We start from the raw sequence: 72089 nt of genomic DNA on the forward strand, positions 1-72089 counted from the left end.
AAATAAAATTAGTTAAAGGGAACCTGTCACCAGCATTTCACCTATTGAACTTTACTTATCCCTCACTAGCTGCTGCTATAAAAAGTTCATTGCCGTTATCCCCTTTCCTAAACTCCTCCTCCGACTGTAAATAACGGTCTGCAAACGTTTCGCGCCTTTTATCGTAATAATCCGGTATCCCTTTGTGTGCACACACCAAAGGAGGACATCAATGCACAAGCGCGGGATGTTGTGTGCTGGGGGAAGGTGAGGAGCTGTCAATCAAAAGTAAGAAGGTGGGGTAAACTCGGAAAGACTTGAGGAATGAAGATTTGACTCTTTTCAAAACGAAGATTTGACTCTTTTCAAATGAAGATCTGACTCTTTTCTGCTCATTAGCATACGGTGTGGGAACACTAAAAAGCTAAATACTAAAGCTACAGAGCCGACTAAGAAGACAATTATAGGTTATATAGAAATGATTTTTCACCCACTACCACCAGGTATAGTCGGTTTAATAGGTGAAATGCTGGTGACAGGTTCCCTTTAAGGCTCCAATAAGTCAGGAAATAAAAATATGCAGTTGTGCAGATCAGAGGGGAACATTTCGTCTGTTTCAATAGGCGATTTATCGGGGCCCTAAAATTAGGGAACCAGGAAGGGGGGGCCCAAACATATCTGCTAGAAGCGAGGGCGCCCGTATTATACCAGGACAACACTTCCTAGCAAAATTCCCCAAACTGCAAAGGTGCCGAGTGTAGACCAAAAGGGGGATAAGTAAAGACACCGTTTATCAGTGCGACACCGGCCTGTGCAGGAAGGATTGCCCCACAGCGTAACACACATCTATGGATTATTTTATTGTTTACCCCATTATTATACCCCCTGACTATGCCCCTGATGTACTCTGCCCGGCTTACATGTGCCCCCACATTATAAACGGAAACACCAGTAATACTCAAACAAAACTACTACCAAGCAAAATCTATGCTTCAAAAGCCAAATGGCGCTCCCATCCATCTGAGCCCTACAGTGTGGCCAAACAGCAGTTTACTTCCACATATATGGCACCGCCATACCCGGGAGAACCCTTTTAACAATTTTTAGGGTGTCTCCAGTGGCATAAGCTGGGCACGTGTACTTGCCACTGAATTGGCAATTCTGGGGAAAAATGAAAATTTTTACTTTGCACCACACGCATCGCATTTATTTATGGAAAAGACCTGTGGGGTGAAAATGCTCACTACACCCCTTAATAAATGCCTTGAGGGGTGCAGTTTCTAAAATGGGGTCACTTCTGGGGGTTTCTTATGTTTTGGTCCCACAGGGGTTTTGCAAATGCGACATAGCGACCAGAAACCAATCCAGCACAGCGTAATAATTAGAGAGCTGTCTTGTTATGGTGACACAAGCTGGGCACCACATATTGGCATATCTATTGAAAAATCCCATTTTTACTCTGCAATATCGAGTGCACACTAATTTATGCAAAACACCTGCAGGGTTAACATGCTCATTACACCCCTAGGTGAATACCTTGAGGGGTGTATTTTCCAAAATGGGGGTCACATTTGGGGGGTTTCCACTGTTTTGGTCCCACAGGAGTTTTGCAAATGTGACATAGCGACCAGAAACCAATCCAGCAAAATCTGTACTCCGAAAGCTAAATTGCGCTCCTTCCCTTTTGCGCCCTGTCGTGTGCCCAAAAATGAGTTTATAACCACATATGGGGTATTGCCGTACTCGGGAGAAATTGCTTAACAAATGTTGGGGTTCTTTTTCTTGCTTTATTTTTTGAAAAAATGAAAAATTTGGTGCTAAAGCTACGTCTTATTGGAATTAAAATGTAATTTTTATTTTCACTGCCCAATTCAAATAAAATCTATGAAACATCTGTGGGGTCAAAATGCTCACTACAAAAAGACAGATTTTGACCCTGGGTAGTCAGCAGGTACATTACATAAAGTCAATAGAAGGAATGCCTGCAGGCAGACAGAACCATTTTCCTGACCACCCAAAAGTTAATAGAGAGTCAATTTTATTATCAAATTTTATTAAGCTACGTATAGCACAAAACAGACCACATATAACAGTTTAAAATTATCACTGCCAAGGACCGAAGTTATAGTGAAGGCAACCAGCTGGAGGAGCCAGCAAGGTATTAGACAGCCAAGAATGAATGCCGGCTGACAGTCAGTCAGGAGGCAGCGAGCCACACTTAAAGTAGGGCAATAGATTCGGTTAGGCAGGAATTAAAAACACTTAGAGCCCCCCCCGACATGTTTCGCTAACTTGTAGCGTCCTCAGGGGTACACGGGGCTAATGGCGGCGCGGCAAGAAACTACTCCTCTTAAGGGAGTGTGAAGTGACGTGGATGGGAGGTGGGTGTGAGAGCAGACAACCAATGGGGGAAAGCAGGACACAACAGGCGCCGGAGAGGAGGCCACAGCCAATGATCGGCTATGTATCAAGGAGCCAATAGTAGATGTCAAGGCGGCGCAGGCGCACATCCGAAACTGCAGAGACTGTCAGAATGTGGGCGCCTGTGCACTTTTGGGTAGTTACCACTGTACTGGTACCTTAGGGGCTTTGCAAAAGCGACATGGTGTCAAGAAACCAATCCAGCAAAATCTGTGCTCTAAAAGCCAAATGCCGCTCCGTCTTTTCTGTTCCTTGCCATGTGCCCAAACAGCAGTTTATGACCACATATGGGGTATTGCCGTACTCGGGAGAAGTTGCTTTACAAATGTTGGGGTTCTTTTTTTCCTTTATTTGTTGAGAAAATGAAAAATGTTGAGCTAAATCTACATCTTATTGAAGAAAAAGGATTTTTATTTTCACTTCCCAATTCTAATAAATTCTATGAAACACCTGTGGGGTCAAAATGATCACTACACCCGTAGATGAATTCTTCAAGGGGTGTAGTTTCCAAAATGGGGTCAATTTTTTGACGTTTTCATTGTTTTGTCCCCTCAGGGGCTCTGCAAATGCGACATGGCCTCCGCAAACCATTCCCGCTAAATTTGAGCTCCAAAAGCCAAATGGCGCTCTTTCCCTTCTAAGCCCTGCCGTGTGTCCAAACAGCCGCTTATTACCACATTGGGGTACTGTTTTACTCGGGAGAAATTGCTTTACAAATTTTGCAGTGCTTTTTCTCCTTTAGTCCTTGTGGAAATGAGAAAAACTTAGCTAAACCTACATTTTCTTTGAAAGAATGTAGGTTTTCATTTTCACTGCCTACTTCCAATAATTTCTGCAAAACACCTGCGGCGTCAAAATGCTCACTATACCCCTAGATAATTTCCTCAAGGGGTGCAGTTTCCAAAATGGGGCAACTTGTGGGGGGTTTCCACTGTTTTGGTCCCTCAGGGGCTTTGCAAATACGACATGGCCTCCGCAAACTATTCCTGCTAAATATGAGCTCCAAAAGCCAAATAGCGCTCTTTCCCTTCCAAGCCCTGCCGTGTGTCCAAACAGCAGTTTATGACCACATGTGGGGTATTGTTTTACTCAGGAGAAATTGCTCTACAAATGTTGTGGTGCTTTTTCTCCTTTAGTCCTTTTGGAAATGAAAAAAAATTAGCTAAACCTACATTTTATTTGAAAGAATGTCGATTTTCATTTTCATGGCCTACTTCCAAAAAATTTCTGCAAAAAAACTGTCCGGTCAAAATGCTTACTATACCCCTAAATAAATTCCTCGAGGAGTGTAGTTTCCCAAATGGGGTCACTTTTGGGGGGTTTCCACTGTTTTGGTACCACAAGAGCTCTTCAAAGCTGACATGGAGCCTAAAATATATTCTAATAAAAAGGAGACCCCAAAATCCTCTAGGTGCTCCTTTACTTCTGAGGCCTGTGTTTCAGTCCATAAGCAAACTAGAGCCACATGTGGGATATTTCCTAAAACTGCAGAACCTGGGCACTAAATATTGAGTTGCGTTTCTCTGGTAAAACTTTGTGTTACAAAAAAAATTGATTAAAAATGAATTTCTGCAACAACAAAAAATGAAATTTGTAAATTTCACCTCTACTTTGAAACGTCTAAAGGGTTAAGAAATGTTTGAGGGGTGGAGTTTTTAAAATGGGGTGACTTTTTGGAGGTTTCTAATATATAAGGCCCTAAAAGCCACTTCACATCACAACTTAACTGGCCCCTGTAAAAATACCCTTTTGAAATTTTCTTGAAAATGTGAGAAATTGCTGCTAAAGTTCTAAGCCTTGTAACATCCTAGAAAAATAAAAAATGTTTGCAATTTTTCGATAAATTTTGGTGTTTTTCACATTTAAATAATGTATGTATCGAGCAAATTTTGCCAGTAACATAAAGTCCAAAGTGTCACGAGAAAACAACCTCAAAATCGCTTGGATAGGTAAAAGCATTCCGATGTTATTACCACATAAAGTGACACATGTCAGATTTGAAAAATGAGGCTCTGTCAGGAAGGTCAAAAGTGGCTAAAGGGGGAAGGGGTAAAATACAGTGTTCAATAATAATTGTTTATAAGTGGTGCTCATTATTAAAATCAAGTAAAGCTGGCACTCACCGGTCTAAATAAATTCAATTTAAGAGGACTGATATGTATTCAGTATTCTGTGTTATCGGCATCCATAATGTCGAATTGCGCATACCCGCAAATGGCCCGCGAATCTAAGCACGTGTCAACGCCATCTAGAACAGGGAATGCCAGTACTGCAATCCGGATTAACCATATCAGTGCTGTATAGCTAACACTGTATACAGGATCGCTCAATTCAGGGGCTAAATAGCCCAATCATAGGTCACCAATATTAAATTAGAAAAAGAAGCAAATACGGTCCGTCCACTTTTATAATGAACAACATCACAATGTTTGTAGTTCCAGCTTCTATGCCTTACATCCCTAGGTACGAGGCGTATCCCACACTATCAATGCAAGAGCACCCCGATCCTGGTGTCCACTCCGTCTCCCAGTGAATATATAATCTACAAGGGGACATATACACCATGTTCCAAATTATTATGCACATTGGATTTAAGTGTTATAAACATTTCATTCTTAGTTTTTCAATGAAACTCATGGATGGTATTGTGTCTTAGGGCTCTTTGGATCATTGTAATCAATCTCAGACACCTGTGATAATTAGTTTGCCAGGTGTGCCAAATCAAAGGAAAACGACTTAAGGACGTTCCACATTATTAAGCAGGCCACAGGTTTCAAGCAATATGGGAAAGAAAAAGGATCTCTCTGCTGCCGAAAAGCGTGAAATAGTGCAATACCTTACACAAGGTATGAAAACATTGGATATTTCAAGAAAACTTAGGCGTGATCATCGTACTGTGAAAAGATTTGTGGCTGATTCAGAGCACAGACGGATTTGTTCAGATAAAGGCATAATGAGGAAGGTTTCTGCCAGACAAATTAATAGGATTAGGAGAGCAGCTGCTAAAATGCCATTGCAAAGCAGCAAACAGGTATTTGAAGCTGCTGGTGCCTCTGGAGTCCCGCGAACCTCAAGGTGTAGGATCCTCCAGAGGTTTGCAAGTGTGCATAAAGCTATTATTCGGCCACCCCTAAACAATGCTCACAAGCAGAAACGGTTGCAGTGGGCTCAGAAATACATGAAGACTCATTTTCAAACCGTGTTGTTTACTGATGAGTGCAGTGAAACCCTGGATGGTCCAGATGGATGGACTGACCACTTTCTTCCATGGTACAGAAAGAAAAACCGTGCCTTCCGTAGCAAAATTATCTTCATGCATGACAATGCACCATCTCATGCTGCAAAGAATACCCCTGTGCCATTGGCTGCTATGGGCATAAAAGAAGAGAAACTCATGGTGTGACTCCCATGTTCCCCTGACCTCAACCCTATTGAGAAACTTTGGAGCATCCTCAAGCAAAATATCTATGAGGGTGGGAGGCAGTTCACATCAAAACAGAAGCTCTGGGAGGCTATTCTGACATCCTGTAAAGATATTCAAGCAGAAACTGTGCAAATACTCACAAATTCAATGGATGCAAGAATTGTGAAGGTGATATCAAAGAAGGGGTCCTATGTTAACATGTAACTTGGCCTGTTAAGTTTTTTTTGATTGAAAGAGCTTTTGATTTCTGTAAATATGACCTCCTGATGCTGCAAATTCAACAAATTACCATTTTAGTTCTCTTTACAACCTTTAAAATGTTTTGATCTCTGTTGTGCATAATAATTTGAAACAGTGCATTTTGAGTTTTTTACGTCTAAAAAAAAAATCTGTTATCATTAGAAGATTTGTTCAATAAAATTTGCATTATACTCCAACGGTTGATGGCTTGAAGATTATACTGACTGTCATTTGCATCGACTATTTAGGAAAATCAGCGAAAAATAACATTTGCATAATAATTTGGAACGCGGTGTAAATGTGAAATCATCACCGTGGCTCCTATAGAAATAAATAGGTCCTTAAGTTTTTAATCTGACAACAAACCTAAAAATAATATATATATATAAACTTTATTAACAGCACAATAGAGGAAAGCAAAGAAAATCATTCAGCTCATTGTATCCTACATTGTTTTAAATTATCAGTCTAAGGCCTAATTTACACGAGCGTGTGCGTTTTGCGCGCGCAAAAAACGCAGCGTTTTGCGTGCGCAAAAGGCACTTGACAGCTCCGTGTGTCATCCGTGTATGATGCGCGGCTGCGTGATTTTCGCGCAGCCGCCATCATAGAGATGAGGCTAGTCGACGCCCGTCACTGTCCAAGGTGCTGAAAGAGCTAACCGATCGGCAGTAACTCTTTCAGCACCCTCGACAGTGAGTTCCGATCACAATATACGCCAACCTGTGAATCAAAAAAAAACTTTCATACTTACCATGAACTTCCTGCTTCCTCCAGTCCGGTCTCCCGGCCGTTGCCTTGGTGACGCGTCCCTCTCTTGTCATCCGGCCCCACCTCCCAGGATGACGCGGCAGTCCATGAGACCGCTGCAGCCTGTGATTGGCTGCAGCCTGTGCTTGGCTGCAGCTGTCACTTGGACTGAATTGTCATCCCGGGAGGTCGGACTGGAGAAAGAAGCCGGGAGTTATCGGTAAGTCAGAATCTCTTGTTTTTTTACACGTATATGTATATTGTGATCGGAAGTCACTGTCCATGGTGCTGAACCAGTTTAACTCTTTCAGCACCGTGGACAGTGACTGTCTCCTGACGTCGCGTACCCGAACATTTTTTGCCGGGTTCGGTCAAAACGAGTTCGGCCGAACCCGGTGAAGTTCGGTGCGCTCATCTCTAATTTGACACTCCGTTTGGATGTTTGTAAACAGAAAAGCACGTGGTGCTTTTCTGTTTACATTCATCCTTTTGACAGCTCTTGCGTGATTTTCGCGCATGCAACGCAGTAGCGTCCGTGTGGCATGCGTTGTTTTCACGCACCCATTGACTTCAATGGGTGCGTGATGCGCGAAAAACGCACGATTTTAGAACATCATGTGAGTTTTACGCAACGCACTCACGCTGCGCAAAATTCACGCATCGTGTAAACTGCCCCATAGAGTAATATGGGTGCGTACGACACGCGTGAAAAGCATGCGCGTATATTACGCTCGTGTAAATGAGGCCTAATACTGCTACACTGTGATTCAAAGCACCCACTAGATCACAAAGTATGGCAAAAGGAAATTTTTATTTGAGAAAAAATATTTTAACAAAAATTCTACAAATAACAAAACAGTATAACATATGAGTCCAAAGTTTCTTAGGCTGTGTTCACATAACTGTCTGTGTTCCGTCGGGTTAACCCCTGAGCGGAAAGCAAACGGAAACCTCATCTTCCGTTACCATTGAACTCAATGGTGACTAAAACCTAGGTAAGGGTTTCCGTTTGTCACTGTTGTGACGGAATCAATAGCGCAGTCGATTCCAGCGCTCAGTATCTATCTCAGTCATAGACACAACGCTGTACAGAGGTCCTCACTGTCCCCTTTGGGGCTCACAATCTAAATTTTCTATCGGTATGTTTTTGGGGTGTGGGAGGAAACCCACACACAGGCAGGGAGAACATATAAACTCCATGCAGATGTTGCCCTTGGTTGGATCCAGGACCCCAGCTCTGCAAGGTAACAGTGGTAACCACTGAGCCACCATGAGGAGCAAAGGGGGTGTGGGACCCCTGTTGTCAGGGTCGGTGGGAGTCCCATCGGTGGGGCCCTCAGCAAACTTATCACCTATTTGCAGATCATTTATGATTCTGGGAAAACCACTTTAATGTCAGCTGACCTTCTAATAATGTATTTGGGGACCTCCCACCGCTCCCCCAATGCCAGATTTCGGGGGAAAGAAGAATCAGGCAACTGGATTTCAGAATGCCCGATCCTATTGTTCTCAGGTGAGATGAGCTGCCACCAAAGGTGTCTGGCAGCAGCTTGTTTCATTCAAAATACATGTTCGGCTAAGCCAAGCGTGCATGCCCATGTGGGGATCGGGATGAATAGTAGTTGGTTGAATGACAGCTAAGGCTGTGTTCACATCTGCATTCCAGGACCCGTAGTTCATGGGAGCAGAATGAGGAAAACGCAAACCAACGGCACCCGATGGAATCCATTGACTTCAATGGGTTCTGTTGATTTTCCATAATTTTGCCAGACAAAAAAAAGCAAGAATACTGTGCTATTTTATCCAGCAAACATGATGGAATCTGTGAGAGGATCCCGAAGGAGATGTGAACAGAAGTTAGAGCTGTTAGGCCTCATGCACACGACCGTATTTTTTCACACCCGTAAATACTGGCGTAAATACGGGTCCGGTGTCACACGTATTCCACCCGTTTTGCACCAGTATTTACGAACCCGTGCTCGTAAATATGGGTCCGGTGTCACACGTATTCCACCCGTATTTACGAGCACGTTTTTGGCAGCAAAATAGCACTGCACTAATCGGCAGCCCCTTCTCTCTATCAGTGCAGGATAGAGAGAAGGGACAGCCTTTTCTGTAATAAAAGTTAAAGAAATTCATACTTACCCGGCCGTTGTCTTGGTGACGCGTCCCTCTCTTCACATCCAGCCCGACATCCCTGGATGACGCGGCAGTCCATGTGACCGCTGCAGCCTGTGATTGACCTGTGATTGGCTGCAGCGGTCACATGGCCTGAAACGTCATCCAGGACGTCGGCCCGGATGTCGAGAGGGACGCGTCACCAAGGCAACGGGCGGGAGACCGGACTGGAGAAGCAGGAAGTTGTCGGTAAGTATGAACGTCTTTTATTTTTATTTTTTACAGGATAGGGGATACATGTCTTTTGTTTATGGCAGAGCGGGGAGATACCTCCCCGCTCTGCCATAGTTTTCATTGTAGTCCCGGCGGTAGTTACGCCACTGGGCTGTGGCCTGCAGACCGGGTAGTCCCCTGACCTCGCCTCACCTCGCAACGCTCCCGTAATCACGGGTGAACACACGGAGCCACCCATGATTACGGGAGCCCCATAGACTTCTATGGGATGCCCGTGCCGTTATTACGGCATGAAATAGGGCATGTTCTATCTTTTTTAACGGCACGGGTACCTTCCCGTGAGCAAACGGGAAGGTACCCGTGGCTAACAGAAGCCTATGAGCCCGTTATTGCGGGTCGTAATAACGACCCGCAATAACGGGTGTTTTTACGGTCGTGTGCATGAGGCCTTAGTATGTGATGTAAAAACTGAGTCACACGTGGACAAATATTTATGAAGTGACTGCAATCTTTTCTTTTTTTTAAGCAAGTGATACAAAAGCCATTCTGTGTCCTCCCCTCTATGTGACGATGGTATGGCCCAATAACTATCACCGTGTTGGTGTACAGACAGCTCCCCTGTCATCATTACATTAGCGACTTTTCTACATTTCCATTTTTATGGCGGTATTAACGCTTTATTACAGACTTGAAGTCGCCTACAACCTGTGACTCTTCAACTGCTACCAAACTACAACTCCCATCACGCCCTCGTCTGGGATTTGTAGTGTAGGAAAGCAGAAGCGCCACCATTTATACACAATTCCGTGACCACACCTCTTCCAGCTGCAGTGACTGCTTCCGGCCTGAGTGCCCGCCCCCATCCAACTGCAGAGACTGCTTCGGGCCTGAGTGCCCGCCCATCCAGCTGCAACGACTGCTTCCGGCCTGAGTGCCCGCCCCATTCAGCTGCAGTGACTGCTTCCAGCCTGAGTGCCCGCCCCCATCTAGCTGCAGTGACCGCTTCCGGCCTAAGTGCCCGCCCCTCTCCGGCTGCTCCGCCACGTCAGGCCTGTGTAGGTCCAGTCCCGTCACTGTTGTACTCCTTTTCCCTTGGAGGCTGCTGGCGGTAAGCGATGCTGATTGGCGCATTATGTCCAGTGCTTATACGTGTCCTCCATTTCTCATAGACTGTCTGTATATCACAGGGAGCTGTAAGGCTGCAGGATGGAGAGTTTGTACCGAATACCATTTACTGTGCTGGAATGTCCGAACCTAAAGCTGAAGAAGCCTTCGTGGCTGCATATGCCCTCTGCTATGACGGTGTACGCCATGGTGGTTGTCTCCTACTTCCTCATCACCGGAGGTGAGCTGTCTGGACTATTTGCCGCTACTCCATACCTGCAGGGGTTAGAACAGTGCTGCAGTCAGGAGGTCTGCCATGTCATGAATGCATTGCGTTTTCCAACACACAGACTCCTTAGTACCTTTTAGAGATTTTCTCTAGCGTTTTGCTCCTGGCTCAGCCCCCTGCCATAGATCCACCTGTTTACTGCTGTTTATCTCTTCCTTCAGTGTCAGGATCCGATAAATAAAGACCCCCCTCCCCGCCCTCTTCTTACTATACAGAGCATGAAGGGGGTGGTCCTCGACGTGCTCATTAAACCGCTGCTGCAGAAAATGTGCCAGGGGAGTGGTTTAGGCAGGGCTGCCCTTCTGCCCACCGTGTCAGACAGTATCAGAAACGGGAGTCGGATCTTTTATATGGTGGGTTTTCATTTGGCGGCTGCTGTCCCGAGGTACATATATTTCAACAACCTATACACTTCCTGCCAGGATACAGTGGGGGAGGGCATTTTATGAAATTGCTAAAAGGTGGCGACAAGTAGAAGACGCTTAGACTGGCGTATCTTACACCGACTTAAGTGAAGGGAGTAGGTGAAGCTATTTGTGCCAACTGTATTAAACAGCCCTCCCCTCTTAATTTGGCACATTTCTAACTCCTTGGCATGGATGTACCCCAACATTTGTCTCGTTTTCACCTATTTTTCTTAGTATATACGGACACCGTGCCTACTTTTCTACTTTTTTTTTTGTCTTAAAGAGGCTCTGTCACCAGATTTTCAAACCCCTATCTCGTATTGCAGCAGATCGGCGCTGCAATGTAGAGAACAGTAACGTTTTTTTTTTAAAAAACGAGCATTTTTGGCCAAGTTGAGCATTTTTATATTTATGCAAATGAGCCTTTCTTAAGTACAACTGGGCGTGTTTAAAGTTATGTACAACTGGGCGTGTCTTGTGTGTGTACATCGGGGCGTTTTTACTTGTTTTACTAGCTGGGCGTTAGGAATGGGAGTGTATGATGCTGACGAATCAGCATCATCCACTTCTCTTCGTTACCACCCAGCTTCTGGCAGTGCAGACACACAGCGTGTTCTCGAGAGATCATGCTGTGACGTCACTTCCTGCCCCAGGTCCTGCATCGTGTCGGACACATCGGCACCAGAGGCTACAGTTGATTCTGCAGCAGCATCGGCGTTTGCAGGTAAGTCGATGTAGCCTCTGGTGACGATGTGTCCTCGCTCGTCCGACACGATGCAGGACCTGGGGCAGGAAGTGACGTCACAGCGTGATCTCTCGAACACGCTTTGTGTCTGTGCACTGCCAGAAGCTGGGTGTTAACGAAGAGAAGTGGATGATGCTGATTCGTCAGCATCATACACTTCTATTCACAACGCCCAGCTAGTAAAACAAGTAAAAACGCCCCGATGTACACACACAATACACGCCCAGTTGTACATAACTTTAAACACGCCCAGTTGTACTTAAGAAAGGCTCATTTGCATAAATATAAAAATGCTCATAACTTGGCCAAAAATGCTTGTTTTTAAAAAAAAAACGTTACTGTAATCTACATTGCAGCGCCGATCTGCTGCAATACGAGATAGGGGTTGGAAAATCTGGTGACAGAGCCTCTTTAAATTTGGCGAGCAGTGAGGAAAATCGCAAATTTGACAGCATATTTGTCACAGCCCCATTTGCATAAACGACATAATAAATGTGGGCTGGTGGGTTTACTAATGCAATTATGCCAGTCTTCCAAACGCCATATGTAAGGAGACCTGTTGTATGACTGATGGCGCCAACGCCTGACGAACTCCATCAACTAACGGTGGTTTCTGTTGTTTAGATGGGAAATATATAGTACAGCAAGCAGCGATATTCTTTGCTGTGACTGCTGACGTAGACTCCGAACATCAGCTCTGATGGCAGCGTAAAAAAAATACATTAATGTGCAGCGTACGCAAACCCTACTGCTCACCGGGGAAAACAAATGACTCAGCCTTTAGGAGCCAGTGAAGTCACTTCTTCTACCAGTTAATTTTTTTTTTGTAGCCGGGTTAGGTTGAGTTAGAGCTGGGCGATTATGATCAGAATCACGATTAATTGAACATGTAACCGCGACTACGATTATTGAATGATTTAGACCACACCCCTTTTTTTCATGACATTCCCCCTACTTGCATGCTACGCCATTGAATTAATATTTATCCCCTGAGCCTGCTGTATACTACTAGTATATAATATACCCCCTGAGCCTGCTGTATACTACTAGTATATAATATACCCCCTGAGCCTGCTGTATACTACAGTATATAATATACCCCCTGAGCCTGCTGTATACTACTAGTACATAATATACCCCCTGAGCCTGCTGTATACTACTAGTATATAATATACCCCCTGAGCCTGCTGTATACTACTAGTATATAATATACCCCCTGAGCCTGCTGTATACTACAGTATATAATATACCCCCTGAGCCTGCTGTATACTACTAGTATATAATATACCCCCTGAGCCTGCTGTATACTACTAGTATATAATATACCTCCTGAGCCTGCTGTATACTACTAGTACATAATATACCTCCTGAGCCTGCTGTATACTACTAGTACATAATATACCTCCTGAGCCTGCTGTATACTACTAGTATATAATATACCCCCTGAGCCTGCTGTATACTACAGTATATAATATACCCCCTGAGCCTGCTGTATACTACTAGTATATAATATACCCCCTGAGCCTGCTGTATACTACTAGTATATAATATACCCCCTGAGCCTGCTGTATACTATTAGTATATAATATACCCCCTGAGCCTGCTGTATACTACTAGTATATAATATACCCCCTGAGCCTGCTGTATACTACTAGTATATAATATACCCCCTGAGCCTGCTGCATACTACTAGTATATAATATACCCCCTGAGCCTGCTGTATACTACTAGTATATAATATACCTCCTGAGCCTGCTGTATACTACTAGTACATAATATACCTCCTGAGCCTGCTGTATACTACTAGTATATAATATACCTCCTGAGCCTGCTGTATACTACTAGTACATAATATACCTCCTGAGCCTGCTGTATACTACTAGTACATAATATACCTCCTGAGCCTGCTGTATACTACTAGTATATAATATACCCCTTGAGCCTGCTGTATACTACTAGTATATAATATACCCCCTGAGCCTGCTGTATACTACTAGTATACAGGTTTAGAGCCAGGGGGTATACATACAGCATATATATTATACAGCGGGCATTCTCAGGGGGTATATATTATATACAGTAGTATACCATTCCACTAACACTTGGCTGAGGCATCTCAAAGTCAGGTTGTTCCTGACTAATGTGTTCTTAATCTTCGAGGTCCTTCTACCCAGCTTCTTTTCAGCATCAAGAAAAGTATAGCAACATTGAAGAGTAGCAATTTATAAGAGAGGATTCGCAGGCCTGTTTCACAAACTCGCCAGAGGTGGTCAGGCCGTGCTCGGTGCCCAATGTCCGCTTCCTCTCTGCTGCGGTCACTGCTCACCCCCTGGAAGGTCCCCATGCTTTGTTTTGTAAACAAAGAAAGCAAGGTGAGCGGCGACGGCAGCAGAGAGGAAGCGGACGGAAAAAAACAAAGCATGAGGACCATCCGGGGAGATGAGCGGCAACGGCTGACCAAAACACAGTGGACTAGCTGTAAATAGTGCGGCGGCGGCACTGTGCCGTGCGCTTCTCGTGTGGAGGGTGGGGGACCACTCTTGGCTCAGGCAGGGCCCACCGGCTGATTTGCTGGGTCTGCTTGTGCCTCAGCAGCCATCCTGAACGTGCTGTAACTGATAATCCCTGCACTCCAGGCAGCCATACTTTAGGCGTCCTGGAGGAGTAGCGTCGATGCCGTCACGTTGAGCCTGCTCTGCCATTGGCTATCCCAAACATCCGTAACTATGCTATTAAATCAGAATCGCTGATATGGTAATCACATATTAGCGATTCTAATTAGATCGCATACAGTTACGGACGGCAGAGGCTGGGCTGCATGTAATAACCGAACCGGAAAAAAAACAAAATATGAAGATGACGTCTGTTATCTGCGCTGATTTTCGGTTTCTATTATTTTTAGATTAATTGCCGAGCCCTAGGTTGAGTTACACGTAAATTTCACCGTATGCGTTGCCAAGGGTAAAATCTGCAACCGGATTAGAACCTTTGCAGTGTGCTCTGATTTCTGTTTTTTTTTTTTTTTTTTTGCTATATGTTGATGGATTCCCGCAGACGTGTGAATTTCCATAGATATGAATGGAAAATAAGCAGCGACCATATTCAAGGCTCATTGTCTGCCTGGCTCCTGACTGGAATTACCATACATATTCATCATTATACACCAATTATTCTATCTATAATTTATATGTATAAGTGTTTATAATAATCGTCATAGGACACTCCCAATCACATATGTCACATTACCTGGAAAACTCCAAAAAGGTAAGATACACTTCTAGCTATTCCTCGCCGTGGACCAGGCGTTACATAGCAGTGAACGGGATTTGTCAGAACATTCCTCGGCTTTTAGAAACCGCAGCATGCCCTGTCTGTCGTGGTTTTCTCCCAGGTTTGCCATGCTTTTTCCTCATTGACTTTAATGGAAATTTTATTGTGATTAGCCTAGGGCTACATGGCGACTTTAATAACTACGATAATCACTGTGTGTCCCTGAGGTCATCGCACGTTATTAAAGTCAATGTGGCCAAATGGCAAGCGGCTGGATTTCCTGCGACTTTCCGGTCGTGGCAATCTGCGGGTCGCAACGCACCACATTGACTTTAATTACGTGCAATCCACACTAGGGCACCTTTGGTCACGTGGCCTGTGTTGCGGCCAAAGTCACCGTGTAGCCGTAGCCTAAAGGTGCAGCTTTCTTCTGCGCTGCCACCACTTCATGTAAATGTGTCCTGAAACATTGCAGGGAGCACATTTGCAGTCATTTTATTTGATGCCGTTTAGAAAGTCATATTGGCTAGTCAGACCTACAGTAACTGAAGCCAAAGTTTTTTTTACATATAAAGTGTAATGATGGAGGATTACATGCTCGTTTCACAGAACCCTCTCCAGCTCCTACTATCCCTGTTGGTTAAATCTTTTTCCTTTTGTCTAGGGATAATTTATGACGTAATTGTGGAACCGCCCAGCGTCGGCTCGATGACAGATGAGCATGGTCACCAGCGACCAGTGGCCTTTCTGGCTTACAGGTGAGATGGCTAAATGTCTAAGATCTGTGCATTAATGTGATTTGTAGGTTGGCGAGAGTTCCTGGTAAGGCATCGTGTACACGACTATATTCGTTTTGCGCACCTCAAAATTCGGATCCTACTGGCTTCCGCGTGCTGTCCATTTTTATTTATTTATTTTGCTGTCCCATACACTAAAATGGGTTAAAAGGACTGCAAGCACACACAAGAATAGGACATGTCCTGTAATTTTGCAAAACGGGCACATGGATCCGGAAATGAATGGTTCCGTGTACTAATCACAAAAAAACAGGACACTGCAGAAAACTGCGGTTGTGTGCATGAGCCCTTAACAAAACATCAGTACACCTTTAAGTCACTCGCTGCATGTTCAAGATACTGCTCCACCAATGTGACTGGTAAGAGTTAGCGAGCTGGATCTAAAATGTATTTATCTGTGTCTATTGTTAAAGGCTCTGTCAAAGGTTCAATCATATTTACCGGAAAAAAAAGCGCTGCATACAGCGTTTTTTTTCTTTCCAAATGATGGACACCTTTACGGAGCTACTTTTTGAGCCAATGGTGTCCTTCGGGCGTGGTTGGTTTCTTTCGTGCAACGGTTCCGGCAATTCTATGACTGAACAGAACAATGGAATTGCGCAACGCACATATAAATAGAGCCTAAGCTACAAAGCTCAGAAGAGACAATTCAAATGTTCGAAGTTGCAACCTGGTGAACTTTGCGTTCACAGTCCTTCCAACTTTGTGGCCCCCAACAGTAAATTGGCCCCCAACTTTGTGGCCCCCAACTTGTCCTAGGCTTTGGAGCTGTGCCAAATGTTGTCTTCACACCAAATTTTCAAGACTCATCGTTTTACATATATGTTCTGACGTATTACATATGTACTTGGGAGTGAAAGGGTTAATAATGTAGATGTGTGATAACTAGGAATAAAGCTTTTGTGTGCAGAATTCCCCCCCCCCCCCCCAAAAAAAAAAACGGCAACAAGCATACATTTTGAATAATAATTTTTTTTTCCCCTCAGGGTAAATGGCCAGTATATAATGGAAGGCCTGGCTTCGAGCTTCCTGTTCACAATGGGAGGTTTAGGCTTTATAATCCTTGATCGGTCTAATGCACCAAATATTCCCAAACTGAACAGATTCCTTCTGCTTTTTATTGGATTTGTCTGTGTTCTTTTGAGCTTCTTCATGGCCAGAGTTTTCATGAGGATGAAATTGCCGTAAGTAATGTTCACTTTTCAACGACAAGGCCTATTTCGGGCTTCATGACTATGCATTCTTAGTTTTTTCATCGCCACATACATAACTTTTGTATTTTTTCATTGATATAGCCGTATGAGGGCTTGTTTTTTTTGTGGGACGAGTTGTATTTTTTAATGGCACCATTCTTTATTTAACCGAAGAAAAAAAAAAAACCTATTCCGGGGTTGTTTTTTGTGGTTTAATTTTATGCTGTTTACACAAATAATGTGTTACTTTTTATTCTATGGGTCGGTGTGATTACGGCAATACTAAATATATATAGTTTTGTTTTTGTTTTGTTTTTTCACCTACTTTTGTACAATGAAAGCACTTTAACACATTTTTTTTTCTTTTGTTGCCGAATTCTAAGAGCTATAACTTTTTGTATTTTTCTGGCGAAGCCATTTGTGGGCTTGTTTTTGGTGTACATTGGACCTATTTATTAACATAAATATTTTTTTTTGTGGTTTTCTTTGTATGGCATTTGTCATGGGGTTTAAAAGTGTTCATTCTATTGATTGGGTGCTTGCAATCGCGGAGATACCATGTATGTGTATTTTGAATTAATTTTTTATGTTTACACCTCTACCAAATAAAACATTTTTTACTGTGCATTTTTATTTTTTTTCCAAAGAAACTCAATTTAACTGCATTTTTTTTTTAATTATTTCATTTTGTAATCCCACTAGGGAACTTCACAAAGCGATATACTGATACTCAGGATACCAAAGCATTACTGCCTGTCACCAGATTAAGACTGTCACCAGATTATAAATGCCTTATCTCCTACATAATCTGATCGGCGCTGTAATGTAGATAACTGTTATTATTTTGAAAAACGATCATTTTTGAGCAAGTTATGAGCAATTTTAGATTTATGCTAATTCGTTTCTTAATGACCAACTGTGCGTGTTTTTACTTTTTACCAATTGTGCATTGTACAGAGGAGTGTCTGACGCTGACCAATCAGCCACATACACTTCTCATTGTTCCAGCCCAGCATGATCCACAGCACAGTGTGATTGTGAGGGCGGATTTACACAAACATGTAATACGTCTGTGCAACGTGCGGGATTTTCACGCGCGTCGCACGGACCTATGTTAGTCTATGGGGCCGTGCAGACAGTCCGTGATTTTCACGCAGCGTGTGTCCGCTGCGTGAAACGCACGACATGTCCTATATTTGTGCGTTGTTTGCGTATCACGCACCCATTGAAGTCAATGGGTGCGTGAAAATCATGCGCACCACACGGAAGCACTTCCGTGGGACGCGTGTGATTCGCGCAACGGCAGTAAAAAGTATGATTGAAAACAGAAAAGCACCACGTGCTTTTCTGTTTACAAACATACAGAGTGTCATAATGATGGCGGCTGCGCGAAAATCACGCAGCCGCGCATCATATGGTGATGACACACGGAGCTGTTAAGTGCCTTTTGCGCGCGCAAAATGCACACGCTCGTGTAAATCCGCCCTTAGTGTGATTGTGCAGTGAAAGAAGCTGGGCTGGAACAATGAGAAGTGTATGATGCTGATTGGTCACTGATTGGTCAGCGTCATACACTCCTCTGTACAACGCCCAGTTGGTAAAAAGTAAAAACACGCCCAGTTGTCTATTAACCCCTTAATGACCGGGCATGTTTGTACCTTAATGACCAAGCCAGATTTGTCAAATCTGGTATGTCTGACTGAGTTTTGAATATCCAAGTAATTCTGACATTGTTTTTTCGTCACATGTTGTACTTTATTTTAGTGGTAAAAGTAGACTGATACAATTTGCGGAAATTAATTAAAAAATAGAAAAATGGAAGAAATTTTGTAAAAATTACCATTTTCCCCTATTTTTAACTGCAATATGTCACATATGCACTTAATGGAAGAATAAAAAAATTATGGCTCTTGGAAAGCGAGGAGTGAAAATCTAAAATATGAAAGCAAAAAATGGATCAGTCCTGAAAGGGTTAATTCACTTCTAATGAAAAAAACTTTTGACCACATGTGGGGTATTTCCGTACTCGGGAGAAATTGCTTTATAAAAAATGGCTGTTTTTTTCCTTCTTTATCCCTTGTGAAAATGAGACTTTTGAAAAAATAAAATACATTTTCAGCAATTTAGAGGACTTACAAATTGAATAATAATTTTATAAATTTTGAAGTACATTTTGTTTTCCTGCACCAAGCCAGGTTTTCAGAGGCTCATAGGTCTCAGAGTGATGGAAACCCCCACAAATTACCCCATTTAGAAAACTAGACCCCTTAAGGTATTTACCTAGGGGTATAGTAAGTATTTTGACACCACAGTTTTTTGCTAAATTTAATACATAGCGAGTGAAAAAAAAATAATTCACTTTTTTTCATAAAAGTATCAGTTTGAAGACCAATTTCTTTGTAAAGCGATCATGAAAATGAAGAAACACACCACAAAATCTATCACCCTGTTTCTCCTGTTTTTGAAAATACACACATTGTGGCCCTAATGCGCTGCCTGGACACACAGCAGGACCCAAAAGGAAGGGAGCACCCGGAGGCTTTCAGGACTCCTATTTTGCTTGAAAATGTTTTAGGCCCCACTGTACATTTGGAGAGGCTTTGAGCTGCCAGAACGATAGAAACTCCCCATAAACGACCCCATTTCGAAAACTAGACCCCTTAAGGTATTTATCTAGGGGTATAGTTAGCATTTTGACCACACAGGTTTTTCGCTAAATATATTGGAATTAGTCTGTAAAAATTAAAATGTACTTTTTTTCTGAAACAACATAGAAATTTTTATTATTTACAAGGAATAACGAAGAAAATGCACCCCAACATTTGTAAAGCAATGTCTCCCGATTACGACAATACCCCATATGTGGTAATAAACTGCTGTTTGGACCCACAGCAGGGCTCAGAAGGGAAGGAGCGCCATTTGGATTTATGATTTTTCTGGAATGGTTTTCGGTGCCATGTCGCATTTGCAATGCACTGGAGGGACCAAAACAGTGGAAACCCACCAAAAGTGACCCCATTTTGGAAAAACCTTCAAGGAATTTTTCTAGGGGTATAGTGAGCATTTACACCCCACGGGTCTTTTGCAGAGTTTATTAGAATTAGGGCGCAAAAATTAATATCAATTTTTTCCACTAAAATGTTGCATTTTCTCATTTTCACAAGGGATAAAGAAGGAAAAAAACAACCATTTTTTATAAAGCAATTTCTCCCGAGTACGGAAATACCCCACATGTGGTCAAAAGTTTTTTCATTAGAAGTGAATTAACCCTTTCAGGACTGATCCATTTTTTGCTTTCATATTTTAGATTTTCACTCCTCGCTTTCCAAGAGCCATAATTTTTTTATTCTTCCATCAATAGAGTGGTGTGAGGGCTTATTTCTTGCGGGAGGAGCTGCAGTTTTTATTGGTACCATTTTTTGGTACATAAAAAGTGATTCAAAAGTTGTATTACATTTTTTTTTTTTTAGAGCGAAGGTGACAAAAAAAAAAAACAGCGATTTTGGCGGTTTCAATTATTACATTTTTTTAAGGTGTGCACTGTGCAAATTAAATAATGGTATATTGTAATAGTTCTGACTTTTACGGACGTAGCGATACCAATTTTGTTCATTTTTTTTACATTACTTCAGAAGAAAAATGCGAAAAGGTGTTTTTGTTTTTTTTTACTTTAAAAAAAAAAAAAAAACTCACTACTAATAACTATAATTCTTCTGCACATTTTATTAATCAATCCCCTTAGGGGACTTGATCCAGCGATCATTGGATCACTGGTACAATATACTGCAATACTGATGTATTGCAGTATATTGTTATTCTTACAGGCTTCTGTAACAGAGCGATCGCTGTACCTGTCCGTTAGTACCGAGGGGGCCTGCTGTAATACACAGCCGACACCCGCAGCTCATGGAGCGGGCTCAGCACGTGAGCCGGCTCCATACATCAACCGCCGCATCATGACGGGCAATTTGTCATAGTGCGCAAAGGGATTAATGCGCAGCGGTTGGTTCAAAGTGAAAATTTCAATTTTCTACTGATACGCCATTTTAGTGCATAATATGTTGTGCCCAGTTTGTGCCACAGAAGACAAATACCTCATAAAACGTTAAGCGGGTTCTCCTGGGTATGGTGACGCCATATGTGTTGGCGCAAACTGCTGCTTGGGCACGCTGCAGACCTCAGAAGGGTGGGAGCGCCATTTTGCTTTTGGAGCTCAGATTTTGCTTGGTAGGTTTCTGTTTTGGGTTTCGCTGGTATTTCAGTTTATAATGTGGGGGCATGTGTAATCTGTGCGGAGAACATCAGGGCATAATAAGAGGGTATGATAATGGGGTAAATAAATAATAATTCATAGATGTGTGGCCGGTGTCGCACTGATAAATGGCGCCCGATCTTATCTACTTTTGGAACACTCTGCACATTTTGCATTGCCATATTCTGAGCCAGAACTATTTTTTCACCACCGGACCCGTGTGAGGGCTTATTTGTTGCGGGACAATCTGTAGTTTTCATTGGTACCATTTTGGGGTACTTGCGATTTTTTTTTTGATAACTTTTTATTCAATTTTTTTGCATTCCTGAGCAAAAAACAAGAATTCTGACACCGTTTTTTAGGTTTTCTTTTTGCGGCGCTCACCGTACGCTATAAATAAAATTTTTACTTTATACTGCGGGTTGGTACGGTTACGGCGATACCATATGTATATAGGTTTGGTCCTTTTTTTTAGCGTTTGCACAATAAAATGACTTATTTATAAAAAAATAAAATTCTGTGTCACCATATTCTGAGAGAGATAATTTTTTTATTTTTTAGTCAAAAAAGCTGTGTAAGGGCTTGTTTTTTGCGGGACGGGTAGAAGTTTTTATTGGTACTATTTTCGGGTACATGCGACTTTTTGATCACTTTTTATTCTTTATTTAGGGAGCGGTGGTGACCCAAAAAATTGTGATTCTGTCGTAGTTTTTTATTGATTTTTTTTTGGGGTGTTCATCGTGCGGGAAAAATAACATTACAGTTTTAGAGTTGGGGTCGTTACGAACGCGGTGATATAAAATGTGTACTTTTTTAACGTGTTAATTTTTTTTCTATAATAAAAGTCTTATTATAGGAAAAAAAGCATTTTGTGTTTATATAACTTATAACTTTTATTTTTACACTTTTTTTAAAACATTTTTATTTTATTTAACTTTTTTTACTTGTCCCACTAGGGGACACTTAGACTTGCAGCTCTGATCGCTGCTAGAGTACATTACACTACACACGTAGTGTAATGTATTCTAACTGTCATTGTGACGTGACTGTCACACTGACAGGAAGCAGAGGAGGAACGGCCGGAGGCTGTTCCTCCGAGGCTTCCGTACATGGCAACCCGGAGGTCATTATCTGACCTCCGATTGCCGTGACAAGCATCGGTAGCCCCCACGATCACTTCGTGGGGGCTGCCAATGTGCTTCAAACCACTTAAATGCGGCGACGGCAATCCGTCGCCGCACTTACGGGGTTAACTGCCGAAAGCAGCGGCGATGGTCCGCTGCCTGGCTAGACTGATGTCTCTGCTGTCTAGGACAGCTGTCAGCGCGCGTCTGTCACTCTGTGTTTACACAGAGTGACAGTTTGAAATGCGGACGAAAATGAACGTCATGGTGTGGGAACTAGCAGCCGACCATGACGTTCATTTTCGTCCTTGGTCGTGAAAGGGTTAAGAAACTAATTAGCATAAATCTAGAATTGTTCATAATTTGCTCAAAAATGATCGTTTTTCAAGATAAAAACCCCTGTTATCTACATTACAGCGCCGATCACATTATGTAGGAGAGAGGGCACTTATAATGTGGTGACAGAGCCAGCATTTAATGAGATAAGCGGCTGTTGCTGCGGGAATCCCGCGGTCCGATGCCATAATCCTCATGTACATGCATGTCTTGATGCGGGAAGGGAACCCTTACCATGATGTACATGTATGTGATAATGCGGGAAGGGATTAAAGGGGTACGAATAGATTAGAGAAAAAAAACCAGTAGCACTCTTGTCCGTGGTTTGGTATTCCCTTGAATGGAGCTAAGCTGCAATACCAGTGCAGCCCATGTGAATGAGTGGCACTGTATTTGCAGAACAGCAGACCCCTTTTTTTTTTAATCTCCTTTGAGATAGTGGCGTGAAGCAAAATAAAAATACTTTTTTCTTAATCAGACGATACAAATAATGAAAGGCCACAGCTTTTATTTAAGAGTAATGTAATCCTATAGGATTTAATGTGTATTCCGGCTACTCACTATAGCTTCATAAGAAATCTAAAACTTGTCCATACAGTCTGCTATATGGAAGGGATATACAATTGGGCCGCTCTGGCCATATATACTTAATATCTGAAAGGTACGGTTTTTATAACCGTACAATGTGATCTATTTCTCGCGACAAAATGTAATAAACCTTTTCTTCTTTACTTGCAGCGGTTACCTTATGGGCTGAATGTTCCATATTGCCGGAACTTACAAATTTGCAGTTATTGAGCAGTAATAATGAATGAATACAACATCCACGCTGTAAAACTATGTAGAAATGGCATACATGTGAAAAACTGAGAAGGAATTTCCTCGAGGACATTGTTCACCAATAACAAAATATTTTTGTATATGGTTTTTCACCTCTTTGGTTCAAAATTAAACTTTTTTTTTTTGTTTAAATATTGTGCTGGAATTTGTTAGGACTTCTACTATACTGCTACTCGTGTTTAGAATAATGTAATATGAAACATGCACTTTCCGTGCTTTCTGAAGCAAAGCAAAAGCCGTTTTCCTCTCACGACTGAATATGCTCTAGAGACGTCACATGCATTATTTCTTGTGTGTAGTCAATGAAACCAAGCTGAATTGTTCTGTGTCAATTAGCAGCGCTTGAGGACTGAGTTCCCATGGGTCAGGTATGCTGCGTAAAAGTACATGGCGTATTCGATCTAGAACCTGCAGGGAATACCGCCTGAAGAACCGAACAAATGTGGTGCAGTGTTTTGTCCGGAATCTCCGCTGTGGCAGTAAGTGCTTGTGGGCGACTATGACGCGCCCCTCTATTCTCCGTGCAGTACGGCCTCCTAGGGTGACGCTGTAGCAGTCACATGGGATGATGTCATCCCAGGAGGCCCGCCTGGACGGAGAACAGAAAGCGTCGCTATGAGAGGGTTAACTTTTTTTTAATTAATTTTAAACAAGTTTTTAGTTTCTTTTTCTGATTTGCAACTTTTGAAACGGCGCAGAGTTCCCACTGCAAAAGTCACAACAATTGGCTATTTGCATTGAATTCAATGAGAAAAACCTGCAACAAAAGAGGAACGAATCTGCAGCATAAACTGAGACTGGATTTTGCTGAGGATTTTCTTCTGCTGCGTGTACATGAGATTTGTTTAACCCCTTAGTGACCACCAATACGCCTTTTCACGTTGGTCACTAAGGGGCTTTAGGCTAAGGTACAGCCTTTTCACGTGAGTGCTTTAGCCTAATGTAGCGCCAAAACAAATGATCAAAGCTCCGGAATCTCAGCTACCGGAGCAACAACCAGAGGCCATCACGAGTGGTCTCTGGTCACGTGATCGCCGTGAATCATTATATCACGGCGTTCACTGCAAAGCGGCAGATCGTTACCATTTCTCTCTCCTCATGAAATAACTCCTTAGAGATGAGAGAAAACAGGTAATCAGTGTTCTGCAGTATACCCCAGATTAACTGAGCTCTATCTCACTTCACAGAACATCGTAAGACCCATTGCAAGCAATGGGCAGATGTTTGCTGACGTATTGGAGCAGTCTTTTCAGGCGTAATTCGAGGCGTAAAACGCCTCCATTACGTCTGAAAAGAGGTTGTGTGAACCCAGCCTTACAGTCTAAGTGAAGATATCCTGGTCATGTTACATTACAGCTTCTCCAAAGTCACACACAGGCAGACAAACAAATTGACACTATGATGACATTGTGTATAAGGCAGCGGACAAAGGGGGTAACATTGTTATTTGGCACGTTGCTTTATATGAAAAAGAGGTCTTTAGGCAACTTAGAGACAAACAAACCTACTCCAAACTGACACATAATCCAGTGGGGATTTTCTCTCAATTGGGGAAATTTTTTAAATTTAGCTGTGGAGAAGGGGATAATTCCCAAGAAAATCTGCAAAGGTTTAACTGTCACTTATCCCAAGATCCCAACCGTCTACTTATTACCGAAGGTCCACAAAAATTTAACAAACCCCCCCCCCCCCTAAACATTTTAAATTATGTCACGGAGGAGATCCTAAAAGTTTTAGGGTTAGGGGAATTGACAGGGTGCATTGTGGTGTCAGAGGTGGAGATGTGAAGACACTGCTAGCCCAAAAGGAATGTAGATGGATCACGACTCTGGGCACCATGACCCCTTTGGGTCTAAACGAAAAACTAAGCTTTGCAGCTTTTCTTTGTCTATTTTATTCTTTTAATGTCTTTTATTTTGATAATAAAGTATTTTTCTGTTTCCATTTATGTCTATACCCAGATCTGGATGTTTCCCTAACACGATATTTCTGTTTGGCCTTTACGAATATATATCTGCGTTACCAACACTGACCTAGGGATGAGTCAGAAAAGAACAAGGCGATGATTTTATTGTAGTTCCCCTTTTCCATTTTTATACTCTTCATTATGCAATCTTTATATATTTTTTTTGTCGGATATATGTAATTTATATTAGTGGTTGTAATTTACTATTGTGGCAATTATTTCATTATTTCACATTTTCATTTAATTTACTTTATTTTATTTTTTGATTATCATTATTATGTCACAAGTGTACTTATATGTATTTGTATTTTTATTTTATTTTTTAACACTTTTTGTGACTCTTCCCTCCTTTTTTTTTTTCTTGGCAAAATAATAATTTATTTCTTGCGTACTCTGTATCGCCTTACTCACGTTTGTTTATGTATGATTCATTTATATATTGGTAAACTGATCACTTGGTATTTGTGTATTAATTATGTTGTAGTATGGAAATTTCACTATATATATATATATATATATATATATATATATATATATATATACACTTATGACCTTTTCACTGTTATTTCTGCATATTTTTTTCATATTTCGTTAACCCACACAATTTATTTATTCATATTTCTTATTTTTGGTTAGTCTCCATATGTCCACAAGAGGGCACTCACACATAGTTTTTTTAAATTTACGAGTTTCATTATAAATTTATATATATTGATTGTATTCTGTATATTTAACTAGATGGGGTTTTAGAAATTCGACATACTCACGCCTTGTACCGTTGCTGGGTTGCGCATGAGCAGTGATGAGGGGAGCAGAATCCCCCCGTCGGCCGTCAACAATCGTGCTATGCGCCTGCGCTGTCTCCCTGGTGACGCGTCATGGGATTCGCGCATGCGCTGATGAGCGATGACTCCCTGCGGTGGTAGTCTCGCGTCATCTTGAAAATCGCGCTCATGCGCCGTTAAGACCGGCACGGATTGGCCAGTAACAGACCACATGACCATCGGGGATTAAGACTTAAACGAGGTACTTACATGGAAACAATACCCCTTGAAAAAGCTACACGCGAAACGCACGTCGGGGCGTCACTTTATCCGCTGGGTCACGCTACTGAGCATGGGTAAGCACACTATTGCAGTTCTGTCGGGTCCTATATACATTTATTGCACTGGTTACGTTCATTAGGTGTAAGCCCGTATTTTAGCTCTTCACCTTTTTTATTTTTTCTGTCCTGACATATACCTACCTATATGGATATATCCCTGCTTTGGGATATAACAAGTGATTTCTCATGCCATATACTGTTTGTACATAATTTTGACAAAGTGTACATTCATTTTGATCCAGTATTTGACTTGTTTTAGATTCTCATGTTTGGTTATTAATAAAGATTTTCTATTTTCTTAAAGAGGCTCTGTCACCAGATTAACAAATCCCTATCTCCTATTGCATGTGATCGGCGCTGCAATAATAGATAACAGTAACGTGTGTTTTTTAAAAAAAAACAATAATTTTTGGCTAGTAAAACAAACACGCCCAGATGTTACAAACACAATACACGCCCAGTTGGAAATAAGAGAAAACACGCCCAGTTGTCCATTAGAAAGGCTCATTTGCATAAATATAAAATTGCTCATAACTTGGCCAAAAATGATCATTTTAAAAAAAAAACCAAAACCGTTACTGTTATCTACATTGCAGCGCCGATCACATGCAATAGGAGATAGGGGTCTGATAATCTGGTGACAGAGCCTCTTTAATATCGATATTTCTGGACTCCTTTTCTCTAGTTTTATATATACCATTTTTGGAGTCCTTATCTCTGATAAATGTAGTGGGTGGTTGAGACTTTTTGCTTCCCACCCTGATATTTATGTGTCCTGTGAGACTTTTGTGTCTAATTAAACAAATTGAAAAAGATTTATTGCCTGCCGGCAAAAAAAGCCCTGTTTTCCAACTAGCAATTGAAAATAATAAAGTATTTATTAAATTTTGCAATAAAGACAGACTACATATAGTTAAAATTAAAGTCCATTGCTGACTGCAATCAGCTTAGTGCAGAGTACAAGAAACCTGAAGCTAACGTCACTGTACAGGGGGCTCGTCCTCTGTTCTTTCTGTGATTGGCCAGAGGCCAATCAATAGAACGTGTGGAGCAACTCTGTTATATATTTAAACAGGGCCATCTCGCCGCGCGCTGTCATTAGCCCTGATACCCCTGAAGACGCTACATCGTAGCGAAACATGTCGGGGGGGGGGGGCTTCCACCTTGAATTTTAACACGTGTCCTGCTGACTACTAGAATTTAACGTTGGACCTGGTGCTACGTGCTGCAGCCGTTAGCTTCAGGTTTCTTGTACTCTGCACTAAGCTGATTGCAGTCAGCAATGGACTTTAATTTTAACTATATGTAGCCTGTCTTTATTGCAAAATTTAATAAATACTTTATTATTTTCAATTGCTAGATGGAAAACAGGGCTTTTTTTGCCGGCAGGCAATAAATCTTTTTCAATTTAACTAATACGCCCACCAACTACAGGGGTCCTCCCCTTTGTGTGTATCGTAATTAAACAAATTGACACTGACTGGCTGACAAAAATACCTGAAGTTAAAAAGAAAAAAATGCACTACGTTTCAGGCCGCAATCTTCATTCCTTACTTTATTTTCATACACCCTGGTATGCAGTTGGCAACCTGCTCCTAATTTCATTATTTTCATATGTGAGTGTATTCCTCCCAGTAATGCATTTTGGATGTATCAGTGCAGCTTCATTCCTGTACTTCTTTTCCTCTACACTGGTAGTCTGTGTATTTCCCCTCTGCTTCCCCCCCCCCCCTCTATCTACACTCATACTGACAGCCTATGTGATCTTCCCTCCCTAAAGACTTGGATGTTTTCCTCCCTTGGATCTGCCTGCACAAGCAGAGAGAACAGATGTCCATTCCCCACAGGAGCAGTTGGGGGCTTGGACAGAGACATGGCATGTGAGGTTAAACTCTGATAAATGTAAGGTTATGCACATGGTAAGGGAAAATACATGTCACGCTTACATACAAAGTGGGAAAGCACTGGGTACAACAGACATGGAAATGGACTTAGTTTGTAAACTAAATTTCCTAAGAGTGTCAGGCAGCTGCTGCCAAGGCAAGTAAAATCGTTGGGGTGCACAAAAGGGGCATATATGCACATGGTGAGAACATAGTTCCACCACTTTATAAGTCACTAGTCAGACAGCCCATGGAATGTTGTGTACAATTTTGGGCACCAGTGCACAAGAAAGACATAGTAGAGATGGAGCAGGTTAAAAAAAACGGGCAACTAAAATTATAAATGGAATAGGTGGACTACAGTATCCAGAAAGATTATCAAAATTAGGGTTATTTAGTTTAGTAAAGAAGATGGCTAAGGGGTGATCTAATAACCGTATAAATATATCAAAGATCAATACAGAGACCACTCTGATAACAAGAGCACAACATCTACGTCTAGAACAAAGAAGGGGATTCTTTACTGTAAGAGCAGCGAGACTGGAACTTTCTGCTAAAGGAAGTTTGATTTTATTATCAGCAACCTTGTCAATGGTAGAAATCTGACAGGTATTTTCCACAGCAAAATGAACCAGTGCTGATGTTATAGTCAATGCCAGTAACACTTTATATTTATTTGTAAGTGTTGAATTATACCTTATAAATATAAAGTGTTACTGACATTGACTATTACATCAGCACTGGTTCATTTTGCTGTGGAAAATACCTGTCAGATTTCTACCATTGACAAGGTTGCTGATAATAAAATAAATAAGGCACCTGTCAATGTTTAGCACTGACCATTAAATTTGTCTGCTATGTGTGACACACTTTACTACATTCAAGTGTGCAACTGGCTACTTTAGTCTTATACAGACTCATTCCACAGATATTAATTAGTACCAGAGGATAATTTAGTGGTGTGCCCTGGGGACATAGACATTATCAAATCATTTGCCCCTCTGTGCACTCCACCCTATCTATCTGATACTGATTCATGCATCGTTTTCCATTCATCCCCATCCTACCATCTTATCATATATTGGTTGAATGGGTTCATCTATTATATGGGGTGTACTTTAATGAAGGACCGTTCGCTCCATCCCTTTTGGGTATATTATACCTTTCTAAGCCGGCAATTTTAATAATGAATTTTAATAATTCAATATAATAGATCAGTTGATCTTCTTGCCCTTCTTTTTCCCATTTCTTTCCCTTCCCTTTCCATTTGTTTACTGTATGGGGCAGCTTTGGGGGCATTATGCTGTATGGGGGTAGCTATGGCGCGTTATTCTGTATGGAGCAGCTATGGGGCATTATACTGTATGGGGGCATCTTTGTGGGTATTATACTGTATGGGTCATCTGTGTGGGAATTATACCGTATGGGGCAGTTATGGGGGCATTATACTGTATGGGGCAGTTATGGAGACATTATGCTGTATGGGGGCAGCTATGGGGCGTTTTACTGTATCGGGGCATTATGCTATTGTCACGATGCGGGGTGTGGTACAGAGTCAATAGTCCAGAAAGGGTACCTAAGGCAATGTAGACAGTAGCAAGGCAGGCGGCAGGTAGACGTCAGGCATGGATTAGCAGAACAGGTGTGGAATGCAGCACAACATGAAAAACAGCTCAGCACGGCAGTAGACCAGGATAGTACCGGATAGCACAGGATACAGGTACGGGGAACACTGGGAACTGGAAGACACTTAGGAGACCATTTGCAAATCAAACTTTGGGAAACAACAACAACGCTCAGGCGAGGATCAGAAGGGCGGTAGACTTCTTATAGTCCAGGAAATCATGTGAGTTAATGATGATGATTTTCATGTGCGCTCGCTGGCCCTTTAAGAGCGGGCACGAGCACATGCGCACACCCTTCGGGAGACAGTCTCGATACCCGGAAGTGAGTGCCGGCGCCTCACAGGGGGACGACGCAGCACAGCTGCAGGATGTCCATGGCCGCGGTTGTCGAGGGCTAAGTTAGAACGACGGACTGCGGCCATAGACATTACAGTATCCCCCCTCTTAAGCCCCCTCTTCTTGGGGCCGGAGCGGGAGAGCAACTTCCTCATGATGACAGGGGCATCGATCTTCTCCTCTGGCCTCCAAGACCTCTCTTCTGAACCGAATCCCCTCCAATCCACCAAATAAAACGTCCTTCCTCCTACCTTCTTGGTGGCTAGAATCTCCCTTACCTCGAAAAGTCCCTGACGAGCCGCCAGGAGCCACTGCGGAACTAGGAGTCCTAGAGTAGCGGTTCAGGACCACGGGCTTCAGCAAGGAGACATGGAAGGAGTTAGGGATCTTGAGGGTAGGAGGCAGCTGCAGTCCGTAAGACACCGGGTTAATTTGTAGCAGGATCTCGAAGTGTCCGAGGAACCTGGGAGCAAATTTGCAGGACGGCATCCTCAACCGGATATTCTTTGAGTACAACCAGACCTTCGTACCTGGAAGAAACTGAGGAGGATCCCGTCTTCTAGTATCTGCTTTTTTCTTCATGCTGTCAACTGCCAACAGAATAGAAGATCGGGTCTGTTGCCATATTTGCAGAAAGTCCCTGAAGGTCGAGTCAGCTGCAGGCACCTGGGACATAGTAGAAACAGGAAGAGGTATTCAAGGATGTTGGCTGTAGACTATGAAGAACGGGCTGGAGGTGGTGGACTCAATAGTGTGGTTATTATAGGAGAATTCTGCCCATGGAGCAGCTGCACCCAGTCATCATGTCGTCTGGAAACAAAGTGACGTAGATAGTTCTCCATAATTTGGTTAATCCTCTCGACTTGCCCATTGGACTGGGGATGATAGGCCGAAGAGAAGTCCAACTTTACACCGAGGAGGCCGCAGAGTGCTCTCCAAAACATAGAGGTGAACTGGACCCCTCGATCCGAGACAATATGCAGAGGCAAACCGTGCAGACGGAAGATGTGTTGTATGAAGAGGTCAGCCAGTCGAGCAGCAGAAGGCAGGCCAGTCAGAGGAACAAAATGAGCCATTTTAGAGAATAGATCCACCACCACCCAGATCACACTGCAACCCAAGCCATTGAAGTCTCAATGGCTTGGTCACAGACAAAACTGGGTCAGGCAATGGCAGTCCATCTACCGAGGCAACAATCAACGGCTTCTCCAGCAGGACAGTGGGCAACTGGAAAAGATCCACAAGGTCCTGACAGATGAAATTAGCTGCAGAGCCAAAGTCCAGGTAGGCCGAGACCAGATGGGGCTTCTCGCCAGCAACGATAGTCACGGGAATAAACAGTTTGAAGGAGAGTTCACAATTAACCCCTTAACGACCGGCGTATAGTGTTTTTACGTCGGCCGTTCAGGGTAGTTCTTCTGAAGTGTCGGCTTTTCACGTCGGCACTTCAGAAGAACTTTCCCCGCATCGTGCGGGGTGCTGCTGAAAACCGGGCTGCTGGTAACAGCCTCGCGCTTCAGGGCTACGATCGGAGACCACTAGAAGTGGTCTCCGATCGTATTTAACCCCTCAGATGCGGCACTAAATAGCAAGTGCCGGCCGCATCTGAGTGGTTTGGGAGGGAGGGTACCGCATCGGAGCAGTTTTCGCTGCGATCTCCTGAAGTCTGGGCTGCTGGTAACAGCCTCGGGCTTCAGGGCAACGATCGGAGACCACTAGCAGCGCCACAATAGCTCAATAGCAAGCGCCACATCTGAGTGGTTTGGGAGGGAGGGGGCCGCATCGGAGCGGTTTTCCCGGTCATCGGGTAATCTGCCTCTGAAGCCAAGGCTGTTAGCAACAGCCTTGGCTTCAGAGTGATGATCGGAGACCAATGCCAGTGGTCTCCGTTCATGTGATCACTGTGAGAACCATTCACAGTGATCACAAAATGAAAAACGACGTGTTTCTCCTACCTGTCTCTCTGTCTCTCCTCACACTTGTTAGTTTGAGAAGAGACAGAGACAGAATTTTATTGTGACACCAGAGACACAAAATTACAATAAATCTAATATATAAACTTTATATAACCTTCAATAGTATACCTAGGCTAGGGTTATCCTTAGGTGCCGTTCACATGTGGCAGAGTTTTTCCGCTGCAAATGTTGGTGCAGATTTGGGGCATTTACGCAACGAATCTGCACCAACATTTGCATATCAGACGTTGCAGAAAAGACAGCGGACTTGCCACAGATTTCAGTTTTTTCATTGCAAAGGCTGAAATCCGCAGTGAAATTCCACTTCTTCTCCGCAACAGACAGTGCATGCTGCGGAGGGAAAATTCTGCACCGCAGCCTATGGTCCGCAGCGGAGTTTTACGCAACGTCTGCACTAACTTTCCTAAAAATGTATAGAAAAAATTTAAAAAACGGCCGCTGGAGAATTCCACTGCGGACTGTCCACAGCGGAATTCCACAGCAATTCCGCCACGTGTGAACATGCCCTTAGGGTTAGTCTAGGGTTAGTCTAGGTTCTATTCTAGAGTTAGTCTAGGGTTAGCCTAGGTTTAGACTAGGGTTTTTGTGTAGCGTACGTGTGTGATGTCTGTGTATTTTTTTTGTGTAAAAAAAAAAAAGTTTTATAGTCTACGTGTTTGTTCGACATCAGTTTTTTGTGAAGCGTGCTTTTGTGACGTCCGTGTATTTTGGTCTGTGAAAAAAAAAGTAAAGAAAAAATAATAAAATTTGTCTGCGTGTGCGTCTGGTTACAGTCTTTGTTGTACGTGTGTGTAATTACAATGGCCCATAGAAGGTTCACAGTGGAAGAGGCATACGCCATGATAATTTCTGACTCAAGCACAGGGCATGTCGCAGAAGTACCACAAAACACAGCCAACTCTATTCCCCCAGAATATATTGAGTGGGTACCCACAGAATCATTTTCCCCATATAGCCCAGAATTTATTGCCACACCAGGGATAAATATTAATGTGGAAAATTTTACAGCCCACGATTTAAAAAAAATATTCATTACAGATGAACTATTGGAGCTGGTTGTTAACCAAACCAATCTGTATGCTCGCCAATTCTTTGCTGAAAAACCAACGTTCTCCTATGCAAAGCAGTGGCACTCCACAAATACTGGCGAACTTAAAAAAAATTTGGGGCTCATCCTCAACATGGGGTTAGTGAAAAAGTCCTCAATCCGGTCATATTGGGTAACAAGCCCTACAGATGCGCTTCCTTCATTTTAACGACAATCACCAGGCCTCCCCGTAGTGATCCAGGCCGTGACTGCCTGTATAAAATAAGGCCCCTGATAAAAATTTTGGAGGAGTTATTTATGCCGATGTACAACCCCGAAAAAAACCTAGCGGTGGATGAATCGCTGATGAGTTACAAAGGCAGGCTCTCATTCCGCCAGTACATCCCCTCAAAGAGAGCAAAATATGGGGTTAAAATCTAGAAGCTCTGTGAGAGCGGTACAGGCTACACATCCGCCTTTAGAATCTATGAAGGCAAAGACCATGATATTACCCACATTATTAACTCATTTACTTTCACACTGTTTTTGTAGGGAGAACCAAAAGGGAGGGTTGCTTATTTTATAATGTTTCACTGTAAAATGCAGCAATACTATATTTTCTGGAAAAAACTATTTTTTATTTCTTTCCACCTATTAAAAATACTCACTATACCCCTAGATGAATATTAGTAGGACATTTATACTTGTCAAAATGAGCTGCAGTACCACGGCAAATATAGCGTGGTTCCCTAAAATCAGCTCTGGCGTAAAAAGGCCTCCAAAAGTCAAAATGGACTACTTCTATGATATTCCCTATAACGAGTCCATATAATAGATTAGACACACATATTTGGTATCACCGTACACGGGAGATGTAGCAGAATGTGGTAAGGTGTCACTTTTACCAATATGTCATATGGTGTTTCGAAATGGCTTAAGAAAAGTGCCACTTTTGTAAAAAAAAAATGCAATTTACATTTTTTTGGCCCAAGTTTGGACAAATTCTGTAAAAAGTGTGAAGGGTTAAAACAGAAATTGAACCGCTATAAATAGACTTTAGAGTGTCTAGTTTGTAGAATACAATGTTTTTTGACCATTATTTATTGGAGTTCAAGTTCATTACCCATACATTTATACCATGGTGTAAAAAAACTAAATTAAGACATTTTAGTGCGCAGACATTGACATTGGGTGGGATTAGAGGCGTGGCCGCATGGGTTATCCCTCTTTGCGATACTTGAAAGTTGGGAGGTATACTGTATGTACAATTTAATATAGATGTTGCTGCAAATGTTTTTCCTGGGGAAATTACAGCAATATTCTGCTGACAGTGCAAAAGTCGAAATAAAGAATACAAGAAAGTTAATTATACAAATATGATTCTGATAGTACAGATTATTTACTAATGCTCATTTCTGACACTGTTTGAAGGTATAATCTGCATGTTAAAAATGATCTTTTTATGTATGTTAAAAGAAAAACCAACACATTTACCAACAATGTTTAGGTTTGACCACAAGATGTCCTCCTAATTCAACAACAGAAATGAATACTCAGACTGTTAAAATGATGATTCCTTACCTATTGAGGGGAGATTTTAGCTATAGGCTATGAATATGTTACTAAAACCGCCCATTTAGTACAATACTATGTAGATATTAGGGTATGTGCACACACAAAATAAAAAACGTCTGAAAATACGGAGCTGTTTTCAAGGGAGTTTTTTTTAAGCCACTTGCGATTTTCGCGGCGTATTTGGCGCCGTTTCTTACGGCCGTTTTTGGAGCTGTTTTTCTATAGTCTATGAAAAATGGGTCCAAAAACGGCTGAAGAAGTGACATGCACTTCTTTTTCACTGCCATTTTTTTACGTGGCCGTTTTGAAAAACAGTTGGAACAGAACGCTGTTTCTCCTATTGAAATCAATGGCCAGATCTTTGGAGGCGTTCTGCTTCCGATTTTCGTTCTTATATTCCGATATTTCGACATGGTTTTCGCATCAAAATCAGCGTAAAAAAACTGCGTGAACTGGCCCTAATTGTTAAAAATAAAATTTGTTTTGTGTTGCCATATTCTGAGAACCATAACATACAGCCGACACGCTCAACTTATGGAACGGGCTCAGCGGTTGTCGGGAAGGGGTTAATAACATTTTCAAGAATATATAAATATATTAAAAGTAAAAAAGGCTGTAAGGCTGGGTTCCTACCGGTCGGATAGGTTGCGGAAAACTATGCAGCCTATCCGACCTAGAACCTGCAGCACATTTTGTAAAAAAAAAAAACACACCACACTGTGGTGCAGTTTTTTGGGCGGAATTTCCGCTGCGGAAAGCAGCGCTTCAAAATAAAACAAAGATGTTCATACTTACCCCGGCCGTAGTCCCTCAGTTGACGTGTAGTCCTGCCTCCACAGATGACGCTGTAGACCATGTGACCGCTTTGATTGGTTGCAGCAGTCACATGGGATGAAACATCATCCCAGGCCGGCCTGGATGAAGAACGGAAGAAAGCGTCGTTATGACAACGCCCGGGTTGTAAGTATAAGCTTTTTTTTTTTTTTCTGAGGTGCAACGAAAACGGAGCATAAACTGACATTCTGCGGATTTCAAATCTGCACCGCAGGTCAATTTATGAATGTTTTAGTTGTGGTTATTTTTCCGCAGCATGGGCATTAGATTGAGGACATTCTGTAGAGTTTACGCTACGTGAGAACCTGGCCTTGATGTAAAAAAAAAGGTTTTCAGTACATTACATGGTACATTTAATGGGGCCACAAAAAACAATCCCTCATACGACTAAGTCAATGGAAAGTTATGCGGCGGGAAGGGGTTAAATACAACAGAAAGCCTTGTGTAAAACACAACCATGAAGCTGTGAACCCCGAATAGTGTAATTATGATGGATTGGGTTAATTAAAGTTACTTAATAAATACCTTTATACCTGCATAGTCCTCGTCACCAGTCTATTAGTCTATCAACGGAAAACGGTCAATATGACTTCAAGTAACCTTTTTTTGGCAGATAATTGCAGCTCAGTTGCCAGCACCAGAAACGTCATTATGTTTACCCTCATTTGATAATTTTTCTTGCTGTCAGATTGGAGCAAAATAATTTAGTAATGAGTCCAGGACAACCTCATATGCCCTAAACAGTCTGCCAGCGACTATTGGTGATTTTCCCATGGAAGAAAGATTTGTTAACTGAGTCCCATTTTTTCTGCAGTTTAAGCACTTGGCTTCAAGCTCAAAGAACTTGGAGAATGCCACGCTTTTCAGAGACGTGAACAAACCCTGACCTACAAATAAAGACAGCTAATAAAACCTTCAATTAATTGGTATAAAACAGCTATGAAGAATGCATTTCTCTGAAAAGTAGTATTTAGCTAAATGTTTATTCCCATCTGAGACATTGATGACATATGCAGGACCGCCACCTATCTTCAGAGCGACTGACCCATGTCCTGCTTGCTTGGCTGTTTCTATTTCTATAACTCTCAGAGAACAGAATGGAGAGAGATACACGCATGCGCCGCCACCTCTTCATTCATTTTCCACCTTGTTTGGGTGGTCGTCTCACCTCACAGGGAGGGTTTTGTTGTGTGCAATAAATGTCTACGATGTGAATAACCTTTTAATTTTTACAATAATGTAAGGCAACGGGACCTTAAGCCTAGGGGCCACATGGGATCAGGGTGCCCCTTATTATTATTATTTAAGTGTTATGCGCCTCTGTTTCCCTCTCTACCCCCCCTTTTATGGGCGTTTCTTGGTACTTACCTTTTTCTCTGAGTTTATTGGCCTAGGCAGTGCCCCACCCTCCCTCCCTTTCAACAAATCGCTGTATTTTGTAGTGGGTTGTCACCCATTTAAATATGGGTGGACTCGGTATATTAAGCCCTTCAGGGCACAGCCTATTTTGGTCTTGTGGATGCAGCCAATTTTTTTGAAAATCTGACATGTGTCACTTCATGTGGTAATAACTCTGGAATGCTTTTAAACTATCCAAACGATTCTGAGACCGTTTTCTCGTGACATATTGTACTTTAGGTTAGTGTAAAAATTTGGTAGAGAAATTCAGTATTTATTTGTAAGAAACACCAAAACTTAGAGAGAATTTTCAAAAATTAGCATTTTTCTAAATTTAAATGTATTTGCTTGTAAGACAGATAGTAATACCACACAAAATAGCTACTCGTTAACATTTCCCGTATGTCTACTTTATGTTGGCATAATTTTTTGAACTTCCTTTTATTTTTCCAGGAAGTTACAAGGCTTAGAACTTTAGCAGCATTTTCTCCCATTTTCAAGAAAATTTCCAAAACCTATTTTTTTGTGGATCAGTTCAGTTCTGAAGTGGATTTAACCCCTTAAGGACACGGCCAATTTTAGCCTTGAGGACAGAGCAATTTTTTTTATATTTCCCTCTTTGCATCCCGACGCTCATAACGCTTTTATTTTTTGTACGACGTAGTTGTATGAGACTTTGTTTTTTGCGGGACGAGTTGTACTTTATGTACGTACCATTTTTTGGTACAAATACATTATCGTTTAATTTCTATAAATTTTTAAATAGATTAAAATGCAGAAAAAAAGCAGTTGTGCAGCAGTTTTAATATTTATTTTTTTACACAATACACCGATCATCATAAATAATGGTATACATTTGTTGTACAGGTTGTTACGGTCGTGGCGATACCAAATATGTCTATATTATTTCATGTTTTGGGACTTATATTTTAAAAAGTTGATTTATTATAAAAAATGTGTATTTCTGTGTATTTTATTTACTTTTTATTTATTTATTTACCATTATTTTTTTTTTACATTCATTTAACTTTTTTTTTTAATCCCATAAAGGGATTTATCATTTTGATTTTTATTTTGTAACTGTAATGTACTGGCATAGATCTATATGCCAGTACATTAGCCTGTTACTGATCGTACACAGGCAGTTGTTAGGGCATACCTCAGTATGCCCTAACAACAGGAAATATGTTCAGACAGCCCTGGGGTCCTTCACTGGACCCTGGGCTGTCTGGCCATACGAGTTGTGGGCTTTGATCGCGTCACAGTTATTTTCTGTGACGCGATCAATGTGCAGTCCCCCCTCCTTGAACGCCGCGATCAGCTGTCATCGCGGCGTTCAAAGGGTTAACAGCGGAGAGAAGATGTTTCTCTCCTCTCCGCTGTCAGAGCGGGGCCGTGGCTGTGTATTACAGCCGTTGCCCCGCTCTCGATCGCACACACAGAGACGGCACAGACGGCTGTCACACAGGACGAGTATGCTCGTCCTAATGCGCGAAGTGCTCGCTGCTCAGGACGAGCATACTCGTCCTGTGTCGGCAACCAGTTAAGGGCCTTATATATTACTGTATGTGCACACGATAACTGCATTTACGTCTGAAATTACGGAGCTGTTTTCAGGAGAAAACAGCTCCGTAATTTCAGACGTAATTGCATGTACTGGCGTTTTTTGGGGCATTTACACCTCGAAAAACGCCTGAAAAAACGGAAGCTGAACGCTTACAAACATTTGCCCATTGAAATCAATGGAAAAAACAGCATTTAGTTCATACGGGGCGTCTTTTTACGCCGCTGCTTTAAAAAAAATGGAGCGTAAAAAGACGCTCCGCAAAAAGAAGTAGCATGTCACTTCTTGAGGCGGTTTTGGAGCTGATTTTCCATTGAACACTATGAAAAACGCCTAAAAAAATGCCTAAAAAAACACCTGAAAAGAAGCCTCAAAAGATGCTCCAAATTAAAAGAAGCTTCATTTTCAGCTTCAAAAACGCCTGAAAATCAGAGGCTGTTTTCTCTGAAAACAGCTCCTTATTTTCAGAAGTTTTTTAGTAAGTGTGTGAACATACCCTTAGGTGTTTCACAGGAATTAAGGCAATGTAGAGGTGAAATGTATAAATTTCATTTGTACTTTTTCTTAGAAAATCCATTGTTTTCTGTAAGGGCTTGTCCACACACATGGAATTGCTGCAGAAAATTTCTGCAACAATTCCGTAGAAAAACGCAGACATTCCGCTGCGGCAAAAACGTACTATTTCCTGTGGTTTTTACAGCAGAAAATGGTGCGTATTTTGCTGCATTTTTTATTATGTTAGGAGATGGAGACATCTCCTCTGAAAAACGCAGCAATTCTGGCCCCTTTCCGCAGCAGGAATTTACATGCTGCGGTCCGAAAAATACGCACCGCAGGTCAATTTCTGCTCGGAATTTTTAAGCAGCATGGGGATGAGATTTGTTGAATCTCATCTACTATGCTGCTACTATATTCTGCTGCATTTTTTCCGTCCGAAATTCTAGCCGGAAAAAACGCTGCAATTCCGCAGCATGTGGACGAGCCCTAACACTGAAGGTTTTACCGGAGAAACGCAACTCAATATTTATTGCCCAGATTCTGCAGTTTTTAGAAATATCCCACATGTGGCCCTGGTGTGGTCATTTACTGAAGCACCCGCCTAAGAAGCAAAGGAGCACCTAGAGGATTTTCGGGCCTTCTTTTTATTTGAATATATTTTAGGCTCCAAGTCAGGTTTGAAGAGGTCTTGTGGGGCCAAAACAGTCACCATTTGGCAAACTACACCACTCAAGGAATTTAAATAGGGGTATAGTCAGTGGCGAATTAAGTGTACCATGGGCCCTGGGCTGTTGACACAACTTGGGCCCTCTCCTTCCCCCTCACACGCAATTCATTACCCCCAACCCGCTGACACTGTACCCGTCAGTGCCACTGACATGACGGATACAGATTTTAGCACTAGATGCAGCTGCTCTGTATTCAGGATATATAGCAGCCGTATCTCAAAAAGTAAAAATAATTTTACGTATTTAGAAAGGTTGCACCAAACACCATACACTATTTTATATATATATATATATATATATATATAAAACTTTTTGAAAGGTTTACATAGCCTTTAACACATCAAATAAAAACAAATTGTAACACCTCTTTTTAAAGGGTAAGTAAATGTTCAACAAACTTCTAACATGTCATAGTGACAGGTCAGAACTTTTTATGGGTGGGGGTCCGGGTGCTGAGACCCCCACTGATCGCTAAAACTAAGCGGCAGAAGCGCTCATGTGAGTGCTGAGCCACTTAGTTTCTGTTCGGCTTTTTCTGGAAAGCCAAAGTAGCGGCGTACGGGCTGGTTGACTTTCTATGAGCCCGTACACAAACAGCTCGGCTTTCCGGAAACAGAAACTAAGCGGCTCAGCGCTTATACGAGTGCTTCTGCCGCTTAGTTTTAGTGATCGGTGGGAGTCTGCGAGCGACGCTACTTCCGTAACTTTCCTTCAGTTTTATGGGACTTACGGAAACAGCGTAGCTCAGCAAGCTACGCTGTTTTCGTAACTCCCGACCATGTAATCAGGATGTGGCCAGGAGGCAGCGAAAGCAAAAACAGGTCGATATGTCATACATTTCCCTTATGGGAAAACTGAGGCCTGTATGGGGGGATTATATTGCAAGGGGAGATGAGGTTGTCTCACTGATTGCTGGCAGCTTTATAGGAAGGTCTGAGTGTCTGATTCTGACATCTCTGTGGGGGGGGGGGATAGCCCCCCCATATGGCCCGCCGCTTAGACCCCCCTATAGAGCCCCCAGAAGTTAGTTGCTCAAACCCACTATAGAGCCCCCAGCAGTTAGTCGCTCAGACCCCCCTATAGAGCCCCCAGCAGTCAGACAATTTGACTTCCCCTTACAATATTTTAGTAACTAGTGAGGGCTCTATGGGAAGGGGGGATTATACTGAATGGGGGGGGGGGGTCTAACCATCTAAGTGACTCCAGGGGACTCTATGAAGGGGGGAATAATCCCCCCATCCCCCATAGAGCCCTCAGTATTTATTATACAGCAGGGGGGGTTGAGCGTGTAACTGACTGCTGAGTGTCTATGGGGGGGAAATTATTATCCCCCCATAGAGTACTCTGCAGTGAGTTAGATGGAAATCTCCCCCCCTCCGCTGTATAATAAATACTGAAATACTGAGGGCTCTATGGGGGATGGGGGGGGAGATTATTCCCCCCTTCATAGAGTCCTCTGCAGTGAGTTAGATAGAAATCTTCCCCCCCCCTTGCTGTATAATTAATCCACCCTTAGCGTCTGTCGATTGTTGCTTGGGGCAGGAGGCGAACAGCAGACTAACCTTCTTCCTCACCGCTCGACCACCGCCCTTCTCTTCTGTTCCTCACTGGCGGTACGTGCAGCGTCAAAGAGGGGCGTGTTCTACCACCTAGCAGACGCACGTCTGCTAGTCCTATCCAGCCCCTGCTATTACTATCCCTCCCCCTCCTCCCCATCAGCACTGCGCTGGCGGCTCTATTCTGTTCCAGTCCGCCCCTTCCCTTCCCTCCCTCCCTCTCAGCAGTGCCCATTAGCGGCGCTAGCACGCCGAGAGATCCTAGAGTCTCTTAAGTGATTTTTAAAATTATGTGCAGTTTGGGCGGCCATGGGCCCCCTGGGAGCCTTGGGCCCCGGGCGGCCGTCCGAACTGCCCATATGATAATCCGCCACTGGGTATAGTGAGCATTTTGACCCCAGCTTTTTTCTGCTGAACTTAGTGGAATTAGGCCGTGATCATGAAAATCTAAATTTTTTCCAATGAAACTTAGAAATTATCAATTTTTACAAGGCATAAAGAAAAAACACCCCAACATTTGAAAATTTCTCCTGACTGCAGCAATACCCCATATTTGGTAATAAACGGCTGTTCGGACACACGGCAGGACTCAAAAGGGAAGGAGCGCTATTTGGGTTTTGGAGTTGAAGTTTTCCTGGATTGGTTTTTGGGTGCCATGTCGCATTTGCAAAGCCACTGAGGGACCAAAACGGTGGAAACCCCCCAAAAGTTACCCCATTTGGGAAACTACAGCCCTAAAAGAATTTATCTAGTGTATAGTGAGCATTTTGATCCCACAGGTTTTTTTGCTGAATTTAGTGGAATTAGGCTGTCTATTGTTTTTTATTCTTTTTTTTACATTGTTCACCGTGCACTATAAATGACATATTTAATTTATTCTGTGGGCCGATGTGATTACGGCGATACCATATATTATATATATATATATATATATATATATATATATATATATATATATATATATTGTTTATTTTATGTTTTATGGTGTTTGCACGATAAAATCACGATAAAAAATTTTTGGTGACGCCATATTCTAAGAGCCATAACTTTTTTATTTTTCCATCAAGAAAGCCGTGTGAGAGCTTGTTTTTTGCGGAACAAACTTTAGTTTTTATTGGTACGATTTTTGGGTACATGCGACTTTTTGATCCTTATTTATAACATTTTTGAGGGGCTGAAGTGACAAAAAATATTGATTCTTGTTTTGTTTTTTTATTTTTTTTACACCGTTCACCGTGCGGGATAAATAACATTATATTTTTATATTTCAGGCCGTTACATACGCGGCGATACAAATTATGCATAGTTTATTTATTTTTTTCATTTTTTTTAATAATTAAAGACTTTATACTGGGAAAAAGGGCGATTTTTTTATTTTTTATTTTATTACTTGGAACTTTTACTTTTTTATTTTTGTACTAAATTTTTTTTTCCTTTTTTTTTTTAAATATTTTTTTAGTCCCACTAGGGACTTGAAGATCCAACTGTTGGATCGTTATTATAATACCCTGAAGTACTTATGTATTGCAGGGTATTATACCTGTCAGTTTCACACTAACAGTCAGCGTATTAGGTTCTGCCTCTATGTGGGGTGGTCAGGAAGGGGTTAATAATAAAAATACATTTGAATTGAACTATTTGGCTTGAGTCTTATGACTGAGCCCTTTTGGTTTATGAGTTTTAATTATTTGCTATTTATGTTTGTTTGGTAACCCTTAATAAATACTGCAGCCTTATTTATTCCACATGATCTCTTGTGTCTTTATTTATGTTTATTATTATTATTATTTTGGTTTATTATATGAGTGGCACCTGTGATCCCATGTTCATGTATTGAGTTGTGCGGCCTCCTATCAGATTAGGTAGCTTTGAATACTGCAATATTTTATGTAGGGTAACATATCTCCCAAGTATCCTGCGAATTGGGATGCAAATGTTGGGAGATATGATGATAAAACATATATAAAATTCTATGAAAATGTTTCCATTATGAAGCCACAACCTCTGAAAAACAGCGACCAGCTGTTATATTTTAGTAAATGGGAGTTTAAAATCCACACAATGGGTTAAGAAACCACATTTTCACAATATGTCACCGTGAAGGAATGGGGCAATCGTTTTATATCAAATTTCAGGTGGTTTTAAGAAAGGGGTATTCAGCTCTTGCACACAGCAGAGCCGTACAGGTGCCATTAGGCGCCGCATGTACCGAGATAGTCTACATTGTGCATGAGCCCTTAATTGAATTGTAAACTTTGTAAAAGTTTACGATCACATATAGGGTATTGCCATACTCGGGAGATATTGAGTAACAAATTTTAGGCTGTTTTTTCTCCTATTACCCCTTGTGAAAAGGAAAAATTGGAAGCTAAATCTAGATAGTTTTGGAAAAAATTTTTTTTTAATTTTCACTGCCTAATTCTAATACATTCTAGGAAACATCTGTGGGGTCAAAATGCCTACTACACCCCTAGATGAATGCCCTGAGGGTTGTAGTTTGCAAAATTGAGTCAGTTCTGAGGGGTTTCTACTATACTAATACCTCAGGTGTTCTGCAAATGCGACATGGCGCCTAAAAACCAATCCTGTAATATCTGCATGCAAATTAGTGCTCCTGCCTTACTGAGCCCTACCGTGGGTCCAAACAGCAGTTTAAAACAACATATGGGGTATTGCCGTACTCAGGAGAGGTTGCTTTACAAATGTTGGGGTTCTTTTTCTCCTTTATTCCTTGTAAAAATGAAAAATTTCTACAATTTAGTGGAAAAAAAATTTGACTTTCGTTTTCACTGCCTAATTCCAAAACATTGGAAAGACCTGTGGGTTCTAATTGCTCACTATACCCCTAGATAGATTCCTTTGGGGGTGTAGTTTCCCAAATGGGGTCACTTTTCGGGCGGGGGGGGTTTATTGTTTTGGTCCCTTAGGGGCTTTACAATGGCACCTTAAAAACATTACAGCAAAATTTGAGCTCCAAAAGCCAAATGTAATTCCTGTGAAACACATAAAGGCAGGGGTGTTGCTAGGGTCTTAACCCCTTAATGACCAGCCTATTTTAGACCTTAATGACCAAGCCATTTTTTACGTTTTTCCATCGTCTCATTCAAAGAGCTATAGCCTTTTCATTTTTGCATCAACATAGCTGTATAAGGTCTTGTTTTTTGTGGGACAAGTTGTAATTTTTAATAGCACCATTTTGGGGTACATAGAATTTATTGATTAACTTCTATAAACTTTTTTTTGGGGGGGATAGAAAAAAAACAGCAATTTCGCCACACTTTTTTGTGTCCTAAATTTACGCCGTTTACCGTGTGGTATAAATAACACAATACCTTTATTCAGTGGATTGTTGCGATTGCAACGATACCAAATTTGTATAGTTTTTGTATGTTTTACTACTTTTACACAGTGAAAACACATTTTTTTCAAAAATTATTTGTTTTTGTGTCTCCATATTTGAAGAGCCGAAACGTTTTTCTTTTTTCACCGATGCAATTGTAGGAGGGCTTTTTTTTTTGCAGGACGACTTGTCGTTTTTATCGGTACCATTTTGGAGTAGATGCGACTTTTTGATCACTTTTTATCACTTTTTTTTTAAGGCTGGATTCAAAGTAAACAGCAATTTTTGCATGTTTTTTTATTTTATTTTTTTACGACGTTCACCGTGCAGGTCAAATGATGTAATAAGTTTATAGTCGGGGTTGATACGAACGCGGCGATACCAATATGTGTAACTTTTTTTACTTTATTTTGTTTTTTTAATAGTAAAGCAGTTTGTAAGGGGGAAAAGTGGGTTTTTAATTTTTTTTTTTTTTCACTTTTTTTTTTTAACTTTTGATGAAACTTTTTTTTTCACTTTTTTACTAGTCCCACTAGGGGACTTTAATATGCGATTATCCGATCGCATTTATAATACACTGCAATACTTCTGTATTGCAGTGTATTGTGACAGTCCGTGTAAAACGGACAGGCATCTGCTAGGACATGCCAGAGGCATGATCTAGCAGGCATTCACGACAGGCAGACCTGGGGGCCTTTATTAGGCCCCCGGCTGCCATCGGAGACACAGACACTCGGCGATCTTATCGCCGGGTGTCAGTGGGATGAGAGGGAGCTCCCTCCCTCTCTCCAAAAGCACTCAGATGCGGTGCACGCTATTGAGCACCGCATCTGAAGGGTTAAACGGGTGAGATCGATACTAATATCGATCTCATCCGGTAGAGCAGGGAGGCCCCCAGCCCTCAGCTACCGCTGGCATCTGAGAGCAGGGAGATTTGACAGGTCCCTGCTCTGTTTACTTATTCCGATGCAGCGACGTAAAAAGTCTACTGCATCGGAATAAGGCCCGTTAGTGACCGACGTAAATACACTATGGGCCGGTCACTAACGGGTTAAAAGATCAGGGGCACAAGCCCCAAGACATATATTTACCACCCCCCTCCCAAAAAAATAAATAAAATTTTACATACATATTGGAGATAGCATATCTATAAGACTAAGGCTCCTATAGCTACACCGCTGGATAGAATTGGATGCATTGTCTCAGCAGACAGTATCATAATAATAATAATAATAATAATCTTTATTTATATAGCACCAACATATTACGCAGCACTTTACAACTTAGAGGGAACATGAAACAGACAATATCAGACATTACATAGTGATAAAGTTAATTTACAATTCAAATAAGAGGAGTGAGGACCCTGCTGGCAAGAGCTTACAATCTATGAGGAAATAAGGGAGACACAAAGTGTAACAGTGATTGTTCTGTACAATGGTCCAGCCATTTTTTTATACACATGGGGGGTACACATAAAGCTGCATGAGACAGTCACCAGCCAGTATCCATGTATGACGGGCATGAAGTACAAGAAGTGTGCGGTAATCTAATTCTGATGACTAATCTAAAAGGGGGGCCATGGAAAGGAGTCAGATGAGAGAATGTTATAGGCCTGTCTAAAAATTTGTTTTCAGGGCACGTTTAAAACTGTGGATATTGGGAATTAATCTGATTGTCTGGGGTAGCACATTCCAGAGGACTGGTGCAGCACGATCATACATGATAGGCTTAGATACCTGGCCCCATCAGACAGTATCACATATGATAGGCTTAGGACACATTCAGACGAGCGTAATTCTCGTCCGTGTGTTGTACGTTGAAACAATGGGGCTATTCACACAAACTACGTGAGTTTTCAGGCAGCAAGCGTCCGTTGCGTGAAACTCACTGAATGTCCTATATTGGTGTTGTAAAGGAAAGTGTCCCGATTTATATGTATATGTGTGTATATATGTATATATATATAAAATACATATAATGTCTCATGAGCCAGGGCTGTAGCAGCACAGCCCTGGTCATGAATACAGTTGTAAACAAAGTAGGACAATTAGCATTGCCCTGCTTTGTTTGAAAACTATGGAGACAGGAGATAGTTTGATCTCCTGTCTCCATTTCAAATCTCCCGTGCGCATGGACGATCTTGCGCGCGAGCGTGATCTCGCGGGATCACGCGCAGGCGCTCATGAGTCGGCTGGTGATATGTTATCACCATGTCAACCCGTGTTAGCCGGGGGCGAGCGCCACTTATCCCCTGCTGCGAGCGTACCGGCAGGGTTAAATAGCCCTGCGTCGGTATGCTCAGCAGCTGAAGCTAGCTGGAGCTAGCAGGAAACAACCTCACCACTCCACCAACGAGGAGCAGCTGGGACCTGCCTGCCTCCCACACCACTAACGTCAGCTCACCTGTCCTGCAGTCTCCTGTCCTGCGGACCTTCTCCGACTCCTGCCTCTGCTCCCACCAACTGCTGAGTTTCATAGTGTAGCCACCCACTTTTAACTCTCCCTGTCTGTCCCTGTTAACCCTTGCTGTCCCTGAGTAACCCTTGGTACCCCTGAGTCCCTGTTGACCCTTGCTGCCCTGTGTTAACCCTTGCTGTCCCTGAGTAACCATTGAGTCCCTAAGTTAACCCTTGCTGCACTGAGTAACCCTTGCTATCCCTGAGTTAACCCATGCTGTCCCTGAGTAACCCTTGCTGTCCCTGAGTAACCCTTGCTGTCCCTGAGTAACCTTTGAGTCTCTAAGTTAACCCTTGCTGCCCTGAGTTCTCTGGGTCCTCCTAAGTCCCTGGTTAACCCTTGAACCCCCACATTAACCCTTTACCACGATTTACCTGCATAGTCTGATTATTAACAGGGACAGTTATATTAGGAGGGAGTGGGACAGAGATAGTGAGCGTATGAGAATTACAAGTAACTTATGTGTATTGTATGTGTATTGCATTGTAACGTAACTTCTATGTATGTTTAGGTAAGTGGGTGGCGGTATAGATTAGGTATAGAATAATAATTGTTCTGCTTTTTTATGTGTTACTAATTGTTTTTGGTGTATTTGTGTTTTTTTTGTACAGTTTCGGATGTTGGACTACGTCGATTCGAGGACTACTTCGATTACGGCTTTTTTATTCTCAATTAAATTGTCTAAGGAAGGTTGTGTGGGTTTTTATTATTTCAATAAAAAAAATTTTTATGTCCTTGTAGTTTTTTAAACTTTATTACTACCGCCTTACTAGTAGCTGCTTGCTGATTGACAGCATCCATTACTAAGACGGGGCTTAGTGTTAGCCGGTGCACAGATTAACACTAACCCCCACTATTAGCCCGGTATCCACCGCCACCAGGGGTGGCGAGAAGAGCCAGGTACGGTCCAGTACCCGTCCATCTGTAGTGACGGTCAGGCACTGAGGCGGCCGCAGGCTGGTATTATTAGGCTGGGAAAGGCCAAAAACAGTGACCCTTCCCACCCTGGTAATGCAAGCCTCCTGCTGCTATGTTGTATCTGGCTGGCTATGAAAAATGGGGGGGGGATCGCATGACATTCCATTTAAAAAAAATAATTACGTGGGGTTCCCCATTTTTATAACCAGCAGGCTAGCATTACCAGGGTGGGAAGGGCCACAGTTTCTGGCCTTTTCCAGTCTAATAATACCAGCCTGCAGCCGCCCCAGTACCTGACCATCACTGCAGATGGTCTGGTACTGGATCGTACCAAGCTCTTCCCGGTACCCCTTTTGGCGGTGGGTACTGGGGTAATAATGGGGGTTAGTGTTCACCTCTGCACCGGGTAACACTAAGACCTGCCTTAGTAATGGACGCTGTCAATCAGCCAGCGGCCATTACTAAGGCGGTAATAATGAAGTGTAAAAGAAAATACAAAGACATACAAAAAATATATTTTATAGGTTTAGAAAATATAGTTTGTAATTGGGTTAAAAATTTACTCAAGGACCGTATTCAGCGAGTTGTGGTCAATGATTCCTACTCAGAATGATCCCCGTTTCTAAGTGGTGTTCCCCAAGGTTTAGTGCTGGCACTGCTATTATTCATCATATGTATCAATTATATAGAAGATGGGATTCATAGCACTGTTTATTGTTTTGTTAATGACACCAGGCTATGCAGTTTACTGTAGTTCAGTTTATGGAAGATAAATTGAAAGCTGACTTGGGTACGCTGAGCGTTTGGTCCTCCACTTGGCAAATGAGATTCAATGCGGATAAATGTTATTTATGCATCTGGGTACTAATAATCTGCACACACCATATGTCTTAGGGGATGTAAACTGGGGGAGTCACTTGTTGAGAAGGATCTAGGTGTACTTGTAGATCATAGACTAAATAAAAGCATGCAATGTCAATCAGCTGCTTTTAAGGCCAGCAAGATATTGTCATGTATTAAAAGAGGCACGGACTTGTGGGACAGAGATATAATATTACCACTTTACAAAGCATTAGTGCGGACTCATCTTGAATATCCAGTTCATTTCTGGGCTCCAGTTCATAGAAAGGATGCCCTCGAGTTGGAAAAAATAATGAGAGGGGCAACTAAACTAATAAGGGGCATGGAGGATCTTAGTTATTGGGAAAGATTTACATTTATTTAGTATTGAAAAGAGATGTCTAAAGAGGAACGTGGGTAACTTGTATAAATATATAAATGGCCCGTGCAAAAAATATGGTGAAAACCTTTCGAGTAAAATCCCCTCAAAAGACAAGCGGGCACTCCCACGGAGAAAAAAAGGTTTAATCTTGTGAGCCGACAAACCTTCTTTACCGTGAGAAATGTGAATCTGTGGAATAGCCTACCGCAGGAGCTGGTCACAGCAGGTACAACAGTGTCTGTATATATATATACAACATAACAGTTGGCTTTAAAAAGGAGTAGAAAATATCTTATAATAAAATAATATCAGCTCCTATGTCAAGGTGTAACATTCTTGTTTAATGTTGATCCAGTCTGATTATATGTATATTTTTTTTACCTTACTTTGGATCAATAGGGATAAAGTTTATGCATATCCTTTCCGTTTCCCCCATCCCATGGTTGAACTTGATGGACATATATCTTTTTTTTCAACCCTACTAATTATGTAACTATGTAATTTTATGTTTCAATCATTTTAATTGAAGGTTTACAAGAAAAGGTAAACTATACATCAAACAATGCAAATAGCAGTCAGGGGCATTACCCGTAAATCGAATCATAACAAATAAATATATTCCAAATATTGCCACATGTAAAAAAAAAGAAAAAAGGAAGGAATAAAAGGGAGGGAGAGAAAGAGGGAAAAGAGGGGGGAAAGACAGGAAAATTAGGGTCAAGTGTCCTCTAGTCAAAATGAACCTAAGAGATCGTCCCAAGGTATCTGAGCCATGGCTGCCAAACTTGAGGGAAGAGCTCATCCTTATCTGAGACCATACAGTGTGAACGCTCATTGACCATAATCCAATTCAGTTTAGTCTTAACCAGATGAAGAAGAATCACAGGACTTTTCCAAGATGTGGCTATAGCAATTTTGGCTGCCAGGAAAATAAATTAATGAGAGGCTTTAGATAATTTAGGGGTGTTGTAATGATGGGGGTAAGGAAACAGACAAGTGAGCCCTAATCTACCCGCCACTCAGTCCCTGCCTACTTGCAACGACCCGCCCTAGGCGACGGGGTACAACTGGGCGACGGTCCCTACGCTCAATAAGTGCACGACAGACAAACAGACAAGGGTACACAGAAGCAAGGGAAAAGGGGCAGTTGCCCACGGCAACACCGTGAGCAACAAGAGTGGTGAACGAGCCGAGTCAAACCAGGAGTGTACGAGGTACCAAACGCAGAGCAGGAGAGTAGTGAACAAGCCGAGTCAAACCACGAGTGTACGAGGTACCAAACGCAGAGCAGGAGAGTAGTCAGTAAGCCAGGGTCAATATGAAGCAGGGTCAAATAGTTCAAGAAGCTGCAGCAGGGCCAGGAAACTAAACGAGAAGAATCACAAGCAAGGAGGAACAGGAAAGGCAGGTATAAATAGACAGGGCGGGAGCTAGCTCCGTCTGGCCATGCTGTGATAGGCTCTCCCACGCCTAAGCCTGCCATCCTGAGTGGTGGACGATGGAGTCAGTCTCACAGACATAGAAGCAGGTGAAGACTGATTACCTATGGGCGTAGACACAGAAGCTGTGCCTGGCAGATCCTTAACAGTACCCCCCCTTTTATGAGGGGCCACTGGACCCTTTCTAGATGGACCTGCTTTATTGGGGAAATGAAGGTGGAACCTCCTGACCAATACCCCAGTGTGAACATCCCGGGCGGGTACCCAAGTCCTCTCCTCAGGCCCGTATCCTCTCCAATGGACCAGGTACTGGAGGGAGCCTTGGACCATCTTGCTGTCCACAATCTTGGCCACCTCGAATTCTACCCCCTCAGGGGTGAGAACGGGGACAGGAGGTTTCCTCGAGGGAGCCAAGGACGGGGAGCAGCGTTTAAGGAGGGAGGCATGAAAAACTTTGTGTACTCGAAAAGATGGAGGCAACTCCAGTCGGAAGGAGACAGGATTGAGGACTTCAATGACCTTGTACAGCCCTATAAACCGGGGAGCAAACTTCTTGGACAGGACTTTAAGGCGCAAGTTCTTTGACAATAGCCACACCAGATCCCCGACCATAAACAAGGGGTTAGCAGAACGTCTTCTATCTGCCTGAGTTTTTTGTATGCTCTGGGACGCCTCTAGGTTCTTCTGAACCTGGGCCCAGACTGTGCACAGTTCCCGATGAACGACCTCTACCTCGGGATTGTTGGAACTACCAGGTGAAACGGAGGAGAACCGTGGATTAAACCCAAAATTACAGAAAAAGGGGGAGACCCCTGACGAGTTACTGACCCGGTTATTAAGGGAAAATTCGGCGACGGGAATGAATGAGACCCAATCATATTGACAGTCAGAGATAAAACACCTTAAATATTGTTCTAGAGACTGATTAGTCCTCTCAGTTTGGCCATTAGTTTCAGGATGGAAGGCAGAGGAGAAGGACAGATCAATCTCCAACTTTTTACAGAAGGCTCTCCAAAACAAAGAAACAAATTGTACCCCTCTGTCAGAAACAATATTGACAGGGACCCCATGGAGACGCAGGATGTGTTTGACAAACAAGGTAGCTAACGTCTTAGCATTGGGTAGTTTCTTGAGGGGCACAAAGTGGCTGATCTTACTGAAGCGGTCTACTACAACCCACACCACCGACTTGCCTTGAGATGGAGGCAAATCGGGGATAAAATCCATGGAGATATGGGTCCAAGGTCTCTGGGGAATGGGCAAAGAACGTAGTAAGCCCGCTGGTCGGGACCTGGGAGTCTTGGACCTAGCACAAACCTCACAAGCGGCGACGTAGGCCTTAACGTCTTTAGGCAACCCAGGCCACCAATAGTTTCTGGCAATGAGGTGCTTGGTACCCAGGATGCCTGGATGGCCAGATAGTGCAGAGTCAAGATTTTCCCTAAGTACCCTTAGCCGGAATTGCAGGGGAACAAACAGCTTGTTCTCAGGAAGATTCCCGGGAGCTGAACCTTGATCAGCAGCAATTTCAGAGACTAAATCAGAATCAATAGAGGAAATGTTTATACCTGGAGGCAAAATACAAGCAGGATCTTTCTCCGAAGGAGGGCTGGCCATGAAGCTACGCGACAGTGCATCAGCCTTGATATTTTTAGACCCAGCCCTATAGGTAACCAAAAAGTTGAATCTGGTAAAAAATAACGCCCATCGAGCTTGTCTCGGGTTTAGCCTCCGGGCAGATTCTAGGAAAACCAGATTCTTGTGGTCGGTAAGGACCGTTACCTGGTGCCTAGCCCCCTCCAGGAAGTGGCGCCACTCTTCAAATGCCCATTTAATGGCTAAGAGTTTGCGGTTGCCAATATCATAGTTACTCTCAGTGGGCGAAAACTTCCTGGAGAAGTAGGCACAGGGACGGAGATTGGTGAGGGACCTGGTACCCTGGGACAGGACAGCCCCCACTCCCACCTCGGATGCGTTAACCTCCACGATAAATGGCTCGATTTGGTTGGGCTGAACCAGCACCGGGGCCGAGAGAAAGCACTTCTTAAGGACCTCAAAAGCCTGGACAGCCTCAGGAGGCCAGCGGAGGAGATAAGCACCCTTGCGAGTGAGATCCGTAAGAGGCTTAGCGATGACCGAGAAGTTAGCAATAAATCTCCTGTAATAATTAGCGAACCCCAAGAAGCACTGTAACGCCTTCAGGGAGGCAGGTTGGACCCATTCCGCCACAGCCTGGACCTTGGCGGGGTCCATGCGGAATTCATGAGGAGTGAGGATTTGACCCAAAAATGGTATCTCCTGCACCCCAAACACACATTTTTCGGTCTTCGCAAACAGTTTGTTTTCCCGAAGGACCTGGAGCACCTTCCTGACATGCTCAATGTGGGAGGACCAGTCCTTGGAAAACACAAGTATGTCATCAAGGTACGCTACAAGAAATACCCCCAGGTAATCTCTTAAAATCTCATTTATGAAATTCTGGAAGACCGCGGGAACATTACACAACCCAAAGGGCATGACGAGGTATTCGAAATGACCTTCGGGCGTGTTAAACGCAGTCTTCCACTCATCCCCCTCTTTGATGCGGATAAGGTTATACACCCCCCCGTAGATCAAACTTAGAGAACCATTGGGCCCCCTGAACCTGATTAAAGTGATCAGGAATCAAAGGAAGGGGATACTGGTTCCTTACAGTGACCTTATTCAAGTTACGGTAGTCAATGCATGGCCTAAGACCACCATCCTTCTTTCCTACGAAGAAGAAGCCAGCACCTACCGGAGAAGTAGAGGGGCGAATGTAACCCTTGGCCAGGCATTCCTGGATATACTCTCTCATGGCTTCACGTTCGGGACAAGAGAGATTAAATATCCTACCCTTAGGGAGCTTAGCTCCTGGTACCAAATCGATAGCGCAATCGTATTCTCTATGAGGAGGTAACACTTCGGAGGCCTCTTTAGAGAAAACATCAGCGAAGTCCTGAACAAACTCAGGTAGCGTGTTCACCTCCTCAGGGGGAGAAATAGAATTAACAGAAAAACATGACGACAAGCATTCATTACCCCATTTGGTAAGATCCCCAGTATTCCAGTCAAACATGGGATTATGCAACTGCAACCAGGGAAGGCCTAAAACCAAATCGGACGATAATCCGTGCATCAACAGTACAGAGCACTGCTCCAAATGCATGGAGCCAACAAGGAGTTCCAAAACAGGGGTATGCTGTGTAAAATAACCATTAGCAAGAGGAGTGGAGTCGATACCCACTACCGGGACAGGTTTAGGCAAATCAATCAAAGGCATAGCTAGAGACATAGCAAATTCCACAGACATGATAATAGCAGAAGACCCTGATTCCATGAAGGCACTGCCGGTAGCAGACCTACCACCAAAAGAGACCTGAAAGGGAAGCAAGATTTTATTACGTTTCATATTTACGGGAAATACCTGTGCGCCCAAGTGACCTCCCCGATGATCACTAAGGTGCGGAAGTTTTCCGGCTGCTTATTCTTACACCTAGGACAGGTGTTCAGTTGATGCTTGTCATCCCCACAATAGAAGCAGAGACCATTCTTCCTGCGGAACTCTCTACGTTGTTGGGGGGACACGGAGGCCCCGAGTTGCATAGGTACCTCCGAGTCTTCCGTGGAAGAACGAAGCAACGGAACCTCGGGAGGCATCATGGGGGAGTCAGAGGAGAAAACACAAAAACTTTCAAGTTGTCATTCCCTGAGACGTCAGTCAAGTCGTACCGCTAAAGCCATAACCATAACCTGGTCTAGGGAGTCAGAAGAGGGATAGCTAACTAGCAGGTCTTTCAGGGCGTTCGACAAACTCAACCTAAACTGGCATCTTAAGGCAGGGTCATTCCACCGAGAAGCTACGCACCACTTCCTAAAGTCAGAGCAATACTCCTCAACAGGTCTCTTACCCTGACGTAAGGTCACCAGCTGACTCTCGGCAAAGGCAGTCCTGTCAGTCTCGTCATAAATGAGTCCGAGAGCAGAAAAGAAAAGATCAACGGAAAAGTTCAGGGGCGTCAGGAGCCAAGGAGAAGGCCCATTCTTGGGGCCCTTCCTGGAGCCGGGACATAATTATACCCACCCGCTGGCTCTCAGAACCTGAGGAGTGGGGCTTTAAGCGAAAATAGAGCCTACAACTCTCCCGAAAGGAGAGAAAAGTCTTCTGGTCCCCTGAGAACCGGTCAGGCAACTTGAGGTGGGGTTCAAGAGGTGAGGTGAGGGGCACTACCATGGTAGCATCAGGCTGGTTGACCCTCTGAGCAAGGGCCTGGACCTGTAGGGAGAGACCCTGCATTTGCTGAGCCAGGGTCTCAAGGGGGTCCATACTAGTGTGAGGGACAAGGGTAGACTAGGATATATGGGCTTGTGATTATGTAATGATGGGGGTAAGGAAACAGACAAGTGAGCCCTAATCTACCCGCCACTCAGTCCCTGCCTACTTGCAATGACCCGCCCTAGGCGACGGGGTACAACTGGGCGACGGTCCCTACGCTCAATAAGTGCATGACAGACAAACAGACAAGGGTACACAGAAGCAAGGGAAAAGGGGCAGTTGCCCATGGCAACACCGTGAGCAACAAGAGTGGTGAACGAGCCGAGTCAAACCAGGAGTGTACGAGGTACCAAACGCAGAGCAGGAGAGTAGTGAACAAGCCGAGGGCGGGAGCTAGCTCCGTCTGGCCAGGCTGTGATAGGCTCTCCCACTCCTAAGCCTGCCATTCTGAGTGGTGGAAGATGGAGTCAGTCTCACAGACATAGAAGCAGGTGCAGACTGATTATCTATGGGCGTAGACACAGAAGCTGTGCCTGGCAGATCCTTAACAGACTTCCTCATTAAGTAATGCCTGTGACAGGGACAGTTTCAAGGTAATCTGAGTTATAGAATATAACATATTAAAGAATTGTCACCAAAGCCGGCGTACCTTCGGGCAACCCCACCATATATGCAGAGGCTCTCCCACACATCCACAGTGTCTGAAGCAAAAAGATGAAGAGGAAGGGAACATCTTGGCCAGTCTAGAGGGAACTAAGTACCATCGTAAAAACATATAATTGGCTTCGACCAGCGAATCGTTAATAGAAATGTTTGCAGTAAGTTCTGCCATATCTTGCCATTCCCTAACAGTAAAGGATGTGTGTAAGTCCCTCTCCCACATAGACATATATGACAGCTTGTCTGACAGAGCAACCAAAAACTAGTAAATATTAGACAAGAGATGATGACCACTAGGATTATTCAAACATAAATTCTCAAATACCGAAGTATTCTGCAGAACCAAAGTAGGTTTAAATGAGGACATAAAATGGTGAATCTGGTGAAAGCGAAAAATCTCAGAGTCCGTCAGATGGTGGACGGACTGGTAAAAATGACAGGATTTTTTTGCCTAGTCTATCACAGAAGTGTCCAATTCGGTATAGATTTTTATCCAGCCACCATTGAAGCGCTGACGGTTGCATTCCAGGAGCAAAAATAGGATTAGCAAATAATCTGGCTGCAGGTGTGTGCATGGAACAGAGCCGGAAACTGTGACTCAACTTATCCCACAGCGCCAAGGAAGAAGAGAGGAGTGGACATAACACTGGTGGTCTGTGCTTGGGCTTCAGCCATAACAACTGGTCTACAGGAACTTCAGGAGTAGCTGCCTGTTCTATGGAAATCCAACGTGTTTGGTGACTTATACTGTGGAGTGAGACTAAGGTCCCATGCACACGAACGTAAAAACGCCCGTGATTACGGCACATTTTTACGGGCCCATGGACTACTATTGGCCACGGGTACCTCCCCGTATTCTTATGGGAAGGTGCCCGTGCCGTTGAAAAATATAGAACATGTCCTATTTCAGGCCGTAATTGCGGTACGGGCAGGCCCATAGAAGTCTATGGTGCTCCCGTAATTACGGGTGACTATGTGTGTGCACCCATAATTACGGGAGCGTTGCTAGGCGACATCAGGGGATAGTCACTGTCCAGGGTGCTGAAAGAGTTAAACGATCGGCAGTAACTCTTTCAGCACCCTGGACAGAAACTACCAATCACAATATAGATCAACCTGTAAAAAAAAAAAGACGTTCATACTTACCCAGAACTCCCTGCTTCTTCCTCCAGTCCGGCCTCCTGGAATGACGTTTCAGCCCATGTGACCGCTGCAGCCAATCACAGGCCAGTTACAGGCTGCAGTGGTCACATGGACTGCTGCGTCATCCAGGGAGGTCGGGCTGGATGTTGAAAGAGGGACGCGTCACCAAGACAACGGCCGGGTAAGTATGAATTTCTTTTACTTTTATTGCGGAAAGGGCTGCCCCTTCTCTTTAGCCTGCACTGATAGAGAGAAGGGGCTGCCGATTAGTGCAGTGCAATTTTGCAGCGAAAACGTGCCCGTAAACACGGGTAGAATACTGGTGAAACCAGACCCGTATTTACGGGCACGGATCCGTAAACACTGCTGCAATACGGGTCGAATACGTGTGACCATGGACCCGTATTTACGCCAGTATTTACGGGAGGAAAAAAATACGTTTGTGTGTTCAAGGCCTCAGGGTGTCAGGCGAACAGCATAGTAGTACTTAGTGTGGTTCGGTAAACCCAAACCCCTTGATACTTTGGGAGCATATAGAGTACATCATTTACGACCCCAAACGAAGGACAATATAAGCCTTTGAAGGTCTTTTAAATAGGGGGCAGGGACATCTATTGGTAAAGTGCGGAAGAAGTGTAAGATTTTGGGAAGAACCGTCATTTTAACAGCTGCTGTCCTGCCGAGCCAGGAAAGAGGCATAGAAGCCCAGTGCAACAGCTCTGTTTTAAATTTTTGTTTGAGAGGGAGGAAATTTGTGCGAAAAACGGGTGGAATAGCAAGGATTAAGGTGAACCCCCAGATAGGAGATTTTGACTTCCTTCCATCTCCGCTCAAAGTTCAATTGTATCAACTTGGCCATAGAATGTGAAATGCTGATGTTCAAAACCCCATACTTATCATGGTTGACTTTTAATCCCGAGATTTGGGAAAATTAGTCTTAAACGTGATAGAGATTCAGGAGGGAAGTAAGGGGACAACAACAATACCAATAAGATGTCGTCCACATAAAGTGCACATTTATGTGTCTGACCCCTAACCTCAACTCCTTTTATATCGTTATTCATCCTGATCAGGTGGTCCAGGGGCTCAATTGCCAAGACATAAAGGATAGGGGACAGAGGGCACCCCCATCTCGTCCCCCGGGCTATGGATATATGGTCTAAGAAGAATCCCTTGATCATTACCTGGATAGATGGAGTTGAATATAGACTTCTCTAAAGGGTAATACATTTATCCCCAAACCCCCAACGTAACTATGTAATTTTAATAGATCAATACGTGATCATTAGAATCAAATATTTTTCACATATTCCTGCTCTGAAAATAACCTGCTGACTGCTGCTGAAAAATTTCACAAACATTATTCCTATGTCACAAGAGAAAGACAGAAGCAACTTGTACACACAGATCTGGATATAACTAGTTTATTTCCAGGTATTTACCAGAGGGCAAAGACCAAGTGTCTGATAGTGTCAGAGACTTGTGAACAGCTTTAGCCAAGTTCAAGGTTCCAGCTGGTAAACAAAGTAATGTACATTTACTTCACTATGACCTTTAATCGTGTGGTATACCTTATAATAAAGACGGCTCTAGAAATTTGAGGATCTTTTTCTTTAGTAAATAGATGAGTTTCTATTACACAGCAAATGTCTTACAGTTTTTCTGCATTGTGGATTAAAAGGGAAAAAGATGGCGCTCCATAGCGTGGAACGTTAGTAGGTTTGGATGAACATAAGTAAAATCAGAACTGCTCACTTGGTCAACAATAGGAAGAAAAAACAGGGCGATTGTAGCGGTGCTTAAAGGAACAGTGTCATCACAAATTATTTTTTTATATGTTAAAGATGTTAGTGCTTTATTAAAAACGTTTATATTCATTTGTGTGTTTGTGTTTTACTTTTTCTTATTTTTACACTTTTTCTTCCCTATGGGGGCTGCCATTTTTTGTTCCATTTCTGTGTGTGTCGATTAACGACACATACAGACATGGAATACGGCAGCCACAGTCCCATAGGGACTGCGAACGGCTCCCGTCCCATTGACTGCAGTGTACGGCGTCTGTGTGGGAACTGCGCATGCGCCGCTCCCACACAGTCCTATTCGAAATTGGCGCCGTCCGGCGCCATTTTCCTGTGGACCGGAAGTCGCGGCCGGACAGTAATATTACTACTTCCGGTCGCGGCTTCCGGATTTGTGCACTTGCACCAGCGACAGCAAACGGAGCGGACGGGCCGGAGGGAGCCGCGGCGGCAGGAGCAGGTAAGAGATTTCAATGTATGTTCGTGTTTGTGTGTGTTTACTACTGTATGTAAACCTACTACACTGTGGGTTAGCTCAAAAAATGGCGACACACAGTGTAGGAGGTTACATCGTTCAAACCCCTCGTTTATCCCGGCACTAGCCAGGATAAAGGAGGGGGGGATGCTGAGAGCTCACTAGAGCGAGGGCTTTTAACCCAATGTTGCAATGCTGCAATTTTGGGAACAGCTCCATCTAGTGACCAAAAATGGGTAGTATTATAAATTAGAAATAATTTATAATATTTCCTGGACTCGTGCAAAAAAATAAAAAAAATTTGAACAATGTTTAATCACCGACACACTAAATGTTTAATTTTAAAAAAAAAACAATTTTTTTCTGGCTACACATTCCCTTTAACATCACAGACTTCCAGGTAAAGATAGCGGTATTTATTGGGAAACAGCGGACAATGTGTTTCAGCCCTGAACCGGACCCTTCATCAGGTCCTAGTTTTTCTGCATTGACAGTACAAAATTAATAAATACATCCAAAAATAGATGTCCTGCAAAGTCATACATGTAAGAACCATTTTGGGGTGCTAACTTTATTGTTCTGGTCCTTACAATTCTGGCGATATTATATATGCGTTTTGTCTTTTTAACTCTTCTACAAAATAAAACCACTTTTTATGTAATTTTTGTAATTATCTTTTGAAGGGGTTAACTAGCAGAGCTTGGGTGTCAGTCATTTAACGTACATCTACGTGATAATGTGGGAAGGGGTTGATGAAAATTAGTTTAGTATTGTGAAGGTGCCAGACTTCATGCAAGACGTCACATTTTTTTTACGAGTATCAGAGCTCAACAACTTATGCTACGGTAGCAAGTCCAAGGCAAGGTTGGCAACATTTTCACTCCTCCACCACAGTGTTCTATAAGAAGCGCACATGCTACCCTCTGCCCAGTGCATAATACACTGCCCCCTTACTCAAAAACACTGATACTGTTACACAATGATCATCGATAACACTGTGTCAATAGCTAACAGTTTTATTACAATATCTCTTGTGGGGCATCTAAAACATCCAAAATCATTCTGCCTGTCCCCTTGCCTTATTCCCCTAACCTACCCATATTTTATATCTGGTCCAGTTGGAACTCCCAGTTTTTCCGCTGCATGATCCCTTATTCCCTATTCCCTTAAAACAAAACCCCCCGGGGGCATGGCCGGCTATGAGCTCCTCCATCAGCTTACCAGCCATCAGCTAACATCCAGCTTTTCTAGTGGGGAAGGCATCTAAGAAGACCAAGGCACCCCCCTCTACCCGTCCCTCATCCCCGCAGGGTGACATCGGGACGTTTTTCGGGAGATAGTCCCGAATGCAACTGCGGGCCCCGCTCTGGTCTGAGGCCCGGGAGCAAGATGGCCTCCCGGCATCTCCACTGGGGCTACTCCAGTGCTCCGGGAGCTATAAACAGACGTCTGCCGACATCTCCCTGCCTCTTCAGGTGTCGACACAGAGTACACCTGGCTGCTCTCTCCGTTCCAGGAGCGTTGATGATGCTGGGCCCTGTTGCCGCCCGGTCTGCTTCCGAAGCCGCCACTCTTCTTCCTGCCACGTGTTAGGCCTTCCAAAATGGCCGCTGGCACTCACAATCTGGGACGCAGCGGCCGGAAATGTGCACATGGCCCTCTCTGGAGGATGCATCCCTGCAGGCATCGCTTCCACTGCCTGCGTTCCCTCTATCCCACAACATCTACCTGCCTGTTGTCCACACCTTATCTAGGCCCACCTGCACTGGGGGATCCAGGGTCCACTGTCTCTGACACACTGGTCCTGCCTTGCCCTTCAGCGGCTCCTTTACAGTAGGCATCATCTCAACTCCTCACCAAGAACTGTGAGTACGGAGGTCACAGACCTCATGTCACCGTGCCCTCAGGGTCACAGGCCCATGTATTCCTGCAATCACATCAAGGCCCCATGCTCCTAGGGGTCACCCCCTCCTGGTCCTCAGGCTCTTCCTGGGGTAGCCCCCCGCATGTCCAGCCGACCACTCCACCCTCGGTGCTCCAGTGGTCTCCCCCGCACCAGTGGCCTCTGTCCTCATCCCATATTCCTGGCCAAGGTTCCGACACCCTCGCCCCCAGTCTTCCTGTTCTGGACATCGCTCACAACCCAGACGATATTCCGGCTGTTTTCAGATTAAGTCATCCAGACTCCTCATCCGTACCTGTCTGTGAAAATAGACCGGCCACTCTTTCAGATATCCGTCAGATGGTTCAAACGTTACCCACTAGGGCTGATATGTCTTCCTTTGCCAAGCAGATTGTGGTCGAATGTAAGCTGGAGTTTACCCAGTTTCGAGCTGAACGTTCCTCACTTTCTACAAGAGTGGATGCCCTCGCTCATGACCACGTCAATGACACTGCTACGCTTGCAAATATGCAGTCCACTCTGCAACAACATTCTGCTCAACTATTTACTCTGCAACAACACCTGGATGATATTGAGAATCGCAATCGGAGGAACAATCTTCGTATTCGGTGCCTGCCTGAACCTATCCCTGCATCGGATCTTTTCTCTGCATTGTCTACAATCTTCAATAATTTACTGGGTCGTCCGCCAAATTCATATATCGAACTTGATCGTGCCCATAGAGCGTTGCGCCCACTGATTCTTGACGACCAGCGGCCCAGATATGTCATTTGTCGGATTCATTTTTATGCCATAAAAGACTAGATTCTGCAAAAAAACAGACAACAACCTACCATTTTCCACCAAGGTATCCTACCGGATCTGTCTAGACACACCTTGGCACAACAATCAGCTCTCAAACCACTTCTGGAGGTACTTCGGAACCGAGGCATCATCTATAGATGGGGCTCCCCCTTTGCCCTAATGGTCAGACAAGAAGGTCATACCTACACTTTGAGAGCTCAGAGTGACTTACCTGACTTCCTTCGGGACCTAGGCCTTCCTCCCATTACTATACAAGAGTGACCCTCGCCGTTGTCTTCTGCTGCCAGAGGCTCTCATGCGGGACGCCCTCCTTATTCGCACCTGACTACTGCTGGGGGTCGCCCCCGCGAGGTCCCAGAAGAGGGTCTGGACGCGGATGTGACAGGGAGCCTACACCGCCTGTGGATCCTGCCCGTTCAGCCTGAGGGTCTGTGGTATACGATGCCCTGTTTGTATACTCTAGGACTTATTTTGCTACCTGTGATTGATTTTTTTTAGTTCCTGGAAGTCCTCTTTTGCTCTTGCTTAATGTGGGATGTCTAATTTGTTCTCTGCCTTAGGTATTGTTTTTCCTGCTGTTCTAACATGCCTTCCCCTCTATTTTCAATATGTCTTAAATAATAGCTGTTTATATTTATGTTATTATATGCTGGGGAGCACCGATTGCTTTTATGCGTAGCTGTCACCTTCCCCCTGTAGGTACCGGACCAATCCGGAGCGCAGTGGTCGCCTCTTGGTCCTTCGCATTTTTGTGCTTAGCTTGTGCAGAAGTCTCTATTTTGCTGCCTTTTTTGTTGATGTTTTGTATTTTCTTTAACACCTTTAGGACGCAGTCTGTTTTGGCCTTGTGGCACAGCCAATTTTTTCAAATCTGACATGTGTCACTTTATGTGGTAATAACTTGGGAATTGTAACGTCAGTGGTCGCTGACCACAAACTCCTTCCATCCAGTCAACGCCCTTCTCTCGAGATGTTTGCATATACGGCTGTCCTGCTCCACAGTGACCACCAGGGTGCGGTCACGAGCTCAGTCCAGACTTGAGAAGCCAGAGCGCAAGCATGTTTGGACGAGTACCCTGGGCTATAAGAAGGTTCCAGCCCATCCTCCCATGCCTGAGCTTTGTTGTGTATTCTTAGTCTGTCTTGCATATGGCCCCCTAGTGTTTCCTGCTCCCAGTGTTCCTGTTCCTGTATCCTATACTTGTATCCTGATCTAGTGCCGTGCTGAGCTGTAGTCATGCTGTGCTGTATACTACGCCTGTCCTGCTTCTCCACGCCTGACGTCCACCTGCTGCCAAGATCCTGCCAAGCCTGCCTTGCTACTGTCCGAGCTGCCACAGGTACCCTATACGAACTATAGACTTTTACCTGCGTCCTGTTGGCCAGCTACCTTACCGCCAAGACGGTACGGCCCAGTGGGTCCACGAACCCTACGTGACAGGAATGCTTTTACCTATCCAAGCTATTCTGAGACTGTTTTCTCGTGACATATTGTACTTTATGATAGTGGAATAATTTGGTCGATAAATTTAATATTTATTAGTGAAAAACACCAAAATTTAGAGAAAATGTGCAAAAATTTGCATTTTTCTAAATTTAAATCTATCTGCTTGTAAAACAGATGGCAATACAACACAAAATAGTCACTAGTTACCATTTTCCATATGTGTACTTTATGTTTGCATCGTTTTTTGAACGTCCTTTTATTTTTCTAGGACGTTACAAGGCTTAGAACTTTAGCAGCAATTTCTCACATTTTCAAGAAAATTTCAAAAGGCCATTTTTACAGTTACCAGTTTAGTTATAACATGGTTTTGAGGGTCTTATATGTTAGAATCCCCCAATAAATCACCACATTTTAAAAACGGCACACCTCAAAGTATTCAAAACAGCATTCAGAAAGTTTCTTGACCCTTTAGGCGTTTCACAGGAAATAAAGCAAAGTAGAGGGGAAATTTACAAATTTCTTTTTTTTTTGCCGAAATTCATTTGTAATAAAAAAAAATCTGTAACACAGAAGCTTTTACCAGAGAAACGCAACTAAATATTTATTGTCCAGGTCCTGCAGTTTTTAGGAATATCCCACATGTCGCCCTAGTGTGCTAATGGACTGCAACACAGTCCTCAGTATCAAAGGAGCACCTAGTGGATTTTGCGGTCTGCTATTTTTTAGATTATATTTTAGGCACCATATCAGGTTTGAAAAGGTCTTGTGGTGCCAAAACAGTGGAAACGCCCCAAAAGTGACCCCATTTTGGAAACTATACCCCTCAAGGAATTTATCTAGAGGTATAGTTAGAATTTTGACCCCACAGGTATTTTGCTATATTTATTGGAGTTAGTCTGTGAAAATGAAAATCTAAGTTTTTCTGAAAAAACATAGAAATGTGTAATATTTACAAGGAATAAACAAGAAAATGCACCCCAACATTTGTAAAGCATCTTCTCCCGATTACGGAAATACCCCATATGTGGTAATAAACTGCTGTTTGGACCCACGGCAGCGCTCAGAAGGGAATGAGCGCCATTTGGATTTTGGAGCGCAGATTTTGCTGGATTGGTTTTCAGTGCCATGTCGTGTTTGCAACACCCTGGAGGGACCAAAACTGTGGAAACCTCCCAAAAGTGACCCCATTTGGGAAACTACACCCCTCAAGGAATTTTTCTAGGGGTATCGTGAGCATTTATACCACACAGATTTTTTGCAGAATTTAGTAGAATTAGGCCGTGTATCAACATTTTTGTCACAAGGGATAAAGGAGAAAAAGTCGCCCTAAATTTGTAACGCAATCTCTCCCGAGTATGACAATACCCCACATGTGGTAGTAATTTACTTTTTTTTAAATAGAAATTAATTAACCCTTTTAGGACTGATACTTTTTTGCTTTTCCATTGTAGTCTTTCACTCCCTGCCTTCCAAACGCCATAACTTTTTTATTTTTCAATCAATAGAGCGGTGTGAGGGCTTATTTTTTTGCGGGAAGGGTTGTAGTTTCTATTGACACCATTTAAAGTACTATATAATGTACTGGGTAACCGAAAATAAAATTCTTTGTGGGGTGAAATTGGAAAAAATGGCGATTCCTCCATTGCTTTTTGGGTTTAGTTTTTACCGCTTTCACCATGCGGTAAAAACGACAACTTAACTTTATTCTGTGGGTCAATACGATTACGATGAAATCAAATGTATATATATATTTTTTTATATTTTACTACTTTTACAAAGGAAAAACTATTTGTTAAAAAAAAAAATTGTTTTGTATCAACACATTCTGAGAGCCATAACTTTTTTATTTTTTGGTCTATTGAGCGGTGTGAGGGCTTATTTTTGGCAGGACGAGCTATCGTGTTTATTGGTACCATTTTTTGGTACGTACAACGTTTTGATCACTTTTTATTACATTTTATTAAGAGCTTTAGTGACCAAAAAACAGTGATTTTAGCATTTTAAATTCTTTATTTCTTACGGCGTTCATTATGCGCTAAAAATTACAGTTTTACTTTATTCTGCGGGTCGATACAATTACGGCGATACCATATGTATATAGTTTTTTTTATGTTTTGCAGCGTTTGCACAATAAAATCACTTGTTTATAAAATAATTTATTCTCTGTGTCACCATATTCTGAGAGCCATAACTTTTTTATTTTTCAGTCAAAAATGCAGTGTAAGGATTTGTTTTTTGCAGGACGGGCTGAAGTTTTTATTGGTACTTTTTTTTCGGGTACATACGACTTTTTGATCATTTTTTATTCTATATTTTGGGAGGGGTGGTGACCAAAAAATAGTGATTCTGGCGTTGTTTTTAGTTTTGTTTTTTTTTGCGGCGTTCGCCATGTGGGGAAAATAACATTATAGTTTTATAGATTGGGTCGTTACGAACGCGGTGATACCAAATATGTATACTGTTATTTAACGTTTTAATTTTTTTCCTATAATAAGAGACTTACTATAGCAAAAAAAAAAACTTTTATTTTTACACTTTTGTAAAACATTTTTTTTACTTTTTTCTTTACTTTTTTCATTTTCTTTTTTGACTTGAAGCTCTGATCGCTGCTAGAATACATTACACTACCTAGGTAGTGTAACGTATTCCAACTGTCAGTGTGACGTCACAGTCAGTGCTTCCGTGCGACCTTCGTGGTTTTCACGCACCCATTGACTTCAATGGGTGCGTGATGCGCGAAAAACTCAGAATTTTAGAACATGTCGTGAGTTTTACGCAACGCACTCGCGCTGCGCAAAATTCACACATCGTCTGCACTGCCCCATAGAGTAATATAGGTGCATACGACACGCGTGAAAAGCACGCGCGTCGCACGCGCGTATATTACGCTCGTGTAAATGAGGCCTCACTCTGACAGTAAGGGTATGTTCACACACACTAATTACGGACGTAATTCGGGCATTTTTGTCCCGAATTATGTCCGAAAAATGCGCCTCAATAGCGTTGACAAACATCTGCCCATTGAATGCAATGGGCTGACGTTTGTCTGTTCACACGAGGCGTATATTTACGCGCCACTGTCAAATGACGGTGCGTAAATAGACGCCCGCGTCAAAGAAGTGACCTGTCACTTCTTGGAGCGTAATTGGAGCCGTTATTCATTGACTCCAATGAAAAGCAGCGCCAATTACGTCCGTAATGGACGCGGCGTTTAAGCACCTGCACATGCCGTTACGGCTGAAATTACGGGGATGTTTCCTCCTGAAAACATCCCCGTAATTTCAGCCGTTACGGACGCTGTCGTGTGAACATACCCTAAGGGTATGTGCACACGATAACTGCAATTACGTCTGAAAATACGGAGCTGTTTTCAAGGGAAAACAACCCCTGATTTTCAGACGTTTTTTGGGCAACTCGCGTTTTTTCGCTGCGTTTTTCGCTGCGTTTTCGCTGCGCTTTTTACGTCCGTTTTTGGAGCTGTTTTCATTGGAGTCTATGAGAAAACGTCTCCAAAAACGTCCAAAGAAGTGTCCTGCACTTCTTTGACGAGGCTGTCATTTTACGCGTCGTCGTTTGACAGCTGTCAAACGACGACGCGTAAATTACTGGTCGTCGGCACAGTACATCGGCAAACCCATTCAAATGAATGGGCAGATGTTTGCCGACGTATTGGAGCCGTATTTTCAGGCGTAAAACGAGGCATAATACGCCTCGTTTACGTCTGAAAATAGGTAGTGTGAACCCAGCCTAAGGGTATGTGCACACTTTAGCTACCTTTTACGTCTGAAAAGACAGACTGTTTTCAGGAGAAAACAGCTGCGTCGTTTCAGACGTAAAAGCTCCTCCTCGCATTATGCGAGGCGTCTTTGACGCTCGTAAATCTTGAGCTGCTCTTCATTGCCTTCAATGAAGAACGGCTCAAATTACGTTGCAAAGAAGTGTCCTGCACTTCTTTGCCGAGGCAGTCATTTTACGCGTCGTCGTTTGACAGCTGTCAAACGACGACATGTAAATGACAGGTCGTCTGCACAGTACGTCGGCAAACCTATTCAAATGAATGGGCAGATGTTTGTCGACGTATTGTAGCCCTATTTTCAGACGTAAAACGAGGCATAATACGCCTCGTTTACGTCTGAAAATAGGTCGTGTGAACCCAGCCTAAGACAGTATTCCACTCCAGGAGAAGCCAATGACGTCATGGACACAGACGACAGGAGCCATGACGTCATTGGCTTCTCCTGGAGTGGAATCCCCAGTCACAGCGTCTGCAACGCTGTGACCAGGGATTCCGCTTCAGGAGTTTCCCCTGATGTCACTGTCCATATATGGACAGAGACATCAAGGAGCGCTCCAGGAGCGGAATCCCCGGCCACATGGGGATTCCGCTCCTTCAGGGAGCTACAGTGGCACTAGTAGATAGCAGAGCAGGGAGATACCTCCCTGCTCTGCTATAGTGCCGTCGCTACCGCTATAGCAGCCGCAGCGGCTGCTAGCGGCGCCACTGCCCTCATGCCCGGTGTCGCCGCTAGCAGCCGCTATGGCTGCTACAGCGGTAGCGATGGCCACTAAGTGAAGAAGTGCCCGGGCGGAAAAGTGACTGCGTAATGCCGGCCCTGGATGCAGTTAGCGAGTGGCACCTGACCCGCTGGTAGTTGCAACGCCGCAGGGATACACACACCCACTGGCGCCCCTCTTGCAGTGTGGCGGCTGGCGCCCTGTGCGACCGCACTGGTCGAACGTATCTAAGGCCGGCCATGCTTGGCGCCTTCAACACCCTTCTGACAAAGATTATAGACTTTACTCTCATCCGCATGGCACCTACAGTCGCTTGGACTACATTATCCTTAAACACCATGCCCTTCCCTGGGCCGCTTCCACGTCCACTGGCAACATATTATGGTCTGATCATGCCCCAGTGAATTGTACCTTACACCTTTTTTTTCTCACTAAAGGTCCCTGGTACTGGAAACTTAATGAGTCTCCTTGATGGGGTCTGCAGTGCTGAACTACTGCAAACGGTTGAGCACTTCACATTCGATCACACCCATAATACTACAGGGTGGGCCATTTATATGGACACACCTAAATAAAATGGGAATGGTTGGTGATATTAACTTCCTGTTTGTGGCACATTAGTATATGGGAGGGGGGAAACTTTTCAAGCTGGGTGTTGACCATGGCGACCAAGCACACCATTGTTTTTCTTGTGAAATTCTCGATAAGTTTGATGTGTCACATGACCCTCTTCCCATTGAAAAAACTAAAGTTGGATACAAAATGGCAGACTTCAAAATGGCCGCCATGGTCAACACCCAGCTTGAAAAGTTTCCCCCTCCCATATACTAATGTGCCACAAACAGGAAGTTAATATCACCAACCATTCCCATTTTATTTAGGTGTATCCATATAAATGGCCCACCCTGTACATCTCCTATGATGCAGTGAGAGGCCCTTAAATGTGTGCTCTGAGGTGCCTTCATAAAACATGGAGAACGCCTTAAAATAGAAAGGGCCCATTCCCTGAAACTTGCTCTCCAAAAAATTAGCTCCCTTGAACTGGCTCACAAGCGTGCGCTTTCTCTTCCGCTCTTACGGGCGTTACAGAGTGCCCGACAAGATGCCCAACGTCTGTTAGACTCGGCTCAAAAGCGTGCCCTCCAAGTTTGTTGGAGCAAATTTCATGAATTTGGTAACAAAAGCGGACGCATGTTAGCCAGAGCGTTAAAGGCTCAGTTGGCCCAATCCCATATACCAAATATTAAATCTTCCTCTGGCCCTGTGGTCCATACGACGCCCGAGATTGCGGACTTCTTTCATAAATTTTATTCTGACCTCCATAACCTTAGGCCCTCCACTGACTCTCCCCCCCCCCCCCGGACCGGGACTCTTTCCCTTCTCCTTTCACACCTTTGTCTAGTGAGATATCTGAGGAGATGGATGCTGATTTTACCTCGCCGGAGATACTTGCAGTTATATAGGACCTCCGGGGGGAAAGAGTCCCGGACCGGATGGGTACACTGCCAAATTTTATAAAACATTGACTGACTGTTTGGCGCCACTTCTGCTCCAAACCTTTAAAGGGAAGATGTCCTGATTTTTATTTATTTTTTATCATATTGCTTTTAATATGATATTAACATACATTTTATTTATTTGTGTTCTCATGTTCTACTTTTTACTTTGTTCTTACTTTTACTTCTCTATGGGGGCTGCCATTTTTTTTTCATCTCTGTATGTGTCGATTAACGACACATACAGAGATGGAATACGGCACATACAACCCCATTGGGAATGCGAACAGGAGCCGTTCCATTCTCTGAAGCGTACGCTGTCTGTGTGGGAACGGCGCATGCGCCGCTCCCACACAGACCAAAGTGAAGCTCATTTGCAGAGCGAAATCCAGCGCTATTTTCATGTGGACCGGAAGCCGCTGCCCGACAGTAAGATGACGACTTCCAGTCGCGGCTTCCGGCCATATGTTCAAGGAAGCGAAGGCGCAAGGAATAGGAGCAGAGGCGGCGGCAGGAGAAGGTAATTTATGTTCGTGTATGTGGTGTGTGTATTATGTTCGTGTATGTTCGTGTTATACTGTCTGCTGAGCACTGTATCTAATCCTCCTACACTGTGCAGTCGCTCAGAAAATGGCGGCACACAGTGTAGGAGGTTTGAAGATTCAAACCCCTCCTTCTCCTGGCACTAGCCAGAAGAAGGGAGGGAGGATGGTGTGAGGACACTAGAGAGAGTGTGTCCACCCAAAATTTGCAGCATAAATCAATGAGGTTGCTTTACCACATTGACCATGCTGCAATTTTGGGAACTGCTCCCTCTAGTGGCCAACACATGCAAATGTTATAAATTAGAATCTAATTTATAATATTTCCTGACTTGTAAAAAAATTAAAACAATGTGTAATCACTTAAATAATTATTGTTTAACTGAAAAAAACAACACATCTTCTAGCGACACATTCCCTTTAATTCTACCTCCCCTGAAGTCTTGTTCCCCACTGGCTCCACCTTGGCCCATGTAATGGTCATGCCTAAATCGAGCAAAGATCCTCAGCTCTGCACCAGTTATCGCCCCATCTCCTTGCTCAACGTAGACCTAAAAATCTATGCCAAATTGCTAGCTAACAGGTTGAATAAATATCTCCCTAACTTAGTCCATCCAGATCAGGTGGGATTTGTGCCTGGTCGGGAGGCGCGCGATAATACCCTTAAAACCTTCTATATTATCCATCATGCTTAGACTCACCACATCCCCCTCATGATCCTGTCTCTAGATGCCGAAAAGGCATTTGACAGGATATCCTGGCCCGCCCTTCACCAAACTGTTCAACATTTAGGACTAGGGCCTTCCCTTATGAGTAAAATAATGGCCTTTTATCATTGCCCATCCGTCCAATTAAAAATAAACGGCTCCCTCCCTGCGCCATTTGCTATTCAGAATGGTACCAGGCAGGGCTGCCCTCTATCGCTATTGTTGTATGTCCTCGTTATGGAGAATCACATGGCCTCCATTCGGAAAAGCAGGGATATAAAGGGTATTTTCATAGGTGGGACAGAATATAAGTGCTCTGCCTTTGCTGACGGCCTATTGGTTTATCTCACAAACCCACATATATATCTTCCATCGTTGATGTCCGAGCTGTCCCGTTTTGAAACATGGTCCAATTTTAAGATTAACTTCTCCAAGTCTGAGGCTTTGAATGTATCCCTTCCACCCTCGACACTATCACTCCTCAAAAGTAATTTCCCCTTCTCCTGGCCTGCTAGGGGTATAACATATTTGGGTGCACGTATAAGCTCTGATCGCTCACAACTGTTTACCAATAACTTCACCCCTTTACTAGGGAAATTTCGCACAGATCTTGCCTCTTGGCATAAAAGGGAATTCTCCTGGTTTGACCGTGTTAATATTATTAAAATGTCACTCCTCCCCAGATTGCTGTACCTCCTGCAGACAATCCCTATCTCCATCCCATCCTTTTATTGGCTACGTATCCTACAATGTTTTGGATCCTTCATATGGCCCCGCCTGAGTCTGACAATTCTTACTCGCTCCAGGGACGCAGGTGGGGTTGGTCTGTCGGACTGTCGTCTTTATTATCTGGTGTCGACTCATGCTCGTGCCCTTGACTTTTTTCATAATCACGATTATAAACTCTGGGTTCGTTTAACCCAACAACTCTGTACTCATATCCTATCTACTCTGCCATGGACCCTGCTAGGAATAGACCGACTCCCGCCTCCTTTGCTGCTTTCCATACCCTCTTGGCACTGCGGTCCTCTGGGATAGGGGGCTCACTCGTTGACCTATTGGGCCCATTGACCCCTATTACTGACAACCCTGCCTTTCCTGCTGGAGAGGCGCGTCTCTCCTTTCTGGGTAGGTCTTCCACCAACCCCATGTACTTTACTCAGGTTCTCTCCGATTCCTCTCTAGTCCAATTAGCCACTATCTGCCCAGCTGATACGCCTTCACCACGTCACATATTTGAATACTCCAGTTAAAACATTTCTATATTGTTACTAAGCGCCAGGCTCACCTTCACCGGCTGCTGACTTCGAGCGCTTATGTGTTTCCACCCT

At 43.3% G+C, this 72089-nt stretch overlaps 1 protein-coding gene and 1 long non-coding RNA gene across 2 annotated transcripts; both read left to right on the top strand.

Moving 5' to 3' along the window:
- Nucleotides 1-10136: 10136 nt before the first annotated feature.
- OSTC (oligosaccharyltransferase complex non-catalytic subunit) lies at nucleotides 10137-23655 on the top strand. The gene is made up of 5 exons (XM_075860516.1): nucleotides 10137-10274; nucleotides 10354-10511; nucleotides 15646-15739; nucleotides 16765-16962; nucleotides 23422-23655. The coding sequence occupies exons 2-5, from the start codon at nucleotides 10373-10375 to the stop codon at nucleotides 23438-23440; spliced, it is 450 nt and encodes a 149-aa protein (XP_075716631.1). The 5' UTR covers nucleotides 10137-10274; nucleotides 10354-10372; the 3' UTR covers nucleotides 23441-23655.
- A 2644-nt stretch (nucleotides 23656-26299) lies between these two features.
- LOC142756211 (uncharacterized) lies at nucleotides 26300-48083 on the top strand. Its single transcript, XR_012883025.1, has 2 exons — nucleotides 26300-26609; nucleotides 48006-48083. It is a non-coding gene; the product is annotated as an uncharacterized LOC142756211 (long non-coding RNA).
- The last annotated feature ends 24006 nt before the right edge of the window (nucleotides 48084-72089 follow it).

Source organism: Rhinoderma darwinii, chromosome 1, assembly GCF_050947455.1.
Source record: "Rhinoderma darwinii isolate aRhiDar2 chromosome 1, aRhiDar2.hap1, whole genome shotgun sequence".
NCBI classification, from domain to species: Eukaryota; Metazoa; Chordata; class Amphibia; order Anura; family Rhinodermatidae; genus Rhinoderma; species Rhinoderma darwinii.

Coding starts and splice junctions, on each gene's coding strand:
- OSTC (XM_075860516.1), top strand. CDS start 10,373: ATGGAGAGTTTGTACCGAATACCATTTACTGTGCTGGAATGTCCGAAC. Junction 10,512..15,645: donor CTACTTCCTCATCACCGGAG/GTGAGCTGTCTG, acceptor CCTTTTGTCTAG/GGATAATTTATGACGTAATT. Junction 15,740..16,764: donor GTGGCCTTTCTGGCTTACAG/GTGAGATGGCTA, acceptor TTTTCCCCTCAG/GGTAAATGGCCAGTATATAA.